Below are 70,694 nucleotides of genomic sequence, written 5' to 3' on the forward strand. Positions count from 1 at the left end.
ACATATCACCTAACATATACACCTAACATATCACTTAACATATACACCTAACATATCACTTAACATATCACCTTACATATCACCTTACATATACATAGCATGCTACATATCACCTTACATATCACCTAATATATACATAGCATGCTACATACACGCCTTACATAGACACATAAACATATTTTTGGCACTAATGGAACCCCATAAGCATGCTACATACACGGCTTACATAGACACATAAACATATTTTTGGCACTAATGGAACCCCATAACACTTAGCTCAGCTAATTTTACCTTTACATGTGGTTTTGCCGACTGTTTTGCTCATTTTAGTTTTATTCTGCTTGTTTTAACTTTAACATGTCAGTTTCATCTTCAGCAACTTTCGGCAGAAGTCATGAAGCAGACAGAATCCACACTGCACGTTCACAGAAAATACTCATTTCTCTAGTTTACATCAATTCCCTTTAGAATATTAAGATAATAAATGCTAATAGAAAATTAATCCCTCAAATTTAATCCCCCGTGACTTTGAATGAAAATGTAGTAAATGTTTCTTGACAAAGTTTTAACCACCTGCAGCAGCGTCTTCCTCGGCATTCTGGAGAGGAGACGGCTGACCTGGTTTATGAGTTTTCAGTCATGTAGAACTGGGGTTTATCCTCAGGGGCTAAAGATGTCGACATGCTGCTGAGGTAACTGAGATGTTAGGCCTGTTTAACCTCATTTATTTTGGGACTACAAACATGTTGACTGAAATGATTTATATTTTAAGCTTCAGTCTAATTCACAGTTTCGATGAGAAAGACTCGGAGCGTCACGGCGTCTCTGAAGGCGTCTCTGCTGTCAGTTTGGTTCGTCCTCTGAATGACGGAGCAAAGATCAGCTTCACAGGAAACAGCACACTCTGCGAAAAGAAGGTGAAGCGTTCAAGATTTAAAAGTAATTATTGTGCAAGTGGATTTTATTACATTTAATTAAAGATATTTATTGCAACATATATAACAGAACGTAAAAAAATGTTATCCTGAACCTGAACTATATCGAGTGGTGCCATTTGGAAGAGTTTACTCCAGAGATAGTCTAAAAATATTGATATGAAATTCTAAAAAATGAGGGTCCACTTTTGATGTCAACAAAGCACTCGGCTGCATCCACCGAAAACCACGTGGAAGTTTGAGTCACGTGATCGACCCTCATCGGGCTGGCCGTAGTTTGTGCAGGTAAACAAATATGGCGGAATCAGACAAGCGTGGAATCTCTGAGAAGCCTTTTCGGTGGAAATAAGAGTGGATCTGCTGCTAAACGTAAAGGAAAAGAGAAAAAAGGAAGACAACTACCGGGAATAAACAGGACCAGGGTCAAGAAGACACAACGGTAAGTTTATTGTTTTATCGTTTTTGGTTTTTAACCTCTAACCCAAGCAGCCACTGTTGCCATGGGTGACCTATTTTTAGTCACTTTGTCTGTTTCAGTAATTTTCAACTTCAGTTTAAATCTCTGAACACTTAGAACTCAAATCATAATTTATCTCCAGCCCATGATATGTTTAGACATTACTAGACTGGATTAGGCCAGATTTCTTCAAACTCAAGGCCTGCAGGCCAGATCTGGCCCTTGTTCCCATTTTATCCGGCCCCAAAACGAACACTGTAAATGTTTTAGAAGTGGTTTGCCAATCTGTGACAGATCTCAGTCTTTAGATCTTCTTTTTTGAGCATGCTCAGTAAAGACTTGTCATGGGAGTTAGCAGGCGTTGAAGCCAGGATAATTAGGTCAGAACTTTTCAGTAATCGTTAATTTTAACTCTTAACTACTAAGAGCACTAAAATGGGACCAGTCAAACTCCTGAGATGAACTTGCAGCCAAAAAAAGATCTCAAAAGATGTTTGTAGCTTTATTTTTAGGTGTTTTAAAGGGATTTTAAAAGTGAATTTAATAGATTTTGACCAAATGTATGACTAAGAAATACAAAATAAAAAAGATGTCTGTCAAATAACATGGCATAAGAAATCAATGCTAATGATAAGTCTTTTATTACATTGAAAACCAAAGTTAATTTCTGTATTTTTTCAATAAATACTGATTGAGAGTGGCCTTCGGCTTGGACCAAGTTTTGAATTTTGGCCCCTTTGTGTTGCTGAGTTTGCCAGACTGCTTTTGGTGACCTCTGCAGGTGTGCAGGTGTGCAGGTCTACAGGTCGGTCTACAGGTCTGCAGGTTTACAGGTCTGCAGGTGTGTCTGTAGGTGTGCAGATCTACAGGTCTGCCTGCAGGTGTGTCAGTGTGCAGGTCTACAGTTCTGCAGGTCTGTCTGCAGGTGTGCAGGTGTGCAGGTCTACAGGCCTGCAGATGTACAGGTCTACCTGCAGGTCTGTCTGCAGGTCTGCAGGTCAGCTTCTTTTTCAGAGGTGATTTTAGTCAGTTCAGTCTGATTGCTGTGAAACGTCCTAATGACGGCGAGAGAGAAGCAGAGCAGCAGAAGAAAATCCCACTCTTAATGCGAAACCACCATCAAATCCTCTGACAACGTGACGCGGCTGGAGGCTCGTGGAGGAGCGCGTGGGAATTAGATGGAGTGATTTAGGCTGCAGAGCTCCGTGTCGGACCTGCTTCACAAATGGCTCACCTGCCGGCTCTGGGACCGGTTCAGCCCTGAACTTCGCGCTCCTCCACGCACACCATGAAGACCAGGACGCTGCTGTCGGTCACGCTGAACTTCCTCGCGCTGTTCTTCGCCGTGACCGCCTTCGTGACCACGTACTGGTGCGTGGGGACCCAGAGAGTCCCGAAGCCCAAGTGCAGCAAGCTGCGGACCCACCAGTGCATCGACTACGGAGTGAACGAAACGGACCCGAACAAAGTGGTTTACAGCTGGGAGACCGGGGACGACCGCTTCCTGTTCCGTCAGTTCCACACCGGGATCTGGTTCTCCTGCGAGGAGAACATCCACGATGAAAGTAAGAGCAGGTGTGTGTGTGTGCAGGTGTGTGTGTGTGGAAGTTAAATCATTTCAATCAAGACATATTTAAAGTATATGTTCTGGATGACTCTCAGCTACTACCACGCCAAGTTTGAGCTCGGTGTCTCTAAAACTGACCGAATTACAGCCATTTTTGTGCTTTTCAAAGTCAGTTGGCTGTTGCAGCCATCTTGAATTGAGCTGGCTCCAAAAGTTAATCAGCTGTAGAGGTCCACCCACTGATTATTTCCTGAACGTTTCATTAAAATCCATTCAGTGGATCATGAGATATTTTGCTAACAGACGGACGATCCAGTCCAAATAGTTGATGGCAAAGTTTTCAACAAAGTTCTTGCGCAATTTGTTAGCGCTCAGAGCACGTGTTGGGGATCAGTCTCAGCTACTACCAGAATGTGGTTAATGTCAATAAATGTAAAAAGTAATTGAGTTTTAGACATTTTTGTGTTTTTAAGGTCAGTGGGTTGTGACGACTATCTTGTACCTGGTTGACTCCAGACATTAATCAACTGTAGATCTACATCCAGTGAATACTTTCTGCAAGTTTCATTAAATTATGTCCAGCAGTTCATGAGATATTTTGCTAACAGACGCAGACAAAAACATAATCATTCGCCTTTCAATGACAGGCAATAAATATATATTAAAGCATTATATTTTAAAATCTCATACTACTTTGCAGCAGCTTCAGTTGCATTTGTGTTAATATTATTCCTCACTATAAAACTTAGATTGAATTCTTTTAGGTAAGAACCTTCATCCTGACAGAAAAGAGACTATTATATGTTAAATTGAATTGAATTGAATTGAATTACTTATCTAGGTTTTGTCACACTTTAGATTATTTCATTTTAAGTCTTTTTTTCCCCATTGATTCAACTTTTTTATTTCTTTTTTTCTGCCATAAAATGCAAAACAAACATCTGGACTTGAAATTCTCAAATTAAACTGGTGAATACGAGGTTTGAAACGTCTGAACTGTCAGTCTGTGACTGTTTCACGTATTTACAGACACAAACTGGGAATGCTGTGTGCAGAAGCGGCTGAATTAATGAAGGTTACGTAACTCGCGTCTTGATGAGTTTTTCCTCAAAACAGCTGTCGCCGCCCTCCTCCCAGCTGATTAAAGAGCTCCGTTTACAGCAAATCCGGTGACTTGATGACAGCAGGAGCAGGGGTCAGGGGTCAGGGGTCGTGCCTCTGTCCTGTTCGGTAAACGAGCTGACCCACGCTCTCAGTGGACGCTGCCATCTTTGACCAGCCTGATTGGTTTTACAGTGCGCTCCAACCAGATGTTGAACAGCCCTGCCAACACAACATCTGGTGACACAGAATGAGCGGTCAGAGAAGGGCCTGCTTACGCCTCAAATTCAGCGTTCATTTTTTGAACTCGTGAACTCTGATTTCACCAGATCACGCTCTCAGCTGGTCTTCCTACACACACCTGGACAGAAACAAATGCTTATCTGTTTTTTTTATCTGATTCTCTGAGCATCTTCATACCATGATTAGGAACTCTGCTGCCATAACGATGTCTTTTTCTTTCCCTGTTTTGCTCCCAGGTGAAAGATGCCGAAGCTTCATCGATTTAGCCCCTGCATCAGAGAAAGGTGATGACCTTCAGAAGCAGCTTGGTCTCATGAAGTAACAAGGTTCTGACATGCCGAGCCGTGTTCCGTGTCGTAGGATAGTTGAGTTTTTTGAAGTGTGTTTTATGGAGTAGTTAGGAGCAGTCAAGCAATTAAAAAGAGCTCATAAAGAGCAAATTTAAAAGTAACAATCATCTTATCTTATCACATATGGAGAGATTTTTTTTTTTTTTTTTTTAATCAGAATCGCTTTATTGCCATTGCCAGTAAACAAGTTACAGGCTAGTAAATCGTTCTGGTGTACTGGTGCAAATAAAACAAATACAAATGAATTTTTATTTATTCAATTTAACCTACAAAGTAAGTAATTAAAGGTCTAGCATAATTGAAGGAATGCTTATCGCCCACAGCCTTTCATGCCACCTTCACCTTTCAGTGATGGTTGATAACAAAGTGGACTTTCCTGAACTGGTGAACAGAAAGGGTTAATATGATCCCGGTTTTTGGACTGACGTTCTCCGTGGGTTTCGCCAGCCTTGTCAGACCTGAGCAGTTTCAGGCAGGGAACTCTGGAGCCGGAGACGAGGCTCGGCTACAGTTTGAAAGCTGCACAGTAAGAGCTGAGACTCGTTTAAAAAAAATCAGCATCCTTCCAATCAGGTAGTGATTAACAAAGAAAAAAAAAAAACCTTTAAAGAAATGAGTCTCTTTAAGGAGTAATGAGCGAGTCGAGCTGTTCGGCAGGTCGGGTCAAGTGGATCTGAAGTTCAGCCTTTCAGTGGGACCTGTTTGGACCCGCTGTGCAAAACCTGCCTCTCCCAAAAAAAGACTCGTTTTCTGACTTGTTGCTACGCTAACAGACAGACGGCTAAACTGTGTGCTGCGAATGACTCTCAGCTGCTACCAGGTTTTTGCTCACTAAATGAAAAACCGGCTGGATGAAATCCATTTTAGTGTTTACTGAGGTCACTTAGCTGTGGGCGGCCATCTTGAACAGAGCTGACTCTAAAAGTGAATCAGTTGTTGACTCTAAAAGTGAATCAGTTGTTGCACGTCCCTTGACTACTTCTCGAGAGTTTCTTTAAAATCTGTCCGCTGGTTCATGAGATATTTTGCTAACGCTGCAGACAAAGAGACACCAGAAAAAAAAAAATTCTCGCCCATCGCATTCAGCAGCAGGCAATAATAACTGTACCTTAGGGTTTAGAAGTTTTTAAAAGTATTTTAAAAGTTAAAAATCTGGGCGTTATTCTGGCTTTAACACTTTAACACTCATTCCTTTCATAGGACAAGAAGGCTGCTTCATACAAAACAACAGTTTAATGATTTGTCACCACGAGGGCTTTCTGGTAATATCTAACTCTGGACTGGGAGAGTTTTGAACATGTGAACAAATTCTCCCAGTGGGTTTCTTTTAAACCTATAATCAGACACTAAAAATGATTTGATATGCAAACACATCAGCAGGCGTTTGAGGGCAGAAAAGCCCATATTAAGACAACTTTAGTGAATCTAGATTAGAAAGCCATTTGAGCTTGTTGTTGATTTTTCAACTCTGTCCTCTTGGTGGCGCTCATACACTGTAAGACTTAAATGAAGTCTAGTTGGCACCAGAGGGCTCAAGGTGCAGCCAGTAACCTTTTAAATATAAAGATAATCTTCAATTAATGTGCCATAAATCATCTTTCTGTGAGGTTGAGCATATTTAAGTGACTTTAAGAGAACTTCTTACACTTTACACATATTTAATTTATACGTTCTGAGATATGTCAGGCTATTTAATTCATTTGTTGACCCAGTTTTAGTTATTATTTCAAATTTTGCTGTAGTGAGCTAGTATTAAAAATGTGTTTTTTAGGTTCCTTGACAATGTCTTTATGAAATGTTAACTATATTTCTAGTTTTTTTTCTCGGGTGTTAGAAAAAAAAGCAGGAAAGATAAGAAATAAACTCAGAAGAACACCCAAGAGCCGGGTCATATTTCCCACATTTATCAGACAGCCAAAGAAAACCTACAGTAGACTAACAGACCTCAGACATACTGGCTAAAGTTCAGCCTTTTTTAAAATGGGAATTAAATGTCAAACATATTATTTCTGATCAAGTTTTATTAAATAGAAATTATTTCTGAATAATAAATGACACAAGTCTGTGTTATAGAAAGATTAAATGTAATAAATAAAATGTCATTAAACTCCTGTAAATAAACTAATGTTCATCATGTCATGAAACAAACATATTCAAATTTTAATAAAACTAAATGAATGAACAGGAAGTCTCCTGACTGTCTGACAGACGTCTCACAGCTCAGCAGGAGAGGCCTGACATGGTGTACCTGCGTTCACATACATCATGGATAAAAATGTAGTTTGAAATTTGAAACATTTTTATTTGAGTGTCCATAATGATACAATATTCTGTATAATTTCTAGGGATGCTGTGGCTGTCGGTGGTTTCTGAGATGTTGTACATTTTTCTCCTGATGGTGGGCTTCGGCCTCATGTGTGTGGAGCTGGTCCACTCCAGCAATGTCATCGATGGACTCAAGCTCAACGCCTTTGCTGCCGTCTTCACGGTGCTCTCAGGTCGGCTGGCGTTCTTTTTCTTTAACTCGAATATATTCCATTATATTCAGGTTGGATATCTTTTTGAAACACTCTTTCAAAAATAATCCAACATGCAGCAAAGCTCGGTTTGAAATCAGAAGTCACAAAAACAAAATTTTCTGTACCCATTAAAGGGATAGTCTGGTCAGTTTTGGAGTGATGTTCTGTCGTCAGAGCACAGAGCATGAAGAAAGAGGCAAAAGTCTTCATCCATGCGAGGCTAATGAACCAAACTAAGACCCGTTTTGTATCATTTTTCAGTCTTATAAAACAATTCTTTCTCAGAAATGACACACCAGTGTGATCGAACACTACATGAGCACAGACCGTATGAGCGCTGATGGTGCTGATGCTGCAGATGAATCAGTCCAAAAGTCATCCTGGTCAGCCCAACAATTCACTCAACTCTCCGTGGACTGATACATCTGCAGCCTCAGCATCATCTGCAAGTATAGAGTTTATGCTCCGTGCACACAGCCGTGCAGTGACACGCACATCGTTCGGTTGATTAAACAGACTGTGTCATGCACAAGTGGAGAGCTTTATTATTAGCTAATGTGTGTTGTTTTTGAGGAAGATTTTATTAACCTGAAAACAGATTTAACAAAAAGACTCGGGGCCTAGCCTGTATGAAGACACTCCGTGCTCTGTGACTGATGTTACGGCTGATAAGGAACGAACTATTTAACAGAACATGACTGCAAAAACATTAAAGCTATTTCTTTAGGCAGCAGAGTCAAAAACATTTTCAAGCTGAATTAAAAAAAGTGCAAAGTTTAAATATTTAAATTTACAGATTTGGAGAAATTTCAAATTTACATTATTTGTGAATTTAAACAAATTGTTTTACGTCTAAGAAGCTACTGTTTTGTGACTGTAGCATCAATTTGAAGGCTTTCTAAACTGTATTTTCTGTATGACCCCAGGTCTCCTTGGCATGGTGGCTCATGTGATGTACACTCAGGTCTTCCAGGTCACCGTCAGCCATGGCCCGCCTGACTGGAGGCCCTACAACTGGGACTACGGGTGGTCTTTCTGGTAGGAAGGAGTCCACAAACACAGCAGCAGATATTACTCCATCTGTGGTATTATATACAAGACATCTGAATAAAAACCGGATGAGGATTTCCATTCTGCTTCTTGTAGCTCTTTTCTTACCTTTCTCCAGCATCACTGTCAGTAATGAAAGAGGCCAAAAGCTCTCATGTTATGACAGGATTAGTCTTTGGTGTCCAAATCCCCAATTCAGGCGTGATTGGAATTGCATAAGGGGATAATACCTCACCCCTATATAATGTATGCAGTATGCTGAAATTCATTTTAAAGGATAAACAATTATTGAGATTTTGTTGGAATAAACCCACATGTGTAAAACATACATTTGATATTTGATGGTTTGATTTTTTTAATCTTGCATTCTGACCCAACCTGCTAAAAAGACTGAATTCTCACATTTTTAACAGTATAAAATAAATCATCTTTTTTTTTTTTTTTTTTTTTTTTAATTTATTTTTTTGCTCTGTTATATGTCAGCTTGGCTTGGGCGTCTTTCACCTGCTGTATGGGCGCATCTGTCACCACGCTCAACTCCTACACGAAGACCGTCATCGAGTTCAGGCACAAACGCAAGACCTTTGAGCAGACCATCCGAGGGGAGAACACTCGGGAGGCGTACGGATATTTCCGGGATCACTCCTTGCACTCCATCTCGAAATCGGTGGATGTTTACTCCAGCCAGTCCCTGAAAAGTGGCAGGAGGACTCCCATACCTGCCGACTCCTTGGACCTGAGTGACTTTGCCGCCTCTCTGGGGGAGGAGCAGTGCTGAATTAGGCGAAACAGTTAGAGATGACATTTCTCTGAGAGGGTCATCTTGGAAAGTCAGCGATGCTTTTGACTCTTAAGTAAGTGTTGGACACAGAGAGAGGACTCGTGGGGATTGAAGACCACACTTTTCGCTCCGTCTGACGCGTTTCAACACTTGCCTTAAATAAAACAGGTCATGGGGCTTCGAGTACGAGAGCTCAAACTTGGGGAGACCAGCTGAGAACTGGGAAAGTGTGGACATGCTGTGAAACTCATGGATAAATTTGTATCTCTGTTTGTGGAACTAATCTTAAAGTAAATCTTAAAATGTTAAAAAATGTGGAGTTTATTCATAAAAATCGAGTGCGTCCCAGTTTCTAACAGCCTTATCAAACATTTAAAAAAAAATCAATGCAAAGCTGATAAAATATTTCAAGTTTCAAATAAAACCATAAAAAGAACTTGTTGAAAATGATGTGCTTATTTTTGGTTTGTAAAGTGTAGACAGACTGTGTTTGTGCACAGAGTGGATGTGGCAAATAACGTTTCTGTCCACTGGATCAAAAATGTTGTTAATTACAGGCTTTACATTCCTTGAAGGAATGCATATCGCCCACTGCTTTTCAGATTTCTGCCAGATTTTTAGACTAAAATCATCTGATATTGATAAAGTTGTAGCTGTTTTGGTCGAACCTTGAAACTAACATGTATAATCTCACACTCTCAGCCACTACCGCACCTAACTGTAACCTAATATGTGCAAAACTGACAGAATTATAGCCATTTTTTGTGTTTCTTTTAAGCTCAGTTGACTTTGGTAGCCATTTTGAATCAGATTGACTTTAAAAATTAAACAGTTATAGATAAGCACCCAATGATCATTCTGTAAATTTCATTCAATAATAATTAGTTTAGACAGGCAAAAAGACCATTTCACCAACACAAATTAATAAAATAAACTTGTTTTTGTGTCACCCATGTTGACAAAAGCTGTGAATAATTGGAACATGGATATTTTCTAGCATTTAAAGTCGTGGACTCATCTCGGCACAATAAATACCTGTGAATAAATCTCATTTCCAACATTTAGTCATTTTTTTGGTTTCTGATTATTGAACAAAAATAAAATCAATGCCATCGAAATCTATTTTTTTCAATCATCTATGCATAAATAGTAATAAAAAATTACAGGTTGTCTCTCAAAAATATGTTTTGGTTGATCCCAGTTTTCAGTTTAACACGTAAACAAGTAAAGAGCTGATAAATATGTTAAAAGTGTGCTTTAGCAAGTGTTGTTGATTTAAACTACAGAAACCCAGCGTTACTTGCATATTCAAGATGAAAATGTGTTTTTTAAATAAAGAAAATGTAATCTTCTAAAATCAAACCTCCTAAAGCAGTATCTGATCTCTGATGACGGTAAAAAGTGATAAACCTCAGTGTGACGTTTATCTCTGCAGAAAGCGGCACTTTTTATCACACTATTTCTGCTAAATTACATTATAACAAATTGTTTTGATCCTTTATGTTTTCACTTTTTTATTTACACTGTGCACCTTTTTGCAATTGTACATTTTACATTTCACAAAGTTTCTGCTGTTTTGGCAGAAACCTTTTATCACTTTTAATATTTTTTTCAAATATATGCCATTGGTGGATTATTAAAATAATTTTTTTTCACAAAAAACTGGAACTTGCAAAGAAATCTGTGGATTAAAGATAAAAAATAAGATAAAATAATAACAAAAAAAGGTTCATTTTCTGAAAAGGACAGTTTTGTGCATAAAGTTTGAACAAACAGCTGTGCAAAACAAAATAATGTTAACTCCTTATATTATACAGAAGTTGCATTTTAAATGGCACTGGTAATCCTAATATTTACTCTGTTTTTATACCAAAGACTCAGTATTAAGGGAGATATAATATTTTAAAAATATATTACTATATTTTACTTTCGTAAAAAGATTTGTAAAGAGGTGAACCTGCACTCTCTTTGCTCTGTTATAGTTTTTATCTTCCATTGCATGTGTAGCAGGACTCAGTGTGTTGGATATTTCTGAGCTGTTGTAAGTGAATCTAACACACAGTTTGATTTCAGGCTTAAAATTTCATTCAGATGAGTTCCTTCTGCTCAGTAACCATCATCATATTCGTTCTGTGCCTGTTGCCGGGCCAACATGGCCTGGATGAGAGCGCTGGAGCCAGAAGGAGCTGGGTTCTGCAGTGGATCGGGGGCCCACTGCATCCTTTCCTCTTCCTCTGCTCTCTGCCTGGCTTGCATGACTTGAATCATAACACTTGACGTCGGTGATGGCAGGTCGGCGGGATCATCGCCTCTGTCCTCCTCTGCTCTCAGTCTGGCTTGCATGGCCTGTGTAACGGCGCTGGCGCTGGAGTTTCTTTCATTAAAATCAGTTGTACTCCAGTATTCATCCCTCTCATCGTCCAGAGCTCTCTGCCTGGCTGCCATGGCCTGGTCAAGTGCATTGAGCGATGAAGGATGTTCCTCAGGCATCTGGTAAAAGTCTTCATTCTGTCTCTCGGCTCTCTGCCGGGCCAACAAGGCCTGCGTCATGGCGCTGGAGGCGGAAATGTCAGAAGGGACGGAAACTCCACCAAGGCTACGTCTCTGCTCCTCCTCCTCAAGCTGCTGGCGAGCGAGTAAAACCTGAACCATGGCGTTTGAGTTGGACTGACTTCCTGAGGAGTGGCCATCTGAGCGTCGGCTTGAGGGCTGAAGAAAAAAAATAAATTAAAGGTCAGTGATACTGATGGATTTGAAGTGAGCATATCATAAAAAACATTTTCAATACAGACCCCTTTTTGTTTTATTGGTCCGGCAGGGATCTCAGAGTAGGACTTCTGGAGGTATTGTAGTTTGTCTAATAAGAAGGACTTGTCTTTCCCCTCCTAGTGAGAAAACAAATATAATCAGAATTAGACGGTGATGGAAATAAAAAGTAGATGCTAAATTTTTATTTTATTTGTATGTAAAATTCAAGATGGATGCATTATTGAGAAACAATTTGTGCAAGCATTTTTAGAGCACACTCACATTAATAATCTGTTGTCGGAGCAGACCAATAAGCTCCTTTCGGCCTTGAATGAGTTGCCAAAAGACGTAAATGATGACACTAAGAGACAAAAACAGGACAACAATTCCAATGATGATAAGATGATCTGAAAAATACCATATGCTGCCTACACAGATAAGATAAGGCTTGATCAAGTGCAGCATAACTAATCTTGTGATATACACATACATGATGATGAGTGTGAGGAGAAAGTAGAAGAGTTCACTCCTGATGATGTTTTCGTAGATCCACACAACCCAGTCAGAACTCCCTTCCAAACCAGCGATCCAGATTTCAACCACACTGAAGGTGTTGTTGAGTCCGTGGAAAGGTCCACACTGCTCTGAGGGGGTCAGACTAAGGAGCAGGACAAGGTGAAAACAAAAAAGACTGAGATCTGGTGTGTGTGTGTGTGCATGTAAAAGACAGCTTTTACTATAACTGCGAGTAGAAAAGTATCATTTTGTACAATTATTTTTGCTCTCTCCAAGCTGTTGAAGCTAATGCTCTCTTACCTCCACGCTGTGTACGCAACCATTGACAGGGCTCCCACAAAGAAAGGGAAGAAGAGGAGAAAGATGAAGATGGTTTGCATCTGAGCTGCTCTGCTTGATCGGCGCGGAGGCTGGCAGTTCTGGGTCAGGCTGACCTGTGGGGGGGAAGAAAGGGTTGACAAAAATAAACACGAGTAATCCAATGTGCACACATGCAGACTCCATTTTACCTACATTGTTCTGGCTAAAAGTCATTAAAGCTGTGAGAACATCACATCTATTTCAGGCCATAATAGAAAATGTGACCGGTTTGAATAGAGAGGCTTTAAAGGTCATTCAGCGAGTCCACAAAGCAGCCAGCAGCACCAAATCCACACGGGATCAAATTACAAATCATACTGAGGTCATCTAATTTTCTAAGACTGACAGACCTCCCACTATTCACTCCTTTTAATTAATCTTATAAGAACTCGGCTGTATTTTCCATAGCAGGAGAAATGAAGCATATTGTCCATGTAATGAAAGGATTTTCATTAATTATTGACTTCAGTTAACAATTAGAGAAACATAAGCCCTAAAGAGGATATGGGGCGGCTTTGACAGCAGCGGCATTGTGTCTGCCTGGATTAAAGCAGAATGTCAGCAGGGTTTAACTCAAGGTTTCGAATCGGACAACCAACATTTACCTTTTTTAAGTAAAACAGGATGAAGAATTTCAGAATCTGGATGGCGGGCAGGAGAGGAGAAAAGTAGATTCCAATCCTGTCACAAAAAGAAAAACACATAAAATAAAAGTTTTAATTTGTAAATCAGCAGTTTTAGATGTGCTTACAGCCCCTCTGAGCTACTTTTACATCCCGTAATGCAGAATATTGTGTTTTTACCAGGCTAGAGTTTGAGCATAGATGAGGTCGAGAACATTTCTGGCTACATCAAACTCTGGCACCCCAAAACGAGGGAGTAATTGGGTCCCAATGACGCTGTTTTTAAAGAAATGCAAAGGAGGTTAACTTTTCGTATGCCAGTAAATGTGATTTTTAACTGCAACAGATTAACTCACTTGCTAAGAAATTCTCCAAAGAAGGATCCCAACATGAGAAAAAGGAAATCAATGATGACCAGGCGGTACAAAGCCTGTCCCACCATGGGCTCCCAACACTGAGAGGATAAAACACGTAAAGAATGAACTATTATCACATGGTCTGTATGAAAAAGCAGTAAAAGTTGCTTTAAAAAACGTACCAAAAATCTCCCAGGCACCACATTCATCCAATAGTAACATAAAACACCCAGGATGACCATCCTGAGTAATACATTTCTGTTGTTGAGGGGGAGAAAAGGAGATATTAAGGATTACTGATAGACATAAATCAATTAACAGTAAAACATTTGAAGAAATATATTCATACAATTTTTGTAAAAGATACTAATAGTTGACTACACATGATATTAGCTGAAGAGTATTGCCTTCCACTAACAGTAAAGGCAAACACGTATGTTTGATGTGTTTGTTTGTCTTTGTCTGTTACCACTGAGCACAATTTTTAATGAAATTTACAGAAAGTAAACACTGGATGTACATTTACAACTGATTACTTTTTGGAGTCAATCCAATTCAAGATGGCCACCACAACTAACTGATATTTGCCAACACAACAATGGCTATAACACAGTCAGTTTTAGAGATGTTGAGCTAAAATTTGATGTGATAGTAAGTGAGAGGCATTCACAAAACCTAATTTGGACCTGATACCGCATGAGATTGAACATAATGTTATTATTAAGGTTTGATCAAAATGGGTAAAACTCCATTTCTCAACAGAAGATTTTACCATGACACTGACTGAATTATAACAAGACAAAGAGCTCACTGCCATGATGGGAAGCTGTCAGAAGGGTTAATGTTTAGGCTGACATAAAATGATCTAAACCAAGCTTCTGCTCGCTCCAGTTAGATATGAGTTTGTTTTAGCCACCTGACATCAATGAAGAGTATTCCCCAAAATTAAAGGACATAAAAAATGCATACAATTTACTTTAAATGTTCAATTTATCAAATGCATCCCTGTTACCTCACCTGAGCAACAGGGCATAAATCTGCCTGCGCTGGTTGGAGTACAGCTCAAATTTATTGAGGAGAGAGAAGAAGAGTGGAATAACCATGTTCATCAAAGACACGACAAAGGGAACCAGGAGAGTCTCTGCCTCATTAAGCAGAGACCAGGGTCCAGAGTCCATCGCCTGTAGTAAAGATAACAACCAAGATAATGGCAAACAATGTCTCAGTGTTTCCATCTCTGTGGATCTTGTAAATGACATGACACATTACTTTCAGTAAGTATATGACGCACGCTAAAAAAACTAAATACTCCAGCATGCCATAACGTATTATGTGACGTTATTCATGACCCGCAACTGTGCAGGCATTTACTCCACATTACATCTGCAGGAAGAATTAGCTTTTTGATACTATGGTCTTACTTACATTATTTTAAAAAGTTCAACATTAAGTCAGTTTATTTAAAGCTGATTTGCACCTCTTGTTCGTATTGGCAGAGGTAGAAGATGCTGGCTCCACAGCCAACAGCCAAGCTGGTGGAGAGAACCCAGCAACCAAGATGAATCCCGTACTGTTGCAGTTTCTCAGAAAGTGTTAGCCGCTTCTTCAGGGATTTCTCTGATAAAGATTCCTAAAGAAGTAGCAAGAGAACAAACATTCAATGAACATATAATTTAAATTAGAATAAAAAGTTATTCAATAACGTTAAGTCTTAACTTTTAAAAAACTGGTCTTTTAGTGCAAAGTTTACTCCATTTATTTTACAACCCCAATTCCAACAAAGTCGGGGAGTTGTGTAAAATGTAAATACAAACAAAGCAATTACTGTCAGATTTCTTAAACCTATATTTTATTCACAATCAAGCATAGTAAACATACCACATGTTTAAACTAAGAAACTGTACCAGTTTCGGGTGGAAAAAATAAGGTATTTTCTTATTTTATGGCAACATCATATCTCAAAACAGTTGAGACAGGGTCATGTTTCCCACGGTGAAGCATCCCCTTTTTTTCTGTAAATGACTGATGAGATCAGCTGCTGGAGTCTTTGTAGGAGACTGTTGTCTCATCCTTGTCTGATGTAGGATTCTAGTTATTCAACAGTCTTCTTGAGTCCTCGTTGCTGTATGTTTTGTTTGATGCACCAAATGTTTTCAGATGGTGAGAGGTCTGGACTGCAGGCAGGTCAGTTCAGCACCTGGAGTCTTCTAGCACAAAGAGTCCGGTTTAGCACCTGAACTCTTCTAGTACAAAGAGTCCAGTTCAGCACCTGAACTCTTCTAGTACAAAGAGTCCAGTTCAGCACCTGGACTCCTCTAGCACAAAGAGTCCAGTTCAGCAGCTGGACTCTTCTAGTACAAAGCCACGCTGCTGTTATGAATGCAGGCTTCCCTAAATAAGATGTCATCTGGATGTGAACATATTTTGATCTAAAACCTGTACACACTTTTGAGCTCAGAGAACATTTTTTAAATCTTTTGATATGAATTGTAGATGATGGGTTAATTAAAGTCTTTCCAGGTTTCTGTTGAGGAACATTATTCTGAAATTGTTCCACTGTTTTTAGATTTTTTTTGCAAACTGGTGAACCCCTGCTCATTTTACTTCTGAGAGATTCAGCTTCTTTAAGATGTTTTTTTTTTATTATTCCCAATCATCTTACTGACCTGTTGCCAATTAACCTAACTCACTGCATAATTCTTCTCCAACTGTTTCTCATTCTTAACACTTACATTAACAAATACATTCTTTTCTTGCCCCTGCCCCAACATTTTTGAGATGTGTTACTTCCATCAAATTAAAAATTAACTTTCTTTTCTTCATAAAACTGGTACAATTTCTTAGTTTAAACGTGATATGTTTACTATGCTCAATTGTGAATAAATATAGATTTATGAAATTTGAAAATCATTGCATTTTGTTTTTCATTTACATTTTACACAACATAAGAACTGGGGTTGAATGTCTTACATGCCATGAATAGGTTTAAAGAACAAACAGTCACCTTGAGTTGGACACGGAGGTTGCTCTTGCGTTGTCTGACTGTTTTGTCGTTGGTTATACTAAAATCCCAGCTGCACAGAAGCTGCCAGGCACTGTTTGAAGCCGAGTCTGCCAGTGCATAGTTTTTCTTGAATGAATTTGCCATGCTGCGAGAGGATAAAAACAAACTTTAATAAAGATACCACACACCAAGAAGAAATCATGGGAAAGTCATGTAAAGGTACTGACTAAAACTAAAGCTGAACAGACCTGAAAATAAGCACAATTCCACACAGCACCATGTAGATGGCAATGGTGAAGAAATAGGCCAGCTGCATGTTGTAATCCACCAGACCCCTAAGAGTCTCATTACTGTAGCCACCATAGTACATAACAGTATAGTTGAAGTAACCCTAAAAAAACAAATACATGAACTTCAGTTGCAGTAGAGTAAATGTGTTGAGCATTTATTAAGGCTCTATTAAAGCTGTGATGATGTTTATGTGAGCAAAAAAATCTTCAGCTCATGCAGAGGACCATTTCTTGGAAGCATACCAAACTACATTTTGGTATTTATTCTTTAAAAACTATCTTTGCTTTCCTGCAGCACTGACTGAGATATACATACATTTGTCTATTACTTTGTTTACTGCCAATTAAAAATGCTTTAAAACAAACTATAATTCTAAACAACAGTATTTTGATGTGGCCATGCAGACATGTACAGGAATGTAATGAGCTTTTCTCCACTTACAGCTCCTGTCAGTAACTCCAGCCCTCTGAAGCTCACATTTGAAGGAATGTTGGGTGAAAGGTCATGAACAAGCAGCGGGATGGTGATAAAACCAAAGTTGACCAGGAAGGAGAAAATATTGAACATTAGAAGCCACTTGAGGAACATGAAATAGGTGAGAACACTGGAGCCGAATTTGCCCCCAATCTCTTTCATAATGCCGTGCCACAGTTCCAGAGTCTGCCTCGCTGATTTTATGCCATAACCGCACCTTCGAAAAGACTGAGAGAACAGCAGGTAACACATAGCCTCATCATACAAACACTGGCTTTTGAAACTAATTGTGTAAAACCTTGCTGCAAGCGCTCACCAGTGATATATTTTTAGAGCAATCTGTGAAACCTGTGAAGTGCTGAGAGTGTTTGGAAGACTTGAATGCCATTACTTGTCTCCTGGGAAAATTAGATACAGTGGTATTAGAGGGTTATTTTTTTAAATTCCACAAAATAACAATGACTTAATGTTTGAATTAGTATAAAGACCTTAGAGCAGGGGTCTCCGATCTTGGTCCTCGAGGGCCACTATCCTGCATGTGTTACTTGTTTCCCTGCTCCAACACACCTGGTTCAGTGGTTAAATTACCTCTTCATGTTCTGCAGAAGCCTGTTAATCACCCATTGATTCAAATCAGGTGTGTTGGAGCAGAGGAACAAGTAAAACATGCAGAATAGTGGCCCTCGAGGACCAGGATTGGAGACCACTGCCTTAGAGACTTGTTTTTTAACAAATCTGGAAGCTGATTGTGTGTTTGTGTTCACATACTGGATGTGCTCTCCCACACAGATGAGCAGATACAATGACTTATTTGCTTCTCAGACGATGATATTCAGCTTGCACTTGGCACAGGCAAGTTTTAATTAGCTGGGATGAAAACTCTCAACCCACCTTATATGTTTCTTCCTTTCAAAGCTCATTGGAAGCCCCCGAATTTGACGTACTTGTTCTCGTGTTGACAAAGCAACAAGTTCCTTGACAAGGTTTTGTTCCTCTGTCAGACATGAAATGACAAGACAAGCACAGCTTTATAACCTTCCAAGAGCCACCAACCAATGTGAATATCAGGTGTCACTTTTCTTCACACTAGTGTAATCAAGCACCAGTGATGGGTCGTTACCATCTTCCGCCTCCTCCTCTGTGAAAGCAGGATCGGAGTTGGGAAACATGCTCATCCTTCTCATTGCAATTCCTCTCCACCTCATTGTCATGTTGCCTGGATGAAAACGCAAGAAAAAGTAAAAAATGATGAATCATTTTCATAATTCAATTCCTTTATTTAAACTGTTGGGTCATAGGTTGTTTCACCAAATATTGGGTCAAAACGTTTGACCAAGTGGTTCGGTTGAACATTAGTCATGTTATTCTTCACAGTCTGCCAAAAAATGCCTAAATCTGACTGGACCTCTGCTTTAAGACACAATAAGTAAAGGTAAGATGGTAAAAACAACTTCTAAGGAGATGTTTAACTTGGTTGGCTTTCTTAACAACTTTAGATTGTACTAGACAGTGAGTTTGGGTTCCTAAAATAACATTAGTTGGTGCTAGTTGATGCTAGTAGTAGTTAGCTTCAACTAGCGAGCACCAACCCAAGTTGTAATTATCAAATAACCCAGAGTTTGTTTTTTTTCTTTTTAACTCAATTTATTAGTAGCTCTACTTCAAAAAGCCCATTTTTAGGTAGAAAACTTAGCACGCTTGGTCAAACTAATAATCCAACCCTGCTAAGTTAAAACTATCCATGGCTGACTTGGTCCAAGTTTGACCTAAATGATTACCTTTTTAGTTCAACCTGAATAAAGATGGCCACCACAGATAAACAACCTTAACAAAGACAAAAATGGCTAAAACTCAGTCAGCTCAAATCTGGTGTGGTGGTAGCTGATTGTCATCCCCAACGTAGACTCTGAGGGTTAACAGATCACATGGGAACTTTGATCTTGGAGGTGAAGATGCTGGATGTGGAGGTCATGGGCTGGTGTGGTTACACGTGGTCTGCGGTTGTGAGGCTGGATGTACTACTCTCTGAAACGCCTTTGGATTGGACTTATGGTAGAGAAATGAACATTAACAAACTGCGCATTTTAGAGTGGCCTTTTATTGTGGTCGGCCTAATGCACACTTGAGCAATAATCAAAGTTTTGTGTTTATATTATATATATATATATATATATATATATATAGCTGAATATATATAGTTGAACAGCTGACATGGAATGAACGATACACCTCATTTTGCAAAAAATAAAAAATATCACCTCTGTTACAAAGATTTCTTATACAGCTCAATGAATACAGTGACAAACAAATGTCTGACAACAACATGTAGTACATCCACAAACTTTAGCTTGAAGTATACCCTTCAGTCAAAGCTAATATTTTTCCATTGATTTATTTTCTCCGCCAGTTTCCTTGTCCTTGTTGTTCTTGTCTGGAATTATCTATTAATGATTATCTAGTTTCTTGGTTGGTTGATATCCCAAGACTTTCTTTTTCGATTAACTGTTTTATCTGCTGACATTACAGCAATCTACAAGCTAAAGCCCCTTTAAAACTAGACAAAAGAACTAGATAAAGAAAGCAAAAGGTTCAACAGTTACCTGACATCGAAGAGATGGGTCGAGCAGCTGGTGATGGGTCATAGTGAGAATCACCATCAATTTGAAGTGAACTTTGATCTGGATTAGTTTGAAAAGTGAGGAGAAGATGGAGAGGTACTATCAACAAAACGGTCACTTAGCAACATGGACACAACTCAACTGAACTAGAAACCAACAACTAAAAGGGATTTTTTTTCCTGGTTATAAAATGTAGCATATATCTTTGTTTATCAAGGTTTTCAGAGTGGATAAGTCATTAAATAACATTTATTTTTATAACAGGTTGCATTTTATATTTAATCATAAAACATGTCATGAATTTTTCTGCAGAAAAACAAGAAAAATGGTAGCAATACATAATACAGCGCAGTACAAACAGGGAACTTACCTACTACGTATTCAGCACTTTTCTGGTACTCACTGGGTTTGTACCAGGTACCTTCGTGAACTGAGCTAAATTATGAAGTGACTTGTTACCAAGTACTTACATGGTACTTACCTGTTATCTACTAAGTACTTACTGGTATTTTCCAAATACATACCAGTTATTTTTTGATATTTACGGGGACCAGGCTGTATTATGAAGTGATTTATATTATCCTGTACTTTCATATTACATACCTGGTATGTCTCAGGTAAGTCCCCAGTACATATCCAGTCAGTACCAGATACATACTTGGTTGGTACCTGGTACTTACCTGTTGCATACCGGGTTGTATTATATATTGCTACCCAAAAATGGTTGCATGGCAACTTCTGTCAAATCAACTATAAAACATCATGATATTCATTTGATATTATGACAGTAAATAAAACATTAACAGTAAAAACAACAATTTTAACTCAAATTATGAATTTTTATTTCCACTTTTTTTAAGTTATTTGACTGTAATTATTTTAGAATACAAAAACTTTCATTACTTTCTAAGTATTTACATGGAACGACAATGAGCTTTAGAGAAATCTACATGTATCCTTGTCACTCAGCAGATGTTCACTCACAGACGTTATGCTGCCAGGAAGCGCTGGTCGAGTTGGTAGTGATGAAACCCATCGGGATGCTTTCTTCCACCCTTCGACTCTCTTCCTGCCATCCACCTCTGTGTGATCCATGTTCAGCATCATTCCGTAGGTCGGCCCTCTCACCCCACAATGCTAAGTCTTCATTTGCATACGGATTACTGTGGTGGGGTTTCCTGGAAGACCTAAATGACACCAAAGAAGAATAAACTTTTTTTTATTTAGGTCGTAAAGTTTATGTTTATGATACCTGTGAGCAGTAGGGTTATCAGTTCAGGAAACAAACTGGAATTTAAATTATGATTATGAAATTTGCCATTCAAATGCTGCAAGGAAAACCACAAACTATTCCAGTAACAAAAAGAAGAGAAATATCCAGGCATATTTAATAACATTTTAGAAAACTTACAAGGCAAAAAAAATAAAATAAACATTTTTATCACCCTCTGCCAAAAGGCAAAGGCAGACCATCTCTTTTTACCATGACTGTGTGTGTGCCCCTCTGTTATCAAAATACCTCATGAACCACTTGACAAATTTCACTGAAACTTCTCACTAGATGTACATCTACAACTGATTAACTTTTGTGCTCCATCCAATTCAAGATGGCTGCCACAGCCAATCGACCCTGGCCAACACAGAAAGGGCTTTAACTCAGTCAGTTTTACAGATATTGAGCTAAACTTTGGTGTGGTTGTAGCTGAGAGTCATTCACAACACGTACGCTGAGCGTGAGGTTGTGCAGTATTGCATGAGATCGCACAGGAGGTTATTTTTAAGGCTTAACCAAAATGGCTACAAGGTTTTAATTTCCCAACATAAAATGATCTTAGTCTAAAACTAAGACGGCATCAAAGGCAGAGGGTGATATGCATTCCTTCAAGGAATGCTAAACCTTTAATTAAACAGAAGTAATCAACCTTATTTTTTTTAGTTTGCTTTTTTTTTTTTACCCTTTTTTGCTTTTAGTGACTCTTTTTAACTGAGAATTTGGGAACACATAACTACAAAAGGTTGTAAAGTTCATACTTTAAGAGAGACAATGAATATTTTTGTGTAGTACAAATACGTCACTGGGTAAAATGTTACTCTAATCCATTTAAAGAAAAAAAAAAAAAGATTACACAAACCTTTTATCAACTTCCAATGTTTCACTGTCATGGTAGGCTGGGTTAAAAACTCCACCGTTATTGTAACTTGTCATGAGATCCTTCAAAAATGATCCTTTTGTCTTCTTCAGAATCTTGATCTTTCAGTCAAAACCTGATCATGTGCTGTAAAAAAAAGAGTATAAATAAAATCTACTGAATGAACAAAAACAATGCTTTTAACGTTTTCTTATTTAGCCTTCAGTACTGATTTGCCATCATTCACCCCAAGTCCAACCTAAACAAGCTGCATCACATGTTTAAGCCAAGTGGCTTCAAGCAGAGTGACAGCTATATTGTTGGAGAGAAGCGAGTGTAATTTAATCTCTTTCTCTGTCTCTCAGCTGTTCATTAATAATTTATTCAGGAGGTTTAGTTTCTGCCACAAGCAGTAGCAAACACAACTCTGTGGTTCTCACACAAGTTCAGACAATTCAAGTACAGAGAAAACAATTTAGTATGGATAAATGAGATATAGGTTCACGCAGAAGTTTTGTTTCCTTAAAGATAAAACATCTTATTAAATTAAATTCAGTTTTGGTACAAAATAAATTGCTTACCTCAATGAGATGCAATGGAAATACAATATAAAGATAGCTGTGCGACCAAGCTGACTAAGCACCTGTGCACTGGCCTGTTGAGACAGAAACAAAGGACTCACTACCTACCAGGAAGTGAAGCTGAGTTTAAAAGGGTAAAAGTCCACTGCTTCTGAAGCCAAGTGTTGACATTTCCTCCTGTAAAAAATAATTAAACCTCGTTGGCTAATATTTACTCATCATCTTTATTAGGCCTTAAGGTGAATGAGTGTCTGAGAGTGGAACTGTGATGTTGCATCATGTCTGAACTTGTTTACATTAATGAAAAATGATTAAATATCGATTTTCCATCAAAGCAGCCCACAGAGGGACGTGCTCTTACAAATTAGACAGGGTGTTCTATCTATCTATCTATCTATCTATCTATCTATCTATCTATCTATCTATCTATCTATCTATCTATCTATCTATCTATCTATCTATCTATCTATCTATCTATCTATCTATCTATCTATCTATCTATCTATCTATCTATCTATCTATCTATCTATCTATCTATCATCGATCTGCAGAAGCAGATCAGACAGGCCAACTCACTTCCTGGTTTTAAACCATCTCTTAAAACACATTTTTATTTTTCACTTTTAACTTGGAGATGTTGGCTTTTGTTGTTTTATTGTCTTGTGATTTTAACTGTTTTATTATTTTTATTGTATTTATTTGATGTCATAGTTTTGGAATTTTGTGTCTTTTACTTCTTGTGCTTTTATTTTTGCGGGCGTACAGCACTTGGGTCAACGGGTTTGTTTTTAAAGTGCTTTATAATTAAAGTTGGATTGTATTGTACAGCGGACTTGTGTCTATACTTGTTAGATCTGAGTGCTGATCACAATATTCTATTACAGAGGCTCATACATGATATTGGGATTACAGGAACAGCTCTACAATGGTTTAAATCACATTTATTTGATAGATTCTAGTTTGTAAATGTTAATAATGAATCTATTTTATTCACCAAAGTTTGTCATGTGTTCCTCAGGGTTCAGTGCTTGGATCAATTCTCTTTACTTTATATATGCTTCCGTTAGTGTTTGTTTTCTTTTTAAATATGAATTTTTATCAATAAATCGACAGCATCAGAAGAAACATGAAGAACTAAGAAATTCATTGAACAAATAACTCATTTTTTTGCATATGACAATAAAGCTTTTGAACCTTGAACCTAAAAGTTATGTAAATGTTAAGTTTTACTACACGTGTTTCACATGGAGAATACAGCAGCGATCCACAGACCTTGATCTTTTGTTGGGTGGGAATTTTTTTTTTTTAACATTAAAAAGAGCGTGCAGTTGTGCCAGTTCACCTGATCAGCGTGTATAGTCAGTCCAAAGGTTTATCCAATTCCCGCTGACGGATACAGCCTCAGCCTCGTTACCACTGGCATAAAAACGATCCATCTATGCTCAGCACACATACATTTGTGTAGTGATATGTTGTTTGATTAAGAAAACAGCAGCGAAGAAAAACAAACCGTGTCATTTATAAATGTAGAGGTTAATTATTGGTTAATGTTCTTTTAAACCGGGATGTCATTTTTGAGAAAAAGTTGCTTTAAAGACCTGAAATTCAATAAGAAACTGGCACTTTTTTGATGAGCCATTAGCCTAACCTGGTCGAAGACTTTTGTCTCTTTCTCCATACGCCGCTCTCTGTGACTGATTTTACAAATAATAAGACACTAACGACTGACACCTAATTGACAGAACATCACTTCAAAAATAACTGGACTATCCCTTTAAAGACATAACAGCAGTGGGCTGACTTCAGCCCCCACACAGAGACAGCCAAGTCGCCTCAGGCCCAGCTTGAAGTGTTTTAGGAAAGCGCCCATTATTACAAAGTTTTGAGACCCTCAGACTATGTTCACACTGGAGCCAAAAGTGGCCCAAATTAGATTTTTTTTTTGCCCACATGTGACCCATAACTATTTTTTATAACTGTCTGAATGAGACAAATGATATATATATATATATATATATATATATATATATATATATATATATATATATATTTTATTTATTTATTTTTTTTTCAAATCCAACTCAGGTCACTTTCATATGTGGTACTAAATTATTGCATTTACAATGTTTTTCAAAGCGACTGCAGTCTGAACGGTCATGTCGCATTTTATCTGACTTTCACATCACATTATACTAATGCAGTTTAAAGCTTGGAACTCCCCGTCTTCAGCTACAGAATCTTTTTTTAACTTCTTAAATTTGAGAATCTACACCAACATATGATACTAATGTTGGTGTCGGATAGTTTAGAAAGTAGCGTGATTGAGCTTGTTTCTCTCCTCTACTTTTAGTACCTCGTTAAAAATCGGCAAGATCAAATGTAAACACTGGACTAAACAAACGTGGCAGATAATAACTTTGCTAGCTTGAATTGCACACCGGCTTCAGAAGTGATCCACACACGCCGACACATATGGCATCCATATTTACTTCCATAAACACAGCGTGCTGTGTGTGACGACGCGTCTTCTTCTTTGCTGTAACTATTCCCGTTGGAGTCTGATAACGGTCGCATTAAAACTATGATGTGAACAGCCACCCGCACACACACAAAAAAAAGAACTGCGCCTTAAGACCTGCAGTGTGAACATAACCTAAGAGAAAGATTTGTACCTAGTCAGGGAAACAAAGCCAAAATATAAAGACAGCATTTACATTTTTTTTTTTAATGCAGTCTATTCATTTATTTTTTAAATACGTGATTACGGCAGTGATGGGCTTCCATACTTTACCAGACCAGCAGCTTCCAGTTTCAGGAAGTCGCTTTTGGAAAAACCTGTTTGGAGAAGCACTTCCCATATCCGAAGTCTGCGAGCTTCAAGTTCAGTTAGCAGACTGTAATCCTTTCTGTCAAACTTTACGGAGGCTGTTTTCGATTTGGGATCAACAATGGAGACCGATCAAGGTAATCCTGAATATTTATCTTTCTTTTTTTTTTAGCTAACTTTACAAACTTGTTGTTTGATTTTTTTTGGTGATCCTGCTAGCTCCGTGCTTGGATCAGACATCCGCTAAAAACAAAACAGGCAGAGTTTGTCCACTTAGTTAATGATTTATTATAAAACCTCTGAAAGGCCACAGGTGGTGGGGGTTCATCCTAAGTCTTTTTTTTTACAAACTGTACATTGAGTGCAGGGGTGTCCAAGCCTGGTTCTGAAGGTCCAATAACCTGCTTTTTTTAGTTGTGTCCCAGCAGAGAAACACCTGAAACATGCAGGACAGTGGACCTTTAAAGCCTTTACTGTGTATTTATTATAAGGTCAAGTGTCTGTGGCAGCCATCTTGAACCAAGTTAATCTGATTCAGTGATATTCCTGCAAGTTTCAGTAGATTTGTCTTATGGTTCATGAGATAAACGGACACAGAGACGCTGGGCGAGAACATTATCGTCCATCGTTTCCTTTCGGCAGCGAGTGATTAAAAATTTAATATAAAACACTCATATGTGAAGCCTGATTCTTACTGTTGAGTAAAAAAAAACATCCATGTAATGCGAAGCTTTGTCAGTGAAATGTTAAATGCACGCTCTGTTACATTTAAAGCAAACAACATAAAAAGTGCAACTTCATCAACGGTGGTTTTGCCTTTCTCTTCAAGTGTTCTTCACCGATTACAGCGGGCGAAACCCACTGCTGGACCAAATGCCCAGCTACCAGGCCTCCCTGAATCGCGGGATGACCGCCAAATGGAGAGGGACCCGACGGGGTCGCTTCAGCTCCTCTGACAGCCAGAAAGGGGCTGAGAGCTCCTTCAGACGAAACGAGGCGGCGGAAGAGATGGAGCTGCTTCCCATCTACGCACTCGTCCAGCCCATGGCCGAGAAACGTCGAGAAAAGTGGGGAAACTTCTACAATCTTTTCTCTACGTCAAACATGCCTGAACCTGTTCCTGTCGCTCATCCACTCGGCGCTGCTTTGTGTCCGACAGGCGGAGACGTTTGGGAAAAGGTCAAGATTTGAGCCGCTGGGAATATTGGAAAGGCAACTACGTTTTCAGGCAGATGAGGGAGAATGCTAAAGTGTTGCAAAACCATCTGCAGCTGTGGAAGAAGGACATCCGCCTGATAGAGGGTGAGGAGGAACAACCCTGACGCTCAGGGCTCGTTTAGCCTTTAACCTTCCCCCGCTGTCTCATTTTTCGTTTGTTTGTTTGCAGGAATGTTTGGCACTGGGATCCTGTCGTATTTCTACTTTCTGCGCTTCCTGGTGATGCTCAACCTGGCCATTTTCCTGCTCATGTTCGCTTTTGTCATGCTCCCCATGATCATTGTCCCCCACACTTCGGCGAATGTTACCTGGAGCCAGAGCGGCGGTGAGGAGGTGTTTGTTTGTTTCGCTCCAGCACAGAACTTAAGAATGAAACCGTTTCAAGCTCGCAGTATATCTTGTTTATCTAGGTGGCAACTGCAGTTCCTACAAAATCGGAAACCCTCGAGCTCTTCCCAACTTCCATGAGCAAATTACAGACCTGCTTTCTGGTGAAGTAAGCTCCTGTTCTGTCCATTTGATGGGTTTTAGGGGGACAAATTCCTTCGATGTGGTTCTAGGTTTACCTTTTGTGTTGCATCTGCAGGGTTTTATGGAAAGGACCTACCTTTTCTACGGTTTCTACAACATGGACAAAATCCACTTTCCACACTTCACGTATAATCTGTCCCTGGCGTACCTGCTGACAACCGTAGCTTACCTCTTATTTAGTCTCATCTGGATCGTTAAAAGGTACAGAAAAGCAAACTCGCGATAACTTCCACGTATTTAAAAAGGGGCGTCGGGTTTAAGTTCGTTATCTCATTTCAGGTCTGCTACAGGATTCAAACGTAGCCTGGTCCAGAATGAGGATTGCTTCCAGAGTTTTTGCAACAAGATTTTCGCTGGCTGGGATTTCTGCATCACCAACAAGACGACAGCGAAGCTGAAGAAAAGCATCATGCTCAACGAGCTCAGGGTCAGTTTGTTATTCGTTCTTTCAGTTTGAGTTTGAACAAAGAACCAATGTTTGGATGGATAGTTTGAACACCAACATTTTCATATGGCAACTGTCTTGTATTGTATATTGTGGTACGATGGTGGTAAAATGTTTTCCACGTGAGACAAGATGAAAGAAGAACGTCGTGTACTTCCACTTAATTGACATGAACATGATTTTGATGATGATTGTTGAATACATTTAATCATATTTGGGCTAAATTTAGGAGCCTGATGACAACATTTCACAGTCGAGTGTTTAAAAAATATCCGTCTTCCGGCCTCACCTCAGAAGTTGTATGTCTGTCTCCCCTCAGATCGATCTGGAAGAAGAAAGGGTCAGGCAGAAAATCGCGGAGCGCTCCAGAACCGAGAGGTTACGGATTTACTTCATCCGGTTCGTCCTCAACGTGTTCGTCATCGGCGTGCTGGCCGCCTGCTTCTACAGCATTTATTTAGCCACCTCCCTCTCCCAGGATGCAGAAATGAACAAGAAAAAGGTAACCCGAGAAAACGCGGGGTGAACTCTGAGAGCTGAAAGGCTCTGCTGAAATTCACAGAAGAAGCTGAAAATTGAGTCGTTAAAGCTAAAAAAAAAGCAGAACACTAGCTAAAAGCTAACAGTAGCAAAATGCTATCTCAAAGCTAAAAGCAGCAAAAGGCTAGCTAAAAGTAGCAATGGGCTAATTAAAAGCTAGAGTAGTAAAAGGGTTGCTAAACGTAACAAAGGGTTAGTTAAAAGTAGTAAAAGGTTAGTTAGTAACTAAAAGCTGCAGGACCAGGGGTGTCCAATCCGGGTCCTCGAGGGTCACCATCCTGCATGTTTTCCTTGTTTCCCTGCTCCAACACACCTGATTCTGGGGTAAATCACCTCTTCATGTTCTGCAGAAGCCGGTTAATCACCCTTTGATTCAAATCAGGTGTGTTGGAGCAGAGGGACAAGTAAAACCTGCAGGATGGTGGCCCTCCAGGACCAGGATTGGACACCACAGTGCAGGACAGTAGATAAAAACTAAAAGTATCATAAGAAGACAAAACTAGAAAAGTTCCTGTAGAAACTCGGAAGGAGTCTGCCTCTTGGTGCGTGATTTTGTTTTCTCGTTTTAAATCCTAATGACTCCATAAGTTTATCAGCTGTAGACGAACACATGATGATCCCTTCCTGGGAGTTTCACTGAATTCTGTTCTGCGGTTCATGAGATATTTCGCTAACAGATATTTTCACCAGTAGTTTACAGCGTTTTTTTTTAAACTAGAACCTGATGGATCTTCTAGCATGTTTAGGGATCACTCACAGCTACCGTCACACCAAATATAAGCTCAGTAACTCTAAAAAGGACTGATTAAAAGCCAGTTTTGTGCTTTCTGAAGTCGCTGCGCGTCCATTAATTACTGCCTGAGAGTTTCATTGAAATCTGTAAAAGGGTTTTTATGATATGTTTATTCTCAACAGTTTTTAGTAACATTCCAAACAAATACCTAAGGTATCTGTTGGCAGTCAGTTTCAAACATAAAAGGTACAGAAATCAAGTCATAGCGCCCGTCCTGATCGAGGTGAACGTTTTGATGCCTAAATGACAAAAAGAACACAAAGTGTGCCGAAGCAGTTAGATTGCAAAAATAAAACAACAGAAAACAACAGTGTGTGTTGCTGAATCAGCATTGTCTGTTTTCTTCTTCAGCCGAGAATCCACACACCCTGACGTCACGTCTTCTGTTCTGCAGGTGAATTTCCTGATGGATCTTATTACCGAGTATCTTCCCTCCATCGTTATTACCTTGGCCAACTTCATCACCCCCGTCCTCTTCTCTTTCATCATCAACTTTGAAGACTACTCCCCTTCCTTTGAGATCCGGTTTACTCTCATGAGGTACCGTGAATTTCCAGATATCGGCATCGTATCCTCCTGTTGCTGTAATTCTTTGGATTTCTCTCTCCTTTTGTTTTGATTAGATGCGTCTTCATGCGGTTGACCAGTATTGGCGTTTTGCTCCTCTCTCTTTGGAGGAAGATCACCAGATGTGACGACGCCTTCTGTGAATGTGGCTACAACCCCGACCTTTACTCTGTAAGTTCTCCGTTCCTGCCGTGCGCCGCTCCGAACAGGTCTCTTAAAAAGGTACTTCCTCTTCCCTCAGCTTTAACGCGACACAAACAGAAGAGTTCACCCTCACAGATTATACACCAAAACAAGCGGCTCAACCACGACCTGTGTGCTGTTGCCTTTATTGCTGTTTTAAGTTACCATTGCAAGGTAATTTGCCAAAAAAACGACCCCAAAACACAGGATTGCATAGAGAATCTCTGAAACTCTATTAAAACTGTATATATTTTTTAAAATACCTCATGAACCTCTGGACAGGAATAACTGAAACCTTCACATTGTAACCGTTGGAGGCGCCTCTTTGACTAATTAATGTTTTTGGGTCAATCTGATGCAAACAGCTGCCAGAAAAATGGCTTTAACTCTGTCATTTTAGAGATATTGATCACTGTTGGTTTGCAGTTTGGAGGCCCAGAGTATAATAGATCCCATGTATGAATTTTAGGGTCTTACTAAATATTGTAAAGATTGTAGCCTTCATTTTCCTCGGCAGTGTATTAAAATTACTTTTGTTTTTAAAGTATTTTCTGTCTTTGTCTCTGCAGTGCTGGGAGAGCCGCGTGGGCCAGGAGATGTACAAACTCACCATCTTTGACTTCATCATTATCGCTGCGGTCACCATCTTTGTGGAGTTTCCTCGAAAGTAAGAGTCGTCGAGAAATAAAACATTTAGTCTCACGGGAGCTCGTATTAGTCTCTCTCTGTTGTGATGATGAGGGATTTCATGGTAACTACACCAGTAAGCAGTTATAAAATTCACCAAAACCTGTTTTTTCTTCTCAGTCATTAGTTCCTCCCTTTCCGTCCTCTTCTGTTGACTCTGACGCTCAGAACATGTGCAGATGAACTTATATTCTAATGAAGATTTTGACTTTTTTCCCGTAAGTTAAATTCCTCTGCAGTCGTTTCTAACAGTCGTGACGCCCTGTCCTCCTCAGGTTTCTGGTGAAATACTGCAACTGTCAACTGATCAAGTTTTGGGGTGACCAAGAGTTTTCTATACCTCAAAATGTGCTGCAAATAGTTTACGGTCAAACCATCTGCTGGATTGGCACTTTCTACTGTCCCCTCCTGCCCGCCATCTGCACCATCAAATACTTCCTCATGTTCTACATCAAAAAGGTGATTTTTCTTTTATGACAAACTTCTAGATCAGAAAGAACGTTGGTTTCAGATTTGGCTCCTTTTTTGTTTTGTAGACGTCGTTGCTTCACAACTGCCGTCCGTCTGTTCGTCCGTTCCGAGCATCCAGGTCCACCTTCTTCTTCCTGGTGGTGCTGCTGATCGGCTTGATTCTCGCCAGCCTGCCGGTTGTAATTAGCGTGGCGCAGTGAGTCTTCTTATGGTTTCACTTCAGGTTGTCGGGTGGTTTTTATGCGTTACTGGGTGAGTTTGATTAAACCTCCAAGGAAAGTAAACGCATCAGGATGTTTTGACCTGCAGATATTTCCAAAGTTTCATCCGGATTTCTGATGGAATTTAATCGTGTAGAAAATGATGAATGATTTTCTGGAGGTTTGCTGAAGAAGCTGAAACTAAGTTGTTGAGATTTAAAAGAAGCAGAAGACGAGCTAAAAGTGGCACAAGACAAAAACGGAAATACTGAAGCAGATTTCAGAGAGAATCTTTTTTTTTTTTTATTACTTTCTGTTTATTGAGGTTTTTTTTAAACAATCACATACAAAAACTCAGAACCGAAACAGACTGTCGACAAGAGAAAATACTCACATTCTGACTGTATTAAACAGATTACAGGATAAAAAACCGTAAACAGATATAGTTTCCATTTTTTGAGCAGCTTTTAAATAAAAGAGGAAGGAGAGACCCGAATTATTCATCGCTCTCTGGAGATTTAGTCCATTTGCTCCAAATCTTTTTATGAAGGTCCAGTTGCAGCCTCAGCATGAATGTTAACTTTTCCATTTTGTGGGTTTCTTCCACCAGTACCAGCCAGTCCTTTAGCGTTGGTGGGTCAGGTTGAAGCCATTTCCGAGTAATCAGTTTTTTGCCTGTAGCACTGAAGATTTTTAATAAATATTTGTCATTCACGTTTAGGCCTTCAGGAACAGCTCCGAGTAGCAGTAACATAATGGGTTGTTGGAATTTAAGACCCATACTTCCAATAAGCCTTTATCTTAATGCAAGACCAGAAAATATGGGAGTGATTTGCCTACAGAGAGAATCTTTTGGAAGAAATTGAAAAGATCTCTTTGTGTTTTTTATAAATATTTAAAAAAATGAAAAACAAAATTACAATCAACAACAGAAATACACGGAAATATTTAATCAGTAATCAGTTAAGCTTAATTGATTTACATCTTCCAACTCATAATTAGAACCTTCTGACTCTAAATGAGCAGAAGCTCACGTATGGCTTCAGTTTACATGTTTGTTCTGATTTAGTCTTCCTTTTTGCACAGAATAAACTCTTCCAAGGCCTGTGGACCGTTTATGAACTACACCACCTCCTGGGAGGTGCTGCCCATCGCGGTGTCACAGCTGCCAGACGGAGTCCAACGCTTCCTCAGCTTCCTCTCATCTGAGACCTTCGCCGCCTCGTTCTTTGTCGTTACATTGTCTGTGTTTAATCTGGTGTTTTAAACTTTAATGAACATATTTCTTTTTCTCGGTTTGGCTGCTAAAATATTTCTTTTTCTACAGTTTGGCCATGTTTTATGTGATCGCACTCGCTAGAGGTTACAAGAAAGTCATTAGCCAACTGAGGGAGCAGCTTACCATGGTTTGTTTACTGTTTTCTGAGGAGTCATTTGATCTGAGTTTGGTTTGTGGCTGAAGGCCCTGTGGACTAAAATCTACCATCGCTGTGTCCTTCGGTTCCTCAGGAGGGCCGTGACAGACAGTTCCTGATCCAGAGGTTGGTCATAGCCCAGCGCCGTTCCAAGTTCAATCCCAAGCCGCCCGGCCGCAGCAGCAGGAGCCCCAGGAGCCCCAGCTACCACACCAGCTTCGCCTACAACCACCCCGAGGCGATGCGCCTGGCAGACTCCCCACCACCCTCCTCCACACAAGTGTGAAGGGAGGCGTAAACATTTCAGGAAAGACGAATCCTGATGGAACACAGGATATTCTGTGCAACATTTCTGTTTGGGGTTGCTTTGCTTTTATTTATGTACCTCTGCAGTTTTAGTTTTATCTTTTACTTCTAAGAGGGCCTCCATTTCTTCAAACTTATGGACTTTTTATGGACCTGTTTTAAAACTTATGCACTTTTAAACGTTTTAATGCTGTCTTTGTTTTTCTACCACTGCAGTGTTTACTGCAGTCATTATAAACACATAAAACAAATACATATTGTCATATATTTGTTAATACACAGATGACTAATAAACTTGCATGTACTGTTCCGAAAGCATTCTTGACTTTTTTATACATCCATGTCACTTTTGAATGATGGGTTGAATAATACTGATGTACTGGCTTTAATTAGATTTAGGTGAAAACACTGTTTTTGTTGCGATGCTTTTTATGTTAATTTGAGACCTGTTTTTATGTTGTAAATATTTTACATGACAAATAAAAAAACTTGTTTTTATTAACTTTTTGTTTGTTTCGTTTTTTTGTTTGTGTTTGGATTTCGCTTTTGTTTTTTCATGGTTAGTGTTTTTTTGTAATTATTTATTTTCTTGTATTTCATGCTTGGCTATGTGTTTTGTTTAAATTTTTATATTTTATTTTCTTTGCTTTGTTGTGTTATTTGTTTTTTTTTTTCTTCTTTTGTATGTTTTTAGGTTTGTATGTTATGTTTTGTTTCCTCCATCTAGTTTTTACCTTTAACTATCCCTCCGCGCCGCCAGGGGGCGCTGCAGCGGAAACCCTTGGCTTCTCATTGACAGCAGTTCAGCTGGTGGGGAACCGGAGGCAGCGTGTGGTGTCTACGGTTGACAGCCAGTCAGTCAAAATGTTGAGAATTACGATCCGGGCAGACTTGGGGTCTGTTTGGATCTTATTCTGCGTCTTGTACTCTCAGTTCCTGACCGTGTCCTCGGATGATATCGTGGTGGCGTGTGGCGGCTTCGTGAAATCGGACGTTGAGATCAACTACTCCCTGATCGAGGTGAGAAACGTCCCCGGTTAGCCGCCGAGCTAGCTGCTAACCGATACCTGGTTTCTGGTAACGAAGCGGAGGTTAGACCGTCCTGTTTCATTGAATTAAAAAAAAAAAAAAAAAAAACTGCTTCAACTGAAAATTACCACTTGGGCGCTTGAGCGTACAGTTTGCCTAAATTAATCCAGTTTGAACGCGACTTAATGACTAAATGTAGCTGTTCGTGCAGGTACAAATTACTGATAACCTTTAAACTAGCTCTATAAGAAAATACTACTCTAAATATGCTGTTTTACACGTGGCAGTCACTCCTAATCCGTATCAGTGCTGATGAGGAAGACCTTATGGGCTCCTCTTAATCCCCTCATTCAACCCTGCAGGGGATTTAACATTTGACCCAGAGTTGCAAAATTGACTCATTCAGGCAGGTTTGTTTTTGATTACTGAACCCATTTGCCATAAAACTGACTATCAGTGCCTCGGAAATGTAATGTTTCTCAGTGCATGTGTGTCTTCTTTGATTTTCAGATTAAACTCTACACCAAACAAGGCTCATTAAAGTATCAAACAGACTGTGCTCCAATTAATGGTTACTTCATGATCCCCCTCTATGATAAGGTATGAAAGCTACTCATATGAGTTAAATTATTCCTAATGCTTACTGTAATTAAGTTTTTATTTTATTTTATTTTTTTACACAGGGAGATTTTGTTTTGAAGATTGAGCCACCTCTCGGCTGGAGTTTTGGTAAGACAAGACGAAAGATAAAACGTTATTTTATGTATGAATATGGTTTTTGAGTTTTATTTTGGGTTTTCTGCAGAACCTACGAGTGTCGAGCTGCACGTGGATGGAGTCAGCGACATCTGCACCAAAGAAGAAGACATCAACTTTGTCTTTACGGGATTCTCAGTTTCAGGAACGGTGAGAATTAATTGGTTAATTATTTATTAACCAGTAAATTGACAAGTTCTGTTCAGAACTTGTCAATTTTTTTTTCCGACACACTACTGACACCGTCCAATAGGACTGATTTCTGATTAATGAATACATAAAAGTAAAGTGTTTGAAGCATTTTTCTCCTCTTCAACATGATAAATAAGTGTAGCCTGACTCCCCGCAGATAATGTGTTGCTGATGCAGTGTGAGTGTTTTCTGTACGTTTTGTTTGTTTTAATATTTTCCTCCTCCCTGTGTGGATGTGTGTTGTGTAGGTTCTGAGTAAGGGCTATCTCCTGGGCCCCGCAGGAGTCGAGGTCAAACTGAGCCGAGCTGGGTCAGAAGAGAAACTCCAGAGTGTCGTCACGCAGCCGGGAGGAAAGTAAGTGACCCCAAACTTTCTGTTCGATAAGGTTTGACACAGGGGACTCTGCAGAGGTCACGTGGATGAAACCGATTATCGTGTATCACCAGCCGGCGAACAAAAGCAGGAATGTTTTTATACATGTCTGTGTTCGTTTGTCTGTATCGTTAGGAAAATATCTTATGAACAACTGGATAAATTTGAATTTGCATTATCATTTAATGCACATCTACAACACATTAACTTTTGGCATCAGCCCCATTCAATATGGCTGCCACGGCTAAGGGAACATGGCAAACAAAAAAAGTCTCTAACTCAGTCAGTTTTCCAGATGTTGAGTAGCTGAAAATCATCCTGAAATGCATTTGAGTGCTAAGTGATTGAGCTGGTGTGTGTGTGTTAGTAAAATATCTGTTGGATGACTGGTAATCATGGCCTGTAACTCGTTAACATAAGGAGCCAACCCAATTCAAGATGGCTGCCACAGCTAATCGGCCTTAGCCTACACAAAAATGGCTACCTCAATCAGTTTTACAAATATTGAGCTACATTAGGTTCAGTAATGGATGAGACATCCCTCCTCATATAAGACTCTGAACAATAATGCGTGTTGTGAGATACTACAGTATCACGTGGCGTCGCTCATGACGTCATTTATGAGGTTTAACCAAAACAGTCAGAACGCTGTTCCTTCTCAGCAGAAGAGGGTTTTGGTTTACAAGCCTGGCATGAAAGGCAGCGGGTGATATGCATTCCTTCAAGGATTGCTAGGCCTTTAATTAAAGATTCCTCTTCTTGCTGACGCAGGTACACCTTCTTCAAAGTGCTGCCTGGAGGTTATGACATCACAGCCTCCCACCCCTCCTGGACTCTGGAGCAGGTCGGTCAGAGAATGGGATTCTGTCGGGGAACGAATGATGTTCTGGTTCCTTTCAGTTCTGTCATCTAATTGAACCTAAAGTACAAATCTGATCAATGAATGTACCTTTTCTCAGTAACGTTTGGGGTTCAGACATGTTAGAAGAGTTGTAATCATCATGGGGGATAAAAGCTTTTAGCAGTTATTTTTTAATTAGTTTTTGGAAGAACTGCGACACCAGATCATTTACCTTCATGGAAGTGAGTGACTTATCAGAACACAATCAAACATTTTCTCAACTTCAAGTATTTAATAAAATATCCTTTTTTTTAGATCAAATCTCTTTAGCCAGACACACCTGGGAACAAATATGTAAACTGTAAAAAAATGAAGATTATGTTGTTTGGAAACCTATTTAGGTTTAAAAAAGGGTGAAGGTGTTGTGATTTCAATACCAAATACTGAATCTTTTTTATTTTTTTTAAGCATGCCAAGTAAAACGCTGACAGAGATTCCCACCCAGCTGATGTTATCACTGCTGCAGTGACTCAACCATCTTTTTTAAAATTCTGTTCCACTTCAGGGTAGAAAACGTCCTTATTCGGTTAGTTGCTGAGCTGATAAGGTTCCCCATCGGGTCAGCAGGGTTGGAACTAATGACATCCAGCACTAATTGCATCGTTCCGGATGAAACTTATCGCAGCAACCTTTGCCGTCCTCCTGCAGAGGAAAACCTCGGTGCACGTCGCCACCGCCAACGCTCTGGCCACCGAGCATCTGGTGGTTGGAGGCTACGACGTCTCGGGGGAGGTCCGCAGTGATGGAGAGCCCATGAAGGAGGTCACCTTCCTCCTGTACTCAGCCACAGTCAGGAGAGAGGTAATCCAACACCAGCGTACGGAGAGGAGAGAAATTCTCTGAGTGCTTGTCTCATCAGTTCCACGATCTGAAAAAGGCTCCTTTATTTAAAACACGGTGTTGTCTCCAGGACATCGCTGACTGTAACATGTCCCCGGTGGAAGGTGCAGACCAGGAGGACAACTCTCTGGTCTACCTGTGCAACACTTTGTCCAGAGACGACGGTGCCTTCACTTTTCCCTCGCTCGCCAGCGGCGAGTACACAGTCGTACGTTTTTGTTTTTCTTTCTTTCTTATTTTCTTTCACAGAGTTGCTTTTAATCAACACTATCCCTTATGGCTGAACTGACTGCATCTTTGCGTAACCATGGCAACAGCGAGCGGGGTTTAGCACTATAGCAAACAGCCCTTATTGCGAGGTAGAAAGAAGTCGGTTAATAATTATAAATTCTTCTTAATGACACGCAGCTTTGTTGATCTGTTCACTTCATCTAATATTCACTCTGTTCAATAAATACATAAAGAAAAGTTCTCTCAAAGTTTTACAGTGATCTGTTGACATAAATACAAAATAATTAAAAGTAATACCAATAAAAATTAACCTCTACATGTTTTATAGTGTAGAGTCAGTGTAATCCTGAGGCTGCAGGTTCGAGCCCAGGTTGCGTCAGGAAGGGCATCCGGCGTAAAACAATTGCCAAATTGTTTGTGCGAGTTTGCTCGCTGTGGCAACCCGTGAAGAAGGGAGCGGCCGAAAGAACTTCCTTACTATGTGTTTTTACTTTTTACTGTTGGTTCTGTATTTCTTTGGGTTGCCAACACGTGAACCAGCTGCTCAGAGCAGAGGGACAACTAAAACTGGCTCAAGATGTTTCAGTATTTTTTGTTTTTCGTGGCGTCAGTATCTGTAGAGGCAGGAAATCTTCATCTGGCTGCAGTTTGTAATAAAACCACTAGATGTCTCCACATCCCACAAAGTATTTTTTTTATTCTAAAACAAGTTTAATTACAATTTTGTTTTTCTGTGCTTACAGAGCAGCTGGACGTGTTAATATAAATACTGTTATCCATCTGATTGTGTTTGCTCTCCTCCAGGTGCCTTTCTACCGAGGAGAAAGGATCACGTTTGATGTCGCTCCGTCTCGGATGAATTTCAAGGTGGAACACAACAGCTTGAAACTTGAGGTAAAGGGTTAAATAACTATTTTCACCTTTCTTCCTTTTAATGCCACAGTCGTATAAATATAACTAACTAACTTCACGAAACCGGGCGTGTTTTTGTTGCTGTGTGTGCAGCCCATCTTCCGTGTGATGGGTTTCTCTGTGATGGGTCGAGTCCTGAACAGCGCTGATGGGGAGGGGGTGTCGGACGCCACGGTGTCCCTCAACAATCAGATCAAAGGTGAGCTTCAGAGAAGCCGTTTTAGGTCCACTACCTGAGGTGTTTCCTTCAGTAATCCCGTATATTTGAGTAAGATTATTCTCATGTGGCTGATTTCACTACAGATGTGCTGACCTGAATCATTTCTGATCCACACAGCTTTAACCAACGTGACGCTAATAACATGCTCACAACATGAGCATGATCTTGCTGTACTTTTTAAAATTATTGGAGCTTATTGTGAAGATATTTTTAATTTAAATGTATACATAACTTTTTTTTTAGATATAAAAATCAGCATTATGTGACAGTTCAAAATAATTTTCTTAATCTGCTGTAAGTGAAGTTGTTTGTTCTTTAATAACAATAACTTCTTTAACAGCTGCAGCAACAGGTTTTCTTTATGATATTGCTGATCTACTGGTGTTCACCACTCTACATTAAAATTAATTTTAGAAACTTATTTTGTGTGAAGTGTGTAACTACAAATACCCGATTCTTCATCTTAAATAACAGTTTGTGATCAGCTGATAAAGCTGGTAAAGCATACTTGAAGACTTCATGTTTCCTTTTTAAATAACTTGTTAAAAAATAAAATAAAGCAGTTTTATCGGTGCTAACTCTTGACCTGCCTTGTCCTTTTGTTCCCAGTTGTCAGCAAGGAGGACGGTTCTTTCCGGCTGGAGAACATGACAGCAGGTGTCTACACCATCCGCGTCAGCAAGGAGCTCATGTTCTTTGAGCCAATCACAGTGAAGATCGCCCCGAACACGCCCCAGCTCCCTGACATCATCACCGCCGGGTCTGCTGAGCCGTTTTAAACACGATTAAATGTTCCCTCATCAATCTTAAACTCGCTGTCTTCTTCCCAACACGCCTTTATGAACTCCTGATGTCGGCCCCACGCAGGTTCAGTGTTTGTGGTCAGATCTCCATCAGCCGCCTGCCTGAGGGCATGAAGCAGCAGGGCCGCTACAAGGTCACCCTGACGTACCGGGGCCAAGACAAGGCTTTCAGTCGCACCGCCGACTCGGACCCTCAGGGGGCCTTCTGCTTTCAGGCCAAACCTGGAGACTACAGCGTTCATGTAAGGCTGCGGCGCAGCTCTCAAGTCATTTAAAGTTATCTAAGTGAGCTGATAAAGTGTGTTATCCTCAGAGGGAAATACGACCATAATTCAGTTGATTTCAGTGTTCGTCTTGCAGAACTTGCAGGCCTTGTTTTCCCTGAGTTGCCCTCTGCTGATTTGACCTCTGCATGTTCAGGTATCCCTGCCTGAAGCGGAGGTGAAAGCGGGCCTCGCTCTGCAGCCTCAGGCCCTCCAGGTGTCCCTCGTGGACCGGCCTCTCACAGACCTCCTCTTCACTCAGTTCATGGCTTCTGTCTCAGGAAAGGTTTACTGTCTCGGTAAGACTTAACGTCTTATGCTTTATTGTCTTTAATGAAACGGATTTATTTGTCTGAAGAGGAGCATGTTTCTGTTTTTGCTCCCAGCTTCCTGTGACGACCTATCCGTGACCCTGCAGCCAGTGAGTCGGCAGGGAGAGCGGAGGACCGCTTCTCTGTCAGGCAGCAGCGACATTCTTAGCTTCTCTTTTGACGACGTTCTGCCTGGAAAATATAAAGGTTACCTGCAGTTTAACTTCTTCCCTGATTGTGTTTGCATTTGAGTTTGAAGTCAGCCGAGCATCGACCAAAAGCAATTCCCTTGTCTGATGTGCACCTTCATTTAAATATCACGCTAATTATTCTCCATTGATTGTGGAGAAAATCAATTAGTAATTAACACATTTGAATCATAACTGGTGTATAGTAGCAGCTTTCTGGAGGCAGAGTGTGTTTACTTGCCTCTCAGTTCTCCGTCTATCTATATCCCTGCTCACTTCACACAATCTGTTATTTTTCCTGCAAGCTGTCAGCAAACACAACATCTCTGAGACGTCTTTACTCTGTTTCCAATGTTGCCAGCCCAGACGGGTGTGATGCTCAGTGTTCCCAAGTTTTTCTTAAAGATTGAACAATTTTAAAGAACTCCTCCTTTTGGGAAACTTTAACATAATTCCGTCCGGCATTAGTTCTTTTCTCCGACTTCTACAGCACACCCTTTATGTCTTAGTTTTTTTCTCCTCTGCTCCTCCCGTCAGTGGGGATTTCTCACGAGGAGTGGTGTTGGAAACACAAGTCCTTGGAAGTGGAGGTTCTGGACTCTGATGCGTCGGGGGTCGAGTTCAGGCAGATCGGCTACATCCTGCGCTGCTCCCTTTCCCACGCCATCACTCTGGTCAGTAATCAGTTTTCGGAAGCAGCACGTGTGTGTGTGTGTGTCACTTCAGATGGAGGCACGATTAAAAACCTCTCTTCTTTAGCTCAACATCTAATAAAATGACTGAACTGTAGCCACGTTTTGTTTTCCTATGATCAGTCGGCTGTGACGGCCATCTTGAATTGGGTTGTCTCTAAAAGTTGGTCAGTTGTAGATGTTTATCCAATTAATATTTTCTGAAAGTTTTCAAGGAAATTTATTCACTGGGTCATAAAATATTTTGCTAATTCTAAATGAACGCACGCATTAACACGGGCAAAACCAAAATCGCCTTTGTTTTGAAATGAAATAACAGACTTCTGAATAAATACATCCTGTCTTCCTGCGCAGGAATTCTTCCAAGATGGCAGCAAACCTGAGAACGTTGGCGTGTACAACCTCTCCAAAGGAGTCAACCGCTTCTGCCTCTCCAAGCCTGGTGAGCGTCGTTCTCCTGACCTCTAAGCCGAGGACTAATTAGCATATTGAGAAAATATCAGCGTGTAGCAGCCTTTCCCTTGTGGAAAGTTTAAAGTCCAGTGTTTTCAGCCAAAAGGTCCGTGTCAGACTTAGCTAAATATAAAACTGGAACAAAGTAATTAATCAAATAAAAACGGCTTGTCCAGGTGTTTACAAAGTCACCCCCCGCTCCTGCCATCAGTTCGAGCAGGACTTCTACACCTACGATACGTAAGTAATGAGATGCTGTGTTTGTTTCAGGGTTAAAACAATGTTTCCATTTTGATGACGCTTGTTAATCTGTGTGTGACAGCTCGGCCCCCAGCATCCTGACCCTCACTGCGGTGCGGCATCACATGACAGGACTCATCACCACAGACAAGATCCTCGACGTCACCGTCACAATCAAGTAGTTAGGCCTCAACGTTCTCATCACTGCTCCTCATCTCTCTGTCAACATTCAGCCGAACGCTTTTGTTTTCTTCTCCGCTCAGATCGTCCATCGAGAGCGAGCCAGCGCTGGTGCTGGGCCCGCTCCGCAGCCTGGAGGAGCAGAGGCAGGAGCAGCAGCTGCAGGAGATTCAGCTGCGGCGCCAGGAACGAGAGCGCCGCGCAGCCGAAGAGGAGGGAGGCGCCAAGGACGACAGTCCTCCTGTCCAAGAGAAGGCAGATGAACTCACAGGCCCCTTCCACTACGAGTTCTCCTACTGGGCCAGGTCAGTGAAACATTTCAACTTTTTTTTTTTTTTTCCAAACACAGAACACAACCTTTTATTTCTCCTGATTGGACCCAAGTCAGCTTCAGCTGCTCTTGAAGTGCAGTGATCCAAATTTGGACGCTGATGATTTTGCGATGATTTCTATAAATAAACTGATGTACTTCAGCTCAGTGGTTCCAGAAGCTGGTATCGGGACCATAAACTGTACCTAGACCTTTAACTAGAGCCTTAAAGCTGAAACCAGAACTGGACCAGCTGCTCCTGTTGATTGGTTCCAGTACAAGCTTTAAGCCACGCCCCCTCCACCTAAACAAACAGAACATTGAGGTGGTATTTCATGCTAATATGATTAAATGTAGGAAATAATTTTCAGTCCAAAGATTATTTTTTTTTGCTTTAATCCCTGAACGGTTTATAAACCAGTTAGGAATGTTTGTGCACTTCAACCAGGTCACAAGTCTTTGACTTTTCTTCTGTGGGTCCAAAGCTGAAAACTGCTTTACTTCACATAGAATCATATAAATGTGTTGCCAGCTGTTGTCCCAGTGTTTTTAACAAAGCTTTGAAAACCCTCTCTGACCTGACAGTGTGTCCATAGAGACAAATAATTACTTATAATTTAACAACGCTGGAATTCTGACATCTAATAATAAGACAAAAACAGATCAGAGAATTTTAGAGTCGTTGAACCCTTGTTATCATGAAGCCAGTTAATATTTCCAGTGTGACTTCTCAGGGCTGGTGAGAAGATCACAGTCACGCCTTCCTCCAAGGAACTCCTGTTTTACCCGCCGGAAGTGGAGGCAACTATCACAGGAGGTAAGAGCCTTCTCACACGCTGAAATATTAGTTGGGTAAGTCCAAGGTCTTCTATTCATCTGATTTTCTCTCCACTGTCTGCTGCAGACAAGAAAAGGAAAAAAAAAATCATTCTGAAATGATAGAACATTCAGACCCAGATACAGCCCCCACTCTCTTTCTGACAGAATCGTGTCCGGGTCGGCTGGTAGACATCATCGGGCGCGCAGGTCTCTTCTTAGAGGGCAAGGTGTCTCCAGAGCTCCAAGGTGTGGAAATATCCATCACAGAGAGAGGAGCTGCTGCAGCACTCATTACTGTGGCCACTAATGAGATGGGAGCCTACAGGTACGAAAAGCCAGACTGAAAAATCGGGAGGACACAAACTGCACGGAGGATATTTGAGTTTGGACTATGATGCCTTCAGGTTTTCCTATAAAACTCATGATCTCAGATAGGTGTTAGGACTTGTGTGCGAGGCTCCGACGGCGTTAACTTGATGCAATTGTTGTCATCAGATGGTGGATCTAATTCTCTCTGCAGATGATTGTGTACCAGGAAATCCATTACATAAATGACTTCTTGTCTGCTCTGAATAAAAGGACATAATAGCAGGACATCATACTAAGAGGCCAATTTGTTCACATAGTGTCACCATAAACATGGACATTATGGCGATGTTTGGCTCTAAATGATTTCTTTGAACTCTTCTTTTCCTGAGGCAGAATCACTGACAGAACGCCTCATCAAAACTCCACGAGACAGAAAATAAAAACACACACAGCCACTTTATACAAAGGATTTGTTAAACTTTCGGCGTACCCTTGCAACGTCCTAACTGCAGCTTCACCAAACGTACGCTGGCTTTATTTAAAAGTTTGTGTTTGTGCCAGAAAACTAATGCATCTAATTGAAATCTGCTAATTCTGCCAAGAAAAGGCCAAAAATCCATCCGGAAATCTGACAGAAGCTTATTGTTGTCTATCAGAAGCATCTGGTAAAGCTGCAGCCATGATGTAAAATGTTATTTGTGACCTTCTGTTGATTGTTGTTGCACGAAGGACACCCCAGTATGTTTAGCTCACACACACACACACACACTTATCTGCCGGTTGCTTTATTTACCAAATGGCACTCAGTGTTTTACTGAAGCTGATGGGATGTGTGGAAAATGAATCAGTCCTGATGAATTTTAGTAACAGTTCAGATCTTTTGAATGGGATTGTGTGAAAAGGTTGTGAACAATTAACATCTTACCTGTTGTGCATGTATAAAATGACATCTGTGTGAGTTTGGAGTTAGTTTAAGATGGCAGCAGTCCATTTTTGGTTTGGTCTGGCCTCAGATTAGCCGTTAGCTTATCAGTCGGGTCCGAATTTACCTGAGGATATTCAAAGATCTATCTACAGCAGGTAAGACCATAAAACCCTGCATCAAAAGATCTTAACCATCCTTTTAAATGAACTTGAATATTATCACCTGTCTGTGTGTGTGTGTTTGTTTAGGGGTGTGTGTATTTGTATTGTTAGCACCTCATGAATCACTGAACAGATTTGAAGAAAACTTTGAGAAAGTAATCATCAGGTTGACATTTAAACCTAATTAACCTGATTTGAGATGGCTGCCACAGCAAAGCAATTTTAGCAAACAAAAAATGGCTCCAGTTTTACAGACACTGAGCTAAAATTTGGTGTGTTAGTGGCCGAAACTGATCCCCAGTTTATCCTCTGGATAAAGCTGGTCACTTCAGTGGCGTCGCAGCTGTTTTTTGAAGGTTTGTTCCGTGGAGTTAACCCCTCAGCTTCCATCTCCTGTTTTTCTGTGGGTTTAACATCAGAAGGAACTAATGGCGCTGCACGTACCGCCTCTGATCTGTTCTCCTCTCCGTCTCAGCGTGGGTCCGCTCCACAGCGACCGGCTCTACGACCTCAGCGCCAGCAAGGAGGGCTTCGTCCTGAGCCCGGTGGAGGGAACCCCGGGAGACTTCAAGGCGTTCGCTCTGGCCGGCGTCACCTTCAGGGTACACGTGACCGCCGTCCTCCCGCGCGCCCACACAGCTTTACGTTTTGCTAATCGCCAGGCCTCTTTCATGCTCGCTTTTCATCTCTGCCGATTGTGATGCTTTAAAGTGAATATGAAATGACACTATGAAAAGCTCGTGTTATCAGCCTTTTTTTTTTCTTCCCTGAATGTTTTTGCGAAGTGTAATTAAAAGAAAAGATCACTCGTGGATAGTTCAAGCTGTTGTGGGTTTTGCCGTGGGCTGCCTGCCTTTGTGCTGAAACCTCACCTCCTGTGACCATCTGAACCTCACACAAATTAGTATTAGTCTCCCTTTCAGACGAAGTGATAAATTGCTTTGAAGTCTTTCCCACATCATTTAAACCTACTTTTCTGCCCTTGTTTATCTTTGGCATGTACATTATGTCTGAAATAAAACATTAGTGCCACTCGATCCACCTACCAGCCTGATTCCGCCCACATTCTCGCAGTTTAGCGCCTCATTCCTACGTTTCTGTCAATTTGTAGCTTTTCTGTGAGAAACGGTTCCAGTAATACGTCCAGATTTTCTGCTTTTTCTGTAGATCAAATCAGAGGATGAGCAGCCCCTGTCGGGCGTCCTCCTGTCTCTGAGCGGGGGACAGTTTCGGTCCAACTTGTTGACGCAGGACACCGGTGTTCTCACCTTCAATAACCTGGTAAGAAAAGCAGCTCAGAAGCGGTTTGCTTACTCACCTGTTTAGAGCTGCCTTTAATTAGTAGTCCGCAAACAAATTCAGGTGTAAAGCTGCTCTGAACAAAATATCTTAATAAATATTGACCTTATGATTATAATTTTTATGATTTTTTTTTTTGGGGGGATGATTGTAATGTAATCCTACTGATGTTTTTATTATGTAAAGCACTTTGAATGCCTTGCTGCTGAAATGTGCTATACAAATACATTTTTACTTACTTACCGTGCTTCACGTTCGAAGTAACCGTGGCGTTTCCCCCTCAGAGTCCTGGTCAGTATTATTTCAAACCAATGATGAAGGAGTTCCGCTTCGAGCCTGCGTCTCAGATGATCACCGTGGAGGAGGGTCAGAACCTGAACATCAACATAACGGGCATTAAGACTGCATACAGGTATGCACGCACGCCTTTCTGCTTTTTGACTTTATTTGGTGTTTGCATAAAGAATTAAAGGCTTAGCATATCACCCGCCGCCTTTCTTGAAAAGACGTATTTGTAGCCATTTTGGTCAAACCTTGAAAGTAACATTAGTCTCATGTGAGGATGTGTGAGCTGGGGTACCAGCTGAGAGTCATTCACACCAAATTGTTTTAGGTCAGTTGGTTGGGGCAGCCAGGCAGCCATCTTGAATTGAGTCGTATCGTCTGACGGGAATTCGTTCCCTTCAGCTTACCCTCAAAAGTTAAAAAACCGGCCTCAGGCCCCGGGTTTTACCCAATTACACCACAGCTGGTTTTAGATAAGCTGGTTAATCCAGACAAAATTACGGTCTTCTTCCCCGGGATTCACCCGCTTCCCTCGTAGGAGAATTTATCCAGCAGCTGGGAATAAATAATCCACCGAGCTCCCAGGTGAACGACCGACCACACCCTGACTTCATGACCAAACTGCTGTTAGTCAGTCTGGTTTCTTCAAGATCTCAGGGTGATATTTTAATAAAACTGTGCTGAACCACATTTGCAAAACCTCCCCATATTTACTGAACTGAGCAAATTAAGTGACTCATGTGAACTCAGGGAAATTGTTTTGTCTTTCTGTGCTTTGCGTTTATTAATTCTGATATGTTGCAGGGTTCGGCTCAGTAGCTGAAAAGGTTTAAAATCACTTCAGTAGAATACAATTTTCCAATCCATAATAACAATTCATAAAGTTTCCCAATTAATTTACGTCTCCTCAGGCCACAGCTGTAGAAAATTTAAATATATAGAAATGCGAGTTTAATTTCCTACCATCCGAGGCTGAAAGTCTGCTGATCTCAACTCACATTCCTTGACAGTTGACTTGAAAAGTTAATTAGTTAACGATGTTCATCCAGTTATTACTTTCTATAAGCTTCATTAAATTTAATCCAGGGCTTTGTGAGATATTTAGCTATTTTTGGGGGTGGGTGATATTAAACAGGCCGAACATCTGTGGTTTTGTGCTGTTGTGCTCAGCTGCTACGGAGCGGTGCAGTCCCTGAGCGGTGATGCAGAGCGGGACGTGGCTGTGGAGGCCGTGGGTCAGGGAGACTGTAGCCTCTACAGCGAGGACACCGTCACTGACGAGGAGGGTCGGTTCAGACTCCGGGGTCTGCTGGTGAGTCGCCGTTTGGCACTCAGAGGGTTTAAAGTAATCCCACGCTCCAGGTGGTGTAACGGATCACAAACAAACACGGATTTGACTTGGAAAAGAAGAATTATGTAGGTGGTAAACGCAGATCAAACAGCTAAACGTGCTGCAAACTGCAAAGAAACGCTGCAAACTCACTCCAGAGCACAAGGGGGCCTCGACCACCATGTCGTATGGACCGCGGTGAAGTTAGCTGGCGCTCCATGGATTCAGCGGCGTCTTCCTGCTGTTTGACCCGGTGCTGGCAGTGAGATGTCGGTCAGCTCCTTCCTCCTAAACACGGGGGTTCACTGAGGGACCGTCAACAAATTACCTGAAAAACAAAACTTAAACAAATCCATGTCATGAGAACGTCTGACCAAGAGTTAATGTTGAATTGTTTCACTAGACTGGACTAATAAGACACACCTAATTTTAGCTGATTTTAAAGCATTTATTATTTCAATTAATATTTTTTATGAAATGGTGTTAATAGTGTTCATGTCTTTGGACCAGGTGATGAAAAATTAATTGTTTCATTAAGTGGGTGTGTCTTATTAGTCCATTTAGTTCAACATTAACTTTTAACCTCCTGTTCTCAAGACATGGAACTCCAATTATTTTTCATAAAAATATTGTTTTTTAGTGTTTGGGGTATTTGCAGTGTTTCTTACTTGCAGTTGTTTTTTAGTTGTATGTTTTTTCTTTTATTCTCTGTGATCACAGCATTTTTCTTTTGCAGCGTTTTTTTGTTTGTGTGTTTAGAGTTTGCATCATTCGTGTGTTTGCACCTGTCGGCCATCTTACACATCCAACTGAATGGGACTTTAATCTCTCCATTTGCCACATATATATATTTTTTTTGCACATATTGTTTTGGATGTTTTATTTAGAATTTTAAATGTCCTCGTTCTGCATATGTGGTGTTTTCTTGCAGCCGGATTGCAAATATCTGATTCAGCTGCGAGCCGAAGGCAACGACCACATCGAGCGGGCTTTGCCTCAACACAGAGCGATAGAGGTAGGTCAGAATCCCACCCCGGCCATCTTTGCCTTTTCAAAGAGCGACTCAGACCTGAGTTTTCCAACACGACTCGATCACTAACGGTGCTTCGATCCATTATCTCACTGGCTCCTTCTTATTTTAATTTATATTGGATTATTTTAATAACTGATGCTGATCTTTAGAAATAGGGATAGCCAATGGCCAGAAAGAAAACCTGAAGTTTTGCTTTTATTTTGTAAATATACCAGTTTTTTGTGTCATTGTACTAGATTTTAAAAAAAAAGGTGACTGAAGAAATTTGGCTATACTTCCTTTGGGGTCGACCAATATTGTGCACACATCTAAAAACTGGTATCGTGGTACAAAAGAAGTTTTTGTACCACTTTATCTTTTATATTGGGTAAAATAAAAACATTTTGGTTTAATTGTTTCTTTTAACCTCAGTTTTATGACATGATGTTAACCACCCAGTTTTTACAAATAGCTTATTTTTTAATTTTAATCCCAAAAGGACCATGATTGTACCATGATTCCTAAGTTCTTTGTGGACTTTGTTTTCATCTGAAGCTCAGAGTTTTCAGGGTTAAAATAGGTGAACTCAGTTTTATTAAGTCTTTTCATTTCTTCACTTTTTTTTTTTTTTGTTAAAACAGTTATAAAAAGTTAAAGACGGGTATTGGAAACTTGTGTAATTGAATTGTTGAAATAACTGTGAGAACCCAGTGATTATGACTTGTATCGCCCTCATCACATGGGCCCTTTTTTAAACAAAGAACAAAAGCAGCTATAATCCCCCCCACCCCCCTCACTAAAACCAAACCTTTCACTTCATCATTTTTTACTCGTCTGAAAACCGCAGTCGCCTAATCTCTCTCGCCAAGCTGGAAATGCCTTAATTCCCCTTAATTCTCTGTTATTATCACACCATGTGACTATAACAAAAGCTTTCTCTCACTTCACATTTTGCTCTTTTCTTCACCGGGCCGAGCTCGTATTATTGCATTAAGCTCTGGCTTTTATCCGGCAGGTTGGCAGCAGCGACATCGAAGGGGTGAACATCATCGCCTTCAGGCAGATCAATCAGTTTGACCTCAGTGGAAACATCATCACGTCTCCCGAACATCTCCCAACGCTATCCGTACGATATTTACTGACCAACGTTGCCACATTAGGTGTTATTCCACGGATGCTGATTTCTCCCCCCCACCTCCCCGTCTGTTTTAGGTGAAACTGTACAAGAGCGACAATCTGGATAATCCAATCAACAGTGTTTCTCTGGGCCAGTCCCTCTTCTTCCACTTCCCCCCTCTGGACCGCGATGGCGAGGTATCGGCTAATCCTCAGCCGTTCTTGTTGAAACTCGTGTTTTCAGCACAACCAAGCTTTTAGCATCGTCGGACGATAATGTTTTCGCCTGTGTGTGTGTTTGTGTCTATAACCAAAATATTTCATGAACCACTGGATGAATTTTAATTAAACTTTCAGGAAATAATCATCAGATGTACATCTATAAACGATTGTGGTGGCCAATCAACCCACCTTGGAAAAGACAAAAATTATTATAATTCAGTCAATTTTACAGATGTTGACCTAAAAATTGGTGTTTGTCTGTTAGCAAAATATCTCTTGATTCACTGGACAGACTTTAAATAAACCTTCAGTAAGGATTTATTGGATGTATGTTTACAACTGATTAACTTTTGAATTCAGTTAAATTCTAAATGGCAGCCACAGCTAACGAACATTAGCCAAGATAAAAATGGCTATAACTCAATCTCTTTTACAGATATTGAGCTCAAATTTCATGTGGTAGAAGCTTAGAGTCATTCAGAACAGAAACTCTTGAGTTTGATCACATGAGGTTGTGTGTAATTATTTTTATTTTCAAGGTTGGACCAAAACGATGTTTTAATCTAAAACTCTGGCATGCATTTCTTTAAGGAATGCCAGGCCTTATTTTTATATTTCAGCAGGTTTATAATTAGGTTTTGAGTGGCTGTGATCCAGGTTTGTGTGTCTGCAGTCACGTTTGTCCTACTCTGTCCACCAGACGTACATCCTCATGCTGTACTCCACGCTGTCCCGCTCGCAGTACGATTACACGCTGCCCCAGGTCTCCTTCACCTCCAGCAGCTACCACAAGCACGTCACCCTCACTTTCAACCCCACCGTGAGTTCTTCTTTTCAGTCGTTGTGTTTCAGACGAGTTGGAAGCCGTCCTAACCGTCTGGTTGTGTTTCCTTCAGCGTAAAGTGCCTGACCAGGACGTTGCACAAGGCTCCTACATCGCTCTGCCTCTCACTTTGCTCCTGCTGTTAGCTGCGTACAACCACGAGAAGGTGCAGCCTAAACTCACATTTTCTTACTTTTACATTTCTAAAACTTTTTTTTTTTTTTATTGGAAAAGGCCTCACTGACAACCTCGCAGTCAGATCGACATAAAAAGGAATTTCCTGTCTTTTGAAACTTTGATTTAGATTCTTACTTGTGTTGTATTTTTGTTAATCCCTTTATTTAATGCATGAATGGTTTTAATTTCTTTCATCCAGAAAGCTTTTCTTTAATCCTTGTTTTGCAGGTGATCCCCCTCCTGTTACAGTTGATGAATCGCATCCAGGGCGTAAGAAGCATGGCCCAAGCCGGCACCGACAGCGCGGCTTTGGACGAAGCCAAACGTCAGGCCAAGAGACAGAAAGCCCGGCGTACATGAGGCGCGCCTCGCTTCACAGCCCCGTACAGTAAATTGAACACTAGCATCGTGACCTCGGGCTCAGAAAGCACCGGGCCACACTTCATCAGAGTCCACCCTCATCTGTTTTGTGTGCCGGCGAGCCGTTTAGCCTGTTGAGGTGTGATTAGAAACCAGGTTCTGATTCTGACTCACTGGACTCAAAGCTGATGTTTTAGTTTTTTCCTACAATCATTGTCAAAAAGATCTGTTCACATTTGTAATGGAGACGTTTTTTGTATACATTTATAATTAATTTAGGTCAACTCAAAACTATGATTTTGTTTTTTTTCAAATCACTTACATGCCTTTTTACGTCAGTCCTGATAATGCTGAAGACTTTTAGACATCGCATGTCTCTCTTATCAGGACTGGGATCAGCTCAGATAGAATGAACACAACAGATTTTATTCAGGCTCTGGCTTCGGTCTCAGAAAATCTAATCAGATCGACCAATTTTAGCTTGAGGTTTTCTAAAATATTTAGCGACCCGGATCAGTGACTCAACATTTCACTTGTGTAAATGTGTCCTCGTGTGTTTGGTGTTAAACCGAACCAACCATGATGATCATCAGAAACACGGTGGTCTTTAACTGCTGACTGGGACCGGGCAGGCAAATTACTGCTTTTCATTGTTGTGGTATCTCACTGCGCTGGGACTGTTGGAGACTCAAAATGGTGAAAAAATACAAGAAAATTCAGATGCAGTCTCTTTGACTTCTGAGTGTTTGTGACCGACTAACCAGCTAGCCGTGCAGCCGCGTGGAGCACGGCCAGTTTTTGACAAAACTGAACTCTGTCCCATCATAGCCTGCCTCAACTCTCATCGTACCCACCTTAGCAGACATCCTGCATTTATGATCTGATCTGCTGGAGTACGTTATTTAAATGACAACATGCAGATTTGGGGCAGTTATTTAAAAAATAGTTTTCTGTCAGAGGAGAGCGGGTTCAAGACACCCCCGCAACAACTCTGTGACTCTTTTTGGAAGATGATCTGTCTCAAATGTTCAAATTTCAAGCCTCCGCGACTCACGTGAGGAAATTTACATTTTGTTGGTTCCCTTACGAATGCCTTCCACCGACTAGTCGCCAACAGTCGCAGCCCAATGAGATGCTGACTTTATGAATGAGATACGACAACCCACTCCTGATGGTCTTCAGCCTGTAAGTGTGAGGTAAAACTGACCTAATGTCAGGTTTATCGTTTGCTCAGGAAAGAGCTTGAATGCTGGGAGCTTGTTTGATTACTTGTGTGAGGACAAATTTTAGTTTTTCTTCTAATGACCCAAAAGGTGCTGCGGGGCTTACTAATCGCTGGTTAATTTATTAACATGTTTAATCGAATGTGACTGAGAACCATGTTTTGATGCTACATCTTTCAGTGTGGTTTGTGCTTCTGAATTTGTGTGAAAAGCTTTTTTTTTTTTTTTAAGACATTTAGTGAGAACATTTAGTGAGAACAAAGTGAGAATTTTCTTGTCAGCTTACATGTTTAAGGCAGAGTTTTTGAAAAAAGCTCGTTGTTTAACCACTGAGCTTTGTTAAATACTGTGAAAACTATGGACCTTAATTTTTTTTTTTTCTTTATTGAATCTTGCGGTTCTTTTCACTTGAGGATGAAACAACTTAAATTAAAAACGTATTTCTGTTAGGCAGGTTCAGAGAGACAGGGAGGCTGTCGTTCTTGTTAGTCGGTCGAAATTTGTAAATTTTTTACAAACTGAATAAAGTTTGTCTTGAAGAAAATGAACCTGACTGTTCCTCTGCTGTGCCTGATGAGGGCAGTGCAATTCTAGACACTTGTTCTCAGACAGGCGTCCTGAACTCTTGTCTTCTGGGGTTAAAGGTTGAAAATGAATGCTAGATTAGATCTGGCTCACCTGAAGTGGATTACCTCAGGGAAGAACAAATATCGGGAATTCTGCTCCGGATTGACAAAACCAAGAAGAAATTTTAAAGGAGTCACAACCCTTGATGTCATGAAGACCAGACAAAATAACAATTTCTTATAACAATGGTTAATGTGTCCTTAAATAAAAAAAACTTAAGCAAATTGACTGGATGACAACTACCACGTGTTTGTTTACCTGCTAAAACAACTGAAGTGACTGAAAATAGGACAAATGTTAAACTTTCTGGTCGAGAAGAGGTTTTGCAAAAGCCACATGTGTTTTAATGATAAGCTCTTTAACGCGCTCCACCGCCCTGCTCGATCCTTGATATTTATTCCTCGTTTTTTTTCTCTTTTCTTTCATAATTAGCGGCGGATTGACGCTTTTATTTCCACCTAAATGTCTTCTCTGAGATTCCTCGCTTGTCTGGTTTCGCCATATTCGTTTCCGTGCACAGACTGCAGCCATCGAGCTTCCACGTTGTTTTCAGTGGACTCAGCTGAGTGCTTTGTTTACGTTGATTGTGGACCCACATTTCAGAAAATCATTCTACATCTAGGAAAACTACAGGAGTAATTGCTTTTAAACGGCACCATTTGATTTAGTTCAGGATAACATTTTTTCATATTTGTACCCTTTAAAGCAGGGGTGGCCAATCCTGGTCCTCCAGGGCCACTATCCTGCAGGTTTTACTTGTTCCTCTGCTCCAACACACCTGATTTGAATCAATGGGTGATTAACAGGCTTCTGCAGAACATGAAGAGGTGATTTAACCTCTGAATCAGGTGTTGGAGCAGAGAAACAAGTAAAACCTGCAGGATAGTGGCCCTCGGGGACCAGGATTGCCCACCCCTGCTTTAAAGCATATTCACTCATAGTTGTATTGAGAGTTGTCTCCTTGCTGTTCCACGGTGTAATCTCTGCTCAGGAAAATGGTAAACTGGAAGGAATGACATCTTTCTGAAATCTTTTTTTTCCCCGACTGAGACATCACAGAAAGATGAAAGGCATTAAATGAAGAACAGACCTCTGGACGAAATCACTTTATGACCACGCTGGCTGTGACTCAGAGGAAGAGGTTTGTAACCAACAGGAAGGTCTGTGGTTACAGCTACAGTTTCCACCACTTTACTTTGAAGTGCCTGTTGTTTTCATGAACCATTGAATCTGACGTGAACTGTAGCACACAGAGAGGTCAGCAGACAGTAAAGTCAGCTCATTTACTGTAAGAGGGGTGGTAATTATGAAGTTTCCTGACTGCTAATAACCTCACAGCTGACATTTTGAACAGCAACATCAGTAAAATCCCAGGTGCAGCCATTTACCCTGAATTATCCTCAACAAGGAACCGTTAGTGTCGTTTCAGTGACAGACACACACTCGCCACGTAACTACAAGACAATTCATCCTCTTCAGTGCCGACTGCTTTGTTTCACAACACTGATATTTCTGAATAGTTGTTTTCACAGAGTGAGGAAAAAGGATAACATTCATGTGATTTCATCATGAACATCCAGTTTTGGAAGTGAAGTGAAGTGAAATTTATTTATATAGCACTTTTCAGCGTTCCAAAGTGCTTTACAACACAGAATCAAATACAGAAATAAAAACATCAACCAGGTAATTTTAGCTAATGCAATAAACTTTCCTCTAAGAGGAGGCATTTGAAATACAGAGATAAAAACATCAAAATCAAATACAGATAACTTTCACAGAGTAATGAGTATGATTGGTATAACTATAACAGGTAATTTGAGTAAACTAACAATCTCTCAGTCGGTCAGTGATGTATAACCTAAACAACAATCAGGTACAGAAATACAGAGATAAGGATGGCTTTTCAGAGGTATTACATATAATCCATCCATTTTCTGCACCAGCTTCTCCTTTCCGGGTCGCGGGGAGCTGGTGCCCGTCTCCAGCAGTCCCTGAGAGAGGCGAGGTTATCCAGACGTAGAAGATGAATCATTAGAAAGCTTTTTTTGTGTTTAAAATTAACCTCCTCAAGATTTAAGCAAAGATGTTGCACAGTGTGTATGATATCAGCTACTACTGCACCAATTTTTAGCTCAATTTTTGGTAAAGAATGACTGCATTAAAGCCATTTTTGTATTTGTTAAGGTCACTTAGCTGTGGCGGACATCTTGAATTGAGTTGACTCCAAAATTTAATCCATTGTAGATGAACATCTGTAAGTTCCTTTAAAATCCGTCCAGTGGTTCATGAGATATTTGGCTAACAGGCAGACAGAATTGACTCAAATAGTTAACGGTAACATTTTAAGAACAGGTCTCGCATGATGTAAAAGCTGGAGATGACTCTCAGCTACTTTGGTGGCCATTTTGAATTTGGTTGAGTACAAAAATGATTCAGTTCCGTTCAAAGATCACACAAACATGAAACGTGAAGCATTTACCTCAATAAACATAAATATGTCACCTTTTTAAAACTCTTCCTCTCACCCAAACAGCCGGCGATTATTCTTTGAGTTTTAAAGAGCAAACTTCTGTTCCCCTTCATTATTTCTCAGTCTTGTAGGAGCCGTTGGTCTGCCTTCCTTTCTTACTCCACAGACCTGTCTGACACTGAGCTGCTGCACAGGAAGCGCCTCCCGTTTGTTCTCTCCACTTCCTGCCATGCAGCCCGTTTGTCAGCAGCCGAGACGCTGCGCTGGGTTTCCTCTGCTGGCATTTTGATTTGATACGATTGAGATGCAGCCAATTAGTGTGAGCCGTGAAGCTCAGGGTCTGTGAGGAATGAAAGATGCAACAACAACAACACACACAAACACACACACACACACACACACACACACACCGGTGTCAGCAGCTTCATCTGATAACCTTATCTCTCAGGTTCACAGCACATGACGGATTCTTCTTGATATGGGAAATATATTTTTGTCGTTTTATTTTATTTTTTTTTTTTGGAAACAAAAACACAACTCATTTATATTTCTTAACAAAAAGGTTTTCTTGCTGGAATAATTGTCAGCAAGAATCATTATGAAACAGCTTTCTGACATTCTAGCGTGACTCTTTGATCGCATAAACTCGATAATATTGCTTGACTTCACGTGTTCTCCCAAAATAACTCAGAGATTCATAACAACCCTTGACATTCCCTAACAAACGTTCTTATGTTTTGAGCAACAAATGGCTAATTTCCTATCATATTTATTTAAATTAAAGGGACAGATTGGCCATTTTTGTGAATTTTCTGTCAAATAGTTATCAGTTAATACCTTTTTATAAGCCATTTTTAAATTGTTTTTTCAGGCTTATAAAACAACGCTTTCTCAAAAATGTCATACAGCTGTGAATGAATATCACACCTCTACACTTTTGCATGACACTGTTTGTTTTCTCAGCTGAACAACGACCATGTTACTATGCAAATATCTGCTTGCTGAGCACAGATAGGTCGTGAAACTGTGAATGCATCCTTTCACCGGGAGTTGAGTAAATCTTTGAAGTCGACTGGATGTGTTGATCAGGTGGAGTGAAAGATTCAGCAGACGTGAGAGATTGACGTTCGTGTAACACAAGCGTGGTTTGGGTGAGAAAACATATAAACTAAACAAACGATGTGGAGCAAGGGGGGTCCAATCTTGGTCCTCGAGAGCCACCATCCTGCATGTTTTACTTGTTCCTCTGCTCTAAAACACCTGATTTGAATCTATGGGTGATTAACAGGCTTCTGCAGAACAAGCAGAGGTGATTTAACCTCTGAATCAGGTGTGTTGGAGCAGAGAAACAGGTAAAACATGCAGGATAGAGGCCATGGAGGACCCCTGATGTAGAGGTTTAACATTAGCTATCGAGCGTTCTTTCACAACCGCACAGTCGCCTGATTAATGATGCAAGTGGCGAACGTGCAAATATGTTTTTGTTCCCCCATTTTTGACTTAAAATGTTTTCTGATTCCAGTTTTAGTTACAAACTAAAAACATACTATCAAAAGTAATCTCCACATATAACACCTTTCTCCATCTGCTTTGTGTTTGCTTTACAGTGCAGCTCTGCAAAACTCTGGTTGCCAGATATACGATAATTATTGTATTTATTTAGGGTTTATACAAAATACGATAAATAGTTTTTGAAAAGACCAATTATATAATAGTTTGGACATTTCCGTGCACCAATAAAAAACTTTTTATTCGCATGAACTCCCACTTATCATCAGAAAGTCCAACTCGACCAGCCTCTCCAGGTACGCCAACCCCCCCTCCTCTGCTGTGCACGACACACACCTCATCTTTAACTTCCCAATTATCCCTGATTTTACTACAAATCAGAGAGAATAGAGTAAAAAAAAGAGAGAGATCACACTAATTAAGAGCACAAGATATTCAGGAGTTCATAAAAAGTGGGAAATTGTTCTTTTAGTCACATCTACTCTGACCGGAGGTGGAGCTCATCTGTATGCAGGTGAGCATTTTTAGGCTGAACACGACAAACACTCGACAAAAAGTGGACTAATTATGGCCTAAAAGTGAAAGTTTTGTAAATGTCTGCATTGGTTTCATATGAGCACAGTTTGAACCTAAGTCTCCTGAATGAAAATGTGAAACAATATTCATTAATGACCATTTATTTGTAACACAACTAGACACTAATGCACACCATTATGCTGTTTTTGAGAAAGAGTTGTTTTATAAATCTAATGGGCCATTCATTTGGCTGAATGAAGACGCATGTCCTTTTCTCCATACTCTGTTCTTTGTGACTGATGTTGCAGTTGATAAGGTACTAACTACTGATAACTATCTGACAGAACCTCGCTTCAAAAATGATCAGACTGTCCCTTTAAGATGGGTTGTTTTGCTGCAGTTGACTTTCTTTACAGCAAAGAGAAAACTGATCCATCCTCTCAGAATTCTATATGTTTCTTGGTCTGCTGCATTCTTATCACCTAACATAACCCTCCTCATTGATGCCACACACACACACACACACACACACACACACTCCAGCGGCTTCCTTCACAGCCTGAGTCACTCCTATCGCTCATAATGCACGGGCCAGGACACAAGTCATCGCCAAGCAGAGGAGAGAGGAGGCAGCGGCGGGTGGAGCACGCTGTCTGTTGCGCATTAATAGCAGACGTTTGATGGGAAGGCAGGAGCAGGCAGGGATTAAATATTCAGGGAGGATGATTACATGATGGGCAGTGGTGAGCCTGGTGTGTAACAGGATCTACTGGATGATGTTTGTGGCAGCTGAGGTCAGTGTGTGTGAGTGACTCCAAGTGTCAGTTTCTATCAGCACAGGAGGTGTCGTGTCAACCTTTTCTGAAACTTAATGCCTACTTACTGCTCGCCAGATGTGATGGTGGCTGAGGAGACGGCCTCGTCCCTAATATAATCAAAGTGACACGGTGCTGCGAAAGCCTCCAGTCGCCCCTCACTTCTTTATATTTAGCTTCCAGTGAGTCAGACTTTCAATTTTCAGGCTCTCTAAAGAGATTTTCAACTTTTTCTTTGGACATCAGTTATGTTCAGAAACAAGGTACGGGTCATTACTTTAGTGAAGAATTGTTGAATGAGGTAGAAGCAATTGATATGAAGGTAAAAACAGGAAATCCTCACAACAAATATAAGTTTGTGTGAGAAAAACATGTCAGAGTCATTTTATTATGAAGCACGGTTAAAATGATGCCAGGTGGACCAAAAGCACAGTCCTAAGAAAAGAAAATACAATAAAAATACAAAACAAAACAGAGGAATCCATAAACAAAAACAAAAGATCATTTTATGTTGAGAAATGACAGTTGTAGCCATTTTGGTCAAATCTTAAAAATAACGTTAAGTGCATTCTCACACAGCTAGAGTTGGTGTTGTGACTGACTCAACTATTATAACACCAAAGTCTATCACAGTATCTATAAAACTGACTAAATAATAGCCATTTTTTTGTGTTTTCTAAGGTCATTTGGTTTTGGCGGCCATTTTGAATTGGGTTGGCTTCAAATTCTAATCAATTGTAAAGATAATTCCAGTGATTATATCCTAAATGTTTCAATGAAATCTTTCCTGTGACAAAAAGACGTGACTCCAAATGGTTTACGTCTGTTAGTGTTCAGAATAAGTGGGGAGGGGGATCAGTCGCAAAGTTAGGTGGCTGTGGCAGCCGTCTTGAATTAGGGTGACAAAAATCAATTAGTTGTAGATGAACATCCAATGATTGCTTTCTGAGAGTTTCATTCAAACTGCTGCAGTGGTTCATGAGATATTTTAGTAACAAACTCACACGTCTGTGGGTGGGAAGCTGAAAGGCGAAGGCAGGCAATAATAAAATTAAAAATTAGATTAGATAGATAGATTAAATCAAGTTGCTTATCACTACTTAAATCAAAAGCCAATGAAAAATTATTTTTTCAAAGTGCCTTGAAACTCCCAGAAGTCAAAGAAGTTTTTAAATAAATCTTTTTGGCACAAGATGAGTCACTGCAGAGACATCTCTGTGTTTGAGTCCAAACTGGAGAACAATTAGGAGCATCTAACTGTCAACCTCTGCTAAAGGAAAAACTCAGATTAGTTTCTGAAATTGTGGGATTTAGGTCTTCAGAATGTGACCAAAACTGGAATACTCCACGTCGCTTAATTTGATTATTGCTTATTCTCATTCATACTGTCCTTTCCAGAGTAAAACCCTAATCAATCAATGTGCATGTGAGCAGTTTAAGGTGAAAATATGCGTTGAAGCAGTCTTCCACCCGTCTTGTATGAGACTATAATCACTGTCATTCGCTGTCCTCAACATCGTCCCTTCCTTTTCCCTTCATCCTGCAGCAGCAATGCTTCAGTGCTCAGCTGAACAAATGAGTGCTCAGACCCACTCGCCATTCAGCAAGGACTTGTTCTGCTGCCGCCCCATTGGCTTTAAGAGATATTTGTCGTCGGGAGTGGTGATAAAAGCACAGACATCATGGTAATAAAAAGGATCACGGGCTCTGGGAAGGACTGGCTTTCCTTCTGTCCTTCTTTGCCGGCTCTTAGTTTTAACATCGGCGCTGTGGTCTGTACTTGCATGTGTCTCGTCTGGATCTTGATGGAAGGGGAGGGGGAATGTGACAGAGGGGAAACAGATTACTTGAAGGATTTCCGGTGCGTAAACACTGGAAAGTTTATTAAACTGTACTTGTAAAAGTCCTTGAGGAAAGTCGTGAAGAAGGACAAAAAACACAAAAGGACTTCTGACACTCTGGAGGAGGCTGTGACCAAAAGGCTTCTGTGTTAAGATTTTTATGCAGTACATCAGTGGGATGAGCTCTGAATGTTAAATGTGTACCATCAGCTTGCAGCAGGAGATGTATCGATTAGTGCCCAACTAGTCATTAAAGTTCTTGTTTCAGGACAAACGTGGGCTTGGTCCAAACACAGCATTCTGCATGGAAAATTAACATTTTATTTACATATAAAATGTTCAATAGTTTGCAAAATAATTCAACATATTTAAATAAATGTTGACCTATTAGGGTTTTTAGTGGCTGATAGTAATGCCAGTGTTTAGAAATCAGGGCAGTCAGTGGTTGATTTATGAAACTGACCTGTTTGTTTTCGGCCAATAAATATAACAGTTTATTATTATTACACATTATTAATTTAGTGATTTACCCTGAGGCCCGATGTGTATACCTTCTGACCTACACCACAGTTTATTAAAGGTTTGCTAAGAATGCAGTTTTCTTTGCAGAAACTTAATGTTTTCTATGCAACCAGTTAAATAAACATAAGAAGTTACAGTCTTCCAAATTTATTTTAATTTTATTTACTCATTTTTGTAAAAATCAGCCCTGTAGTCTGTTCAGCTTTTTTTGGAGTGTGTTGGTGTTGTACTGAAAAGCACAAATAACTCAAAGATCTCTGTCAAAAAGTGTAACACTGTATGCTGCTTGTTGCTATACAGGAAATGTGTTACATAAATAATGTGTGATTTAATTTGATTTTAATTGACTTAGGAGCTGACCACAAAGAGGCGTCCACACAGAGAGGATGTTTGAGGAGCTCCAAGTTCTGAAGTTGAAAAAAAAATCTTGAAACACCACAGTTGAGTTGAGTTGACCTAATCTATGACCAAAGTGTGTCCTCTTGTTCTCGTATTTAAATTTCACACCAACCATGTTAGGTTTATGGGCATGCCCCATGCTTTGCTTCCTGTTTTTGGTGTGTTTTTGCACCACATACAAGTCTGGCACAGTTACCACAACATTTTGAGCCACGTGTTTCCGTGTTTACAAAGATATATTGAGAGACAAGAAATAAAAAAGATTGTTTTAGAAAAAAATGTGATAAATTCTTAGTGTGCTCAGATGTAACTTAGAGTTTAAAAACAGCAAAAATTGACCTAATTAATTGTCTGACTGATCAGCTGGTTTGAATAGAAACTGAAAACTGCTTAGTGAAATGTGTGAACTTTATTTGTCTTTGTTCTGCACAACCAATAATAGTGAAAACTCTACTCTACAGACACATTTAATAACTAATAATTATCAGCTATGCATCACATTAAACAGGTAAACTAACTGGACTTCCTGGACTCATTTAGAACCGTCCATCTTTTGGCAATGTTTGATTATTAAATCTGTAAAAGCATCAATGGGATTCTCAGTTTAAGATGATTCAGGATGATAAAACCAGAAGCAAAGTTTCGTCGTCCCACCTTCTCCTTCACGTTTTGCTGAGCAGTAGTGGTTACTGATGCTGCTGCCAGATACAACGCACACGTTTTGATTAGGCTCAAATACCTTTACTGATTAATCCAATTAATTAAGCAGCTGAACAGTGAGCCAAGTAATAACATAGTTGAGCTTTGTGTGCAAATTTAATTTGACAGATTTGTGGTGCGTACAGTTAAAAAGCTTCTTCAAATGTGGGTGAGGAGCAGAGAAGCCGTTAGAACAGAAAAGAAGGTAGATGGAGAAAGAGAGCGTTTGAGAAAAATGAGGGAGTGAAATCCTCTCTGACCTCCACCACCGGTTAGCCTGAGGATGTCGATGTGAGCTGCTGAAGGACACACAGGCTGAACTTTCAAAATATAAAAGTAACCTGGGCAGCTTTTAAATAAAAACTATTAGGACAATAGTTTTAAAACTGATATGAATGAATAAAACACATACGACTGTCAAACAGTAAAAGCAGGTTTTTGACTTTATGTGTTTGTGAGCAATAACCTCATCAACCACTAGATAGTTAATGATCAATCCCTCCAGGATTTCGTGGGCATTTTTTGTGATTGTTACAGGCTAAAATGCCTGATTTCGTCTGTCATTTTCCTAAAAGTTGCGATAAAAAGTTGTGATTTTGTTTTTTACTAAAATCAATAAAAAACCATAACTTTTAATATACAAACCAAAAATACTTACTAGTTTTGTAAGATAATTGCCAATAAACATTGCCATTCTCAAAAGGTGCTTTATTTGAGAACTTTGATAGCTTATAAACTGACATTCATGACCATTTCTGGATTGTCCCTCGTCTGCAGCTCTCCTCACATGTTTTGCAGACACAAAGTGTTTGTCGATGCATTTATGTTCCATGATTACACTGCAGGACGAGCAAAACAGCTTCCCCCCCACTCTCCTGCAGCTGGGTAAGAAACTGGTTTGCAAATGTGAAGCATTAGCACACATTTTGGCTTCGGTCGCTGCTCCTGCACGCTCCTGGCATTCTGATGTTAACAGGAAGTGACGTCACGTGTCTTCTTCCTGAGTTATTTGGAGTTATTTTGTATTCCACACTACACAAACCCACAAAGAAGACACTAGACCGCAGAAACGGTGGCAAATCACTTTAGAAACAATAAATATTGGGTTAAAGTTGCTGTGTTTTGGGCAAAGTTGCAAAAAGTTGCGATTTTGCGGGGTTTGCTTGATTTTGCGTTAATTGTTACGATCGCAACATTGTGAAATCCTGGAGGGTCTGAATGATGGTTTTATTGAAACTTTCAGAATTGGATATACGTCCACAATTGATTAGATTCTTGTTGTCAACACAAGTCAAGAAGGCCGCCACAGCCAGCTGACATTAGAAAACACATAAATGGTTTTAACTCAGCCAATATTCCAGACATGGAGCTCAAATGTGGAATGATAGTAGCTGAGAGTCATCCCTAACACATATTTTGAGCACTACACATTGTGCTATATTTTTGCATAAAACTTTAAGCAATATCTTTTGGTGTCAGTTCTGTTTGTCTGTTCTTTCATAAGGTCCTTTACAAAGTTTGACCCAAACAGCTTTAACTCCGTCTCTTCTTATCATAAGATGATTTGAGTTAAAAACTCTAAATCAAAGTCGTCAAACGATATCCATTCCTTCAAGAAACGCTAGGCCTTTAACTGCAGCTTAAACAATGGCCTACTTTTTGTGTTTAATCAAAATGTTTTGCAGCAACAGACAATAGTGTCTTGCTCTAGAGAGGGAGGGGGAAATGTATGACAGAGGATAGTGGGAAACAATGAAAAAACCTTTTAAACACAAGTTCAATAAAAACAGAGAGATCTGTCAGAAATATTGAGATGGAAACAAAGTTTTTGGCACTCAGACTCAGTCAATATGAGGCATCTTCATTAAACACTGGCCCCCAAACAGGACAGGATTTCCCATGATGCAATACAAACTTTCAGCAAAGTGTCATTATGAGTAATTATACCACATTCCTATTTTCAGAGTGGCTGTTTGGCGAATGAAACGTTTACTCTCTTTGAGTCAGAGATCAATGTGGCACAGAGAAGGTACAGACATTAAAGGCTTCAAACCTCTGCTGTTAGATTTCCTGGAAAACAGTCAGAAAATCTCTGTGTCCGGCCAAAACCCAGCAGCGTCCAACATTTAGAGCAGCTGATTGGAAGATTTCATTTATTTTTGATTCTAATTTTACCTGTGGTAATCTCCAGGCAAGATGTTGCTGTTTTTATTCTCTCTACAGCTTGAGCGGTGTAATATTCACTCCTGATTTGGCCTTTGAGCCTTTTTAGCTTTGTTTTTGTTATCAACCAACCCCTGAGGGAAATATCAGGCCCTCCAGGTGGTAAATGATATGTTTACTAGTTTAACAGCACTGTCAGTACAAGTTGATCTGCATAAAAACAAAATGAAGCATTGTGTGTGTTTGTGTTTGTTGTTTTATAAAGGACTTTTCAATTTTCATTTTAGGTTGTAGGGCAACAAAATATGAAAAAAATCCCAAAGGAGTGACTCGGTTTTTCCGTGCAAAAAGTAAATAATCTGAAATTCAACAAAATCCTTCAAGACAAACTGATTTTGTGTTACCAAAATGTAACCAACACTAAATATTAGCTTTTATTGCCTGCCTCCGAAGGCGAAGGCCTGTGTCTGTCTGTGTGTGTTTGCCTGTTTTGTTAGCAAAATATCTTTTGATGGATTTAATGAAACTCTCAGAAAGTAATTACTGGACATACATTTTGAACTGATTACCATTTGGAGTCAACTCCACAGCAAAGAAACCTTAGCAAACACAAAAAAATGGTTTTAAATCCGTCAATCCTACAGATCATGAGCAAGATGTTTAAACCTTTGCCATTAACTATTGTTTGTTAGCAAAATATCTTTTGAATAAAAGAATAAATTTGAATAAAACTTTCAGTGACAAACCCAATTCAAGATGGCTGCCACAGCCATCTGACCTTAGAAAACACAAAAACGACAATAACTAAGCTAACTAAAGAATGATGAGTTTCAGCTTCAACATTACCTTTTGATGATTGGTTAGTAAACTGGTTGTATTTTTAAAGTTAATATTGTTATTTTCAGAGTGATGTAATCTGTTTACAGTAAGTTAAATATCACCCAAAACTCCATAAGTTGCTATCTGTGGGCTCTTTGTTGCAGGTTGCTTTGAGGTTTCTGATAAATCTAAATAAATTAATTAATAATCTGATGTTATTGAAGCCACACACATAGGAGGCTTATTTTCCCTGATTAGCTCCTCTCTTCTCACTGAAGTGCTGATCTTTCACATGTTTAATGTCACATGTGCATCTTGTTGTAATATCAAACCACCTTCATCACACTTTTTTATCTTGTTACAAAATTTCTCTATTTAATTTCTCTTTTTTCATGTTTTTTCTCCCACAAGTGGAGTTCTCCTCACATCTCTGCCTGACACTGTCCCTCCCTTCATCTTTTGCTCTCTTTATTCTCTCCAACCCTCACGCTGAGCTGCATCTCCTTTTTTCTTATGTGAATAATACATGGCCTCTGAGGCTTTGGATGTGGAAAGAGGAGAAGAAGATCCCTGGGCTGGGCTGGGCTTCCCCCCCCCTCCTGTCAGCTCACCTGCAGGACCCTCACGCTCTTAGTGTCTGGCCAGCAGCTGAGAGGAATACTGAGGAAGCTCCTGCAGCACATATACAGTCCCACTGTTATCAGCAGGTGACTGAATATAAACAGAAACACATCATTAGGAAATCTTTGTGTGTGCGCTCAATAAAGGTGAGGCCAGAAAGCAAACAAAATGTGCAGATGTACATGTCTGTCTTTATGAAATCGATCATTTCCTGTTTTAAAAAACTGGCTTCTGGGTCTTGGATTATAGTAAAAAATGACAAATTCACACTGAGTTTCACACAAATCCTAACAAAGACATACAAATAAGACTCACTCTATTAACCTAATCAAAAACCTAATATTCCTTGAAGGAATGCATATCGCCCGCCACCTTTTCTGTCAGAATTTTAAACTAAGACGCTCAGCTTCTACCACACCATATATTAGCTTCATATCTGTAAAACTGACTGAGTTATAGCCATTTTTGTTTGCTAAGATCGCTTTGCTGTGGCGGTCATCTTGAATGCGAGTTTCATTCAAATCAGTCCACTGGCTGATGAGGAATTTTGCTAACACACCTCAGTGTGTGTGTGTGTGTGTAGTACCAGTGGGACTCGCTCATTAGAGCAGCTGGTAATAAACTGGAACAAGTTGGACAGACCTCTGAGTGCAGCTCTCTGCTGCCAAACGGCTGCGGTGGAGGGACACTCGTCTCAACAGGACACCTTCTGCCACCAGCTGCTCTCAGATGAAACAAACAGCCTCATGAGAACGCTGGATGGGGAGACGAGGCTGCCAGCATTTTGGTTTTTGTGTTTTCAGTTTATTACTTTTATTATCTTCTTGTTTTGAGCGGCACAGTGGCACAGTGGTGTAGTGGTTAGAGCTGTTGCCTCCCAGCAGGAAGGTTGCAGGTTCGCTTCCTGGCCTGGGGCCTTTCTGGGTGGAGTTTGCATGTTCTCCCTGTACACATGTGGGTTTACTCTGGGTACTCTGGTTTCCTCCCACAGACCAAAAACATGCATGTTAGGTTAATTGATGACTCTAAAATTGTCCCTAGGTGTGAATGGCTGTTAGTGTCCCTGTGATGGACTTGCAACCTGTCCAGGGTGTCCCCCGCCTCTCGCACAGTGACTGCTGAATATAGGCTCCAGCTCCCTGTGACCTGGAATGGAGAAGTGGGTAAAGAAAATGGATGGATGGATCTTCTTGTTCTTGTTTGCTGTCACTATTCACTCCTCCTCATTTGTCTACCTGCCACGCCCTCCTCCACCTGCAGCGAGCTCTAGTAATCATTCCACCTGTGCCCACTTTCCTTAATCACCTCCTGTGTTTTAAAAACCCGGTCACCTCCTCCACTTTCCGCTGGTTCATTGCTCTTGGTTCCCTGCTTGTAGTCTTTTGTTCATGTTTCGTCGCTCTCATGCGCCGTCTGTTTATGTTCTGTATTTAGTTCTAGTGTTTGCTGCCACGTCAGCCTTTTTGTTTTTGTTTGCCTTTATTTAATCAATAAGTTTCTTTTAAAGGTGAGTCTGCACTCTGGGTTCGCCTCCCTCTCCCCGGCCGTTGACAGAGGCATAGGGAGAGTCAGGTGTCTGAAACTGTTATCTCCAAACGTGCTGACATCTGCTCTTCCTCCTGGAAGATCTGGGAGAGGTGTTTGAAAAGAAAAAGATAATTATTTCCAAAGATTTCTGACCCAAGTGTTTATTAAAAGTCATAAGAAATCATTGGCTAATATCAGAATGACAACAATAAACATTTGAAAACATCCACTCAATTCTAAGTTAAGTGAAATGTTTAAGTTTTAATAAGAATTTGCAAATAATAAAGAGAAAGGTAAGAGCTTTTCAAGTCAGATATTCAGCAAATTCAGCAGGATTCATCTGAATCAGAGGGGCGATAGGAATGAGGCTGAATCATTTTATTTAAATCTGAGGTAAAGTGACAAAACGTTCCACTGCAAATATAAGGGTTTTCCTGATGAGACAACTTCAAAATAAAACACCAGATTTATTTTTCTCTTAGAGATTTAAATTGTCAAAAGTTTCAGAAAACGTAACATTTCTTTAAGTTTCTTTTTAAAGAAAAAAAGTTAAATAAAATTTCCTTTTTCCCCTTCCAACAGCTTCTGATTGTTGATGAGGTTATCAGATTATGAAGCTTCATTTTATCTGATTATTTTTCACATTTATGTTCGCTGAATCTTTTTTTGAGAAGCGTCTTTTTTTTCCCTCTTCACATATCATTAGAATAATTTATGTAGTTGTGTCAGTTTCAATCAAAACTAAAGCGGTGCAGCTCAGTTTATCTCAGCCACACCTGCTGTAATTTATTCTATCTCCTGTAAAGTTCAAATCTGCACACATCAATCATCGAACAACCCAACAACCGTCTAAAGTTACGGCGTAAAGCTGAACGTGTGTTTCAGACCAAAGGCAAACTTGCTGAGCCAATCCTCACCCTCTGAACATGCAGACCAGCTTGAACATGAAAGGTGACGGTGGATTTATCCAAATGAGCTGACCAGCACAACGCTTTGTGAGTGTTTACTGATGGAAGGCCACATGAAGGTGGACTTGAGTGACAGCTTGGCAGCCAGTGGTGGAGAGATCCATCTTGGCGTGACAGGAAGGACGGGGCTCTGATGTCTCGCCCTGCCCTGACGGGCCACGGCCTGTCAGCTTAATGAGGCTCACTCTGACAGCTGATGCCGTTGTTAGATTCTGTGAGTGAAAGCACGCGTACGAGTGCGGACTTTCACAGAGTTTGAACAAGTGCCTCGTTAGCATACCACCTTGTGAAAATGTTATTTTATCCGTCTAAGCTCTAGCAGGCTTTGGTTGTGTTTTTAAATGACATTGTTTCACTTTTAGTTCAGACAGAACTTCTTATACTTATTCTTTTTTATAGTTATTTGTGCTTACAATATGCTTTTAAACAAAGGTCACAAAATGTTATTTTTTCTGTACAGTTTTAAGTTTGTATTGTGTATCTGTAAGTAATGGATTTAAGAAATATTAAAGACCTGACAGGACCTGAAAGATGCATCATCCTTGTATTGTGACAAGTTTTCATATAATTGCTCTCTGATTATCAGTTTTAATGCTAAAATGCTATTTTATGCCTTAAACTGTGCTATTGTTGGTATATTTCCTAGATTTAAATTAAAAAAACTGAAACAAATTGCCAGCATCAAAGTGACAAAAAGACCCAAAATCAACTCTGCATTTATACAGCCGTACAGTTTATATTCACCCTCGTTTCTTTCTTTGCCTCTTTTTTGGCCTCTGTCAGATATTTGAGGTTCGCTTCATAACGACTGACGTTAAGGGAGAGGAGGAGGAGCGGTGTGATGAGGCTTCGCAACGCAAACCGCAGCTGAAAGATGTTGTGCCACGGCATTTTAAGAGAAAATAACATTTTTCTCCGGGTAATCTTTGACAACGTAAAGTCTTTGTCTAACGGTCATGAACTGATGCTAACTGAGGCTTCTTTATTTTTTGTTTTAATAAGCATCGCTCTGTCTGACCTCATTGTAAATTTTAACACTTTTACACGTGGTGGTAGCAAGGTTAGAAAATCAGTCTAAGATAAATAGTTTGTTACATATTACACCCATCTAAGGTTCATTTATCAGAAACACAAAGCAGAATACAGACAGTGGGTTAAAAACCAATTCTCCTTTACTGCCTTTTAGAAATTAAAGAAGTGGCCAGGATAGCCTGTATTTATTTCATGGTATGGAAAATTAGTTTCCCTCAGATTTTTCACACAAAAATTGAAACAAAACCAGACAGACTCAGACTGAAGAGCTTCATTTTTTGTGCCTGTCTCAAGTGGAAATGAGAGAAAACAGACCACATTAAAACACAAGTGTTGCTCTGCACAGAAAGAACATTGCCAAGTTTTGGTCCTAACTTAATGCCACAATAAGCATGACACAAAATCCAAGAAACAATCTGACATATACTCACAGATCTTAGTCAAATTGTATGATTTTGTTTTAAATTGAGTAGAATTTCCAGCTTTTATTCTGCAGAGTTGCTTGTTCCCCAAAAAAATGTCTTCCCGCACAAAGGAAAAATTGGCCATAATTAAAAGACAAGTGTCTTTCTGAGCACATCTTGCAGCGTCTTGGTTGGTAATTAAGTCCCTAAGAGTGCCTCAGCCATTAGAGCAACCAAACGAGGACACGCCCTGCCCAGCGTGACCAGATTAAAGGAAGAGGATTCAGCTCCTCGCTGCTCCCAAATGGCCACCATCCCCTTTGGGCAATCCCTAGGTTTACAGCGACCTGAATCAGCTTCCTTTAAGTAAAAAAGTGACAAAGTTCCCAGATGGCTGCTTAGCAGAAGTCAAATACACATGATTACATTCATCTAATTATAACAGTTTGAAAGGTTTCTGTAAAAAAATGAGCACTCATTATTTCGAGTACATCTATTGGAAACTGTCATATGTTGTGTTTTGGTCCTGGTGCCCTGTTTTCTGGGGTTGTTTTTGATTCCTCTTTTTATTTTGGGTTATGGTTTTATTTTGTTTTGTCATTTTTTTGGTCTAGGTTTTGTTCCGTCATTGTTCCTTGTGTTTTGTTTACGTCATCATGCACTTATCCTCGGTCTGCCTTTGTTTACCTGTCACGCTGTCACGCCCATCTCCATCTGCTTTCAGGATTTTCTCTCACCTGTGCCCACTTCCTCTAATTGCCTTCTGCTGTTTAAAACTCAGTCATTTCTTCCACTCAGTCGCTGGTTCATTGTCTTTGGTGTGTTCCTTGTTTGGTTCTTGTTGCCGAACATTAGCTTGCCATTCGGTTGCCACGTTCCGTGTTTTGTTATTTAGTGTTTTGCTGCCATGTCAGCTTTTTGTTTTCTAGTTTTGTTAGTTATAAATAAACTTTCATTTTTCATTTATGAGTCTGCACTCAGGGTTCCTCTCACTCTCCACCGTTTCTGACAGAAATACTATTATCTTAAACTTAAAGAAGAAATACTACAACTTTAACCCTCCTGAAGCCCTCAGATAGAGAGACATAGAGAAGCTCTTCAGGTCAACTTGACCCGAGGGCCATGGAAGGGTTAACTTCCTCTCAGGAAGCCTACTTTTACTTTCTTGGCAACATTATAAACAGATGCTGTAAATATCACTTTATACACAGAAGAAACATTTTATTCAAATGAAGGATTTGGCTTCAAGTGTCTGAGTGTCTCTACAGCCAAAACGTTTTAGTCCCAGAATTCTGATGAGCATTTCCATCATAAAATGAAATAAAAGCCTCCAATACCTGATTATAAATATGTATGAAATCTATTAGTAACTTACGGCATAATGTATAAAGGTGAAAAGCGCAGCAACTAAAATATCATCACATATCCAATGTATTTTTAAAAAACTTGTCACAGTTAATAAAATCTTACATTTTCTATTTGAATTGTGGATATTTTAATAAGCCATTATATAATAAGACACTTTTTAGGTGTAAAAAACTGGTTACGTCATAAAACATGGGATTTAGAAAAGATTAAATAAAAAAAGGAATGTGGAAAATAAATAAAACAGATTTTATAGGGCCGTTAACATTGTCCCAAAGGGGTTCTCAGCTGTCGTGGATAAAAGTCTCTTAGATAAATGTAATGATGGCTTTTAGTGCCTCCGGGTCTCAAACTCTTGGCCTTTTCTGTCATGACTCAGCATCAAATTTTCAGATGAAAGCTAATCAGACCTAACAAGCACGATGAGTTCAGATTACATGGAAGCAGAATAAATTACTTAAATTTATAAACCACCGAAGGTAACAGGAAGTGAAGAATGTTGGCTTCCTCCCACCTGACTGCACAGCATCAGTACATGAAACTAATCATTTAATCT

At 40.0% G+C, this 70,694-nt stretch overlaps 4 protein-coding genes across 4 annotated transcripts; 3 read left to right on the plus strand and 1 right to left on the minus strand.

Moving 5' to 3' along the window:
• The first annotated feature begins 2,217 nt into the window (after positions 1–2,217).
• On the plus strand, positions 2,218–10,030 carry gsg1l (gsg1-like). Its single transcript, XM_017416916.3, has 5 exons — positions 2,218–2,957; positions 4,540–4,587; positions 6,999–7,151; positions 8,099–8,210; positions 8,706–10,030. Exons 1-5 carry the CDS (start codon positions 2,681–2,683, stop codon positions 8,998–9,000), a joined length of 885 nt encoding a protein of 294 aa, XP_017272405.1. The 5' UTR covers positions 2,218–2,680; the 3' UTR covers positions 9,001–10,030.
• Positions 10,031–10,548: 518 nt separating this feature from the next.
• On the minus strand, positions 10,549–22,806 carry tmc5 (transmembrane channel like 5). Its single transcript, XM_017416891.3, has 21 exons — positions 22,704–22,806; positions 22,126–22,269; positions 20,978–21,180; positions 19,976–20,053; positions 18,496–18,591; positions 18,267–18,369; positions 17,692–17,773; positions 17,343–17,603; positions 16,859–17,001; positions 16,611–16,755; positions 15,084–15,236; positions 14,624–14,787; positions 13,789–13,864; positions 13,607–13,704; positions 13,431–13,526; positions 13,233–13,308; positions 12,568–12,701; positions 12,242–12,409; positions 12,034–12,112; positions 11,796–11,888; positions 10,549–11,712 (listed from the first exon to the last, which is right to left on the minus strand). Exons 2-21 carry the CDS (start codon positions 22,197–22,199, stop codon positions 11,110–11,112), a joined length of 2,925 nt encoding a protein of 974 aa, XP_017272380.1. The 5' UTR covers positions 22,200–22,269; positions 22,704–22,806; the 3' UTR covers positions 10,549–11,109.
• Positions 22,807–25,511: 2,705 nt separating this feature from the next.
• On the plus strand, positions 25,512–33,196 carry LOC108236373 (transmembrane channel-like protein 7). The gene is made up of 16 exons (XM_017416975.3): positions 25,512–25,667; positions 26,360–26,597; positions 26,690–26,832; positions 26,918–27,073; positions 27,159–27,244; positions 27,335–27,480; positions 27,559–27,706; positions 28,044–28,226; positions 29,452–29,597; positions 29,681–29,795; positions 30,377–30,474; positions 30,770–30,953; positions 31,031–31,161; positions 32,252–32,407; positions 32,493–32,571; positions 32,675–33,196. Exons 1-16 carry the CDS (start codon positions 25,652–25,654, stop codon positions 32,864–32,866), a joined length of 2,217 nt encoding a protein of 738 aa, XP_017272464.1. The 5' UTR covers positions 25,512–25,651; the 3' UTR covers positions 32,867–33,196.
• A 473-nt stretch (positions 33,197–33,669) lies between these two features.
• Positions 33,670–52,389, plus strand: nomo (nodal modulator). Its single transcript, XM_017416974.3, has 31 exons — positions 33,670–33,906; positions 34,426–34,515; positions 34,599–34,644; positions 34,721–34,821; positions 35,112–35,218; positions 36,008–36,080; positions 36,786–36,938; positions 37,048–37,185; positions 38,013–38,102; positions 38,214–38,319; positions 38,950–39,100; positions 39,208–39,385; positions 39,564–39,705; positions 39,793–39,924; positions 40,443–40,579; positions 40,952–41,039; positions 41,227–41,290; positions 41,373–41,468; positions 41,554–41,775; positions 42,515–42,597; positions 42,765–42,924; positions 44,470–44,596; positions 45,162–45,275; positions 45,578–45,705; positions 46,749–46,890; positions 47,840–47,923; positions 48,936–49,046; positions 49,133–49,234; positions 49,959–50,078; positions 50,155–50,247; positions 50,487–52,389. Exons 1-31 carry the CDS (start codon positions 33,751–33,753, stop codon positions 50,616–50,618), a joined length of 3,666 nt encoding a protein of 1,221 aa, XP_017272463.1. The 5' UTR covers positions 33,670–33,750; the 3' UTR covers positions 50,619–52,389.
• The last annotated feature ends 18,305 nt before the right edge of the window (positions 52,390–70,694 follow it).

The sequence above is a fragment of the Kryptolebias marmoratus genome, linkage group LG3 (genome assembly GCF_001649575.2).
Source record: "Kryptolebias marmoratus isolate JLee-2015 linkage group LG3, ASM164957v2, whole genome shotgun sequence".
In the NCBI taxonomy this organism is placed as follows: Eukaryota; Metazoa; Chordata; class Actinopteri; order Cyprinodontiformes; family Rivulidae; genus Kryptolebias; species Kryptolebias marmoratus.

Excerpts from the sequence above, each read along its gene's own strand:
- gsg1l (XM_017416916.3), top strand. The coding sequence starts at position 2,681 with ATGAAGACCAGGACGCTGCTGTCGGTCACGCTGAACTTCCTCGCGCTG. Across the intron at positions 2,958-4,539 it reads GGAGAACATCCACGATGAAA|GTGAAAGATGCCGAAGCTTC; the intron begins GTAAGAGCAGGT and ends TTTTGCTCCCAG. Across the intron at positions 8,211-8,705 it reads GACTACGGGTGGTCTTTCTG|CTTGGCTTGGGCGTCTTTCA; the intron begins GTAGGAAGGAGT and ends GTTATATGTCAG.
- tmc5 (XM_017416891.3), bottom strand. The coding sequence starts at position 22,199 with ATGACAAGTTACAATAACGGTGGAGTTTTTAACCCAGCCTACCATGAC. Across the intron at positions 20,054-20,977 it reads TTCCTGGCAGCATAACGTCT|ATCAAAGTTCACTTCAAATT; the intron begins GTGAGTGAACAT and ends AAACTAATCCAG. Across the intron at positions 12,113-12,241 it reads CTCCTCACACTCATCATCAT|TGTCATCATTTACGTCTTTT; the intron begins GTATGTGTATAT and ends TTTGTCTCTTAG.
- LOC108236373 (XM_017416975.3), top strand. Across the intron at positions 27,245-27,334 it reads CAGACCTGCTTTCTGGTGAA|GGTTTTATGGAAAGGACCTA; the intron begins GTAAGCTCCTGT and ends TTGCATCTGCAG. Across the intron at positions 27,481-27,558 it reads CTCATCTGGATCGTTAAAAG|GTCTGCTACAGGATTCAAAC; the intron begins GTACAGAAAAGC and ends ATCTCATTTCAG.
- nomo (XM_017416974.3), top strand. The coding sequence starts at position 33,751 with ATGTTGAGAATTACGATCCGGGCAGACTTGGGGTCTGTTTGGATCTTA. Across the intron at positions 34,516-34,598 it reads TGATCCCCCTCTATGATAAG|GGAGATTTTGTTTTGAAGAT; the intron begins GTATGAAAGCTA and ends TTTTTTACACAG. Across the intron at positions 42,925-44,469 it reads AATGAGATGGGAGCCTACAG|CGTGGGTCCGCTCCACAGCG; the intron begins GTACGAAAAGCC and ends TCTCCGTCTCAG.